Below are 72,089 nucleotides of genomic sequence, written 5' to 3' on the forward strand. Positions count from 1 at the left end.
ACACATAACCATTAAAAAAAAAACAGATTCATTGAAATAAAATGACACAATAGACTTTAGGGAGTGCTGAGTAAATCATCTCTCACTTCAATAGGGACTAATTGTCCTTCTGGCTGAAGATGAGAAGAATTGATTTTCTTATTTGAAAATCATAAAGTGCACACGTACAATCCCAGTGACCTGGGAGGCTGATGCAGGAGGATAACAAATTTGAGGCCAGCTTCGATAACTTATGGAGACCCTCAGCAACTTAGTGAGACCCTGTCTTAAAATAAAAAAAATAAAAAGGGCTGGAGATGTGGCTCAGTGGAAGAGCACCCTTGGGTTCAATCGCTGGTACCTCTCCCCCGACACGAAATCAAAATATATGTTGAAATTTCTGAGCTTCTGAGATATCCTCATGCATTTGGTACAATCCTTTATATTTACAGACATTATTCTTTGGAGGCCTATGATGAGGAAGCACAGAAGAAGAGTTATAGCCAATTGGGAGGACATTTTGCTATGACAAGTGCATACCTCTAGTCTCATCCTCCTGTAGTGAGCCGTAGGTCACCCATTGCTGAAACTTGTAGGAACCCACACTTGCCTTTTCCCAGGGAAGGAATGGGATAAGACCAAAATAACCTTTTCACTCTTTTCTATTCCTGGTAACTTCTGCCCTATTTACGGGAGCAATCTTCCAATCCTTGGTGACAAATGCCACTTGTCCTGTCCATAAAATGCTGTATGCAAACATTACATGTCACCAGTTCACCCCTAACTAGCACATAATTTTTAGATTTCAATCTAGTGCTGGGATTTGAAACCATCCTGCCATGTGTAAAAATTTTTAAAAAATAATCAGCTATGGTCTCCCTGTAAGTCAGTTAGCTTGTCTCAGTTCCACATTCATAGAGCAGAATACATTTGTCTCTATATGCCATATCATGCAGCCGTGGTCTTAAAATGAATGGCTGAAGATGGGCCATCAGGACTTGCCCTTCCCCCAAATAATGAAAAATTCAGTTTAAACCATAGACTGTGAGCTCTGTGCTTGGCTCAGAGAAGGGTCAAGCATACTTCCCATTAAGCAGTTCTATTATTTCCATTTTTTGGAGAAAGAAATGGAAATCCAGAGAATGGCATTGTTGCTGGGTTTAGGTCCAAGGTTCCCTCATTCTGGGTGGACACACAGATGCGTGCTCAGTTTGTAGAGGAAAGGAGCAGATGCTTACCAAGCATCTATTATGCACCACACAGACTCTATCTCAGGATTTGGTTTTTATTGTACTGATGAAGGCACTAAAACTCAGCAGGGTGAAGTAATTTCTTAGTCTACTATGAGGGAAAGAGACAGAGCCAGGGTTCCTACTGAGGTCCCTCTCCTTCTATGGAATGCCATGAGGACGCTGTTGCTTATTGATTTTTATTAGATTATGCACATATTCCTGATTTAGCTTCAATTTCATTTTCTTGTGTACAGGGTGACATGGTCTCATTGAATTTAATCTTGAAAACATACTCCAAAAAAAGATCTACTTACTTCAACAGGGGTCCCCCTATTTCTCTGAAAAGAGGTTTAATGAGTAAGCTATGTATTTGGCCAAGTATGCATCTGAGTATTGAGGAATGGAGTTTTGCTACTCAGCAGATTTGGGTAGGTGTGAGTCTAGGACAGGCGCAGGATGGCAGGTGCAGAGTCTATGGGAGACGGCATAGTGGTGGGGGCTTTTCAGGGGACACCCAGCCCATTCTTCTGCCTTCAGTTTCACCAACATGTCCTGCACTCCTTTTGGAGGCCAGGTACTTGCCAAATGCCCTAGCTGAGCAGATAAAAATCAGTGGCCAAAACCAAGTCTCTACTGTCACAGAGCTTACAGCCCAGAACAGGAAAGCCGTGGTCATGTAGGTCATCTTTGTACTAGTGGATGAAGAGTGAACTTCTATGAGAGGGCTAGGGAGGACTCTAATCAGTTCTGGTCTAGGTGTGTATGGGTGTGAATGGAGGTGGGGCTCGGATGCTGCCAGGTGGACAGCTATTTGACATTATAAGTAGAGGGGCAGAGAAGGGGATACTAGGTGGAAGGCATAGCCTATATACAAACAGAGCTTTAAAAAGTCCAAGTCTTCTATGTGGAGTGTTGAATAGCTGATTTGGCTGAATTTTAGAAAGCCCAGGGCAGCAGAGTGCAGTCAAAGTAAAACTGGAAATAGTTTATGGTCAGATGATGAGTTTGGACTTTATTTTGAGAGCAATGTGGTTTTGAGCAGGATGTTGTACTCAGCTGGGGGGCTGGGACACTAGCTAGGAAAGCTTTGTGACTAACCAGGTGAGAGGCACTGGGAACTTGGTACTGAGGAATATGGACAGGTGGGAACTTACTCCAGTGGTTAGAATCAGCCAAACTTGGCAATGAACTTCCTTTGGGGGAGGCTATCAAGAGAAAACAGTGTGTAAGGTTTTAAATCCTGGGTAAGTAATAGCTTGGTGGCACTGTCAGCAGAAATAGAGGGGCCAGGACAAAGAGTAGCTGTGGGGCATGGGATAGAGACTTAATTTTATCAGTACAACTGTTCATTTCTCCATTGCAGAGGCAAATGCTAAAGAAAGTTGACTTTGCTACTTGACTACCGATTTATTCTCTATTTTCCGATTTTTTAGATAATCTTATCAGCAGGCTCACTGGTGAATTTTCCACTAAAATTATGAATGGCTTTATATCTCATTTTATTACACACACAATTGCTGACACTCACATACCTGATTCAAGATGGCTAACTTTCTGCAAAAACAAGAAAATATTTTAAGAATTCTGATTTGTACCTTTACTTGTACGGACTCTATGCAAAGAATGTATTAAATATATGTTCAATAGCAAATTTCTCAGAAAAAAAATCTATACAATTCATTTTCTATAATGCCAGTCCTAGAAAAAGCATCCCATAATCTCATATATATTTTCTGGTAATTAAAATGTTTTCAAGTCACTCTGTTTTTTTTTTTTTTTTAAGAAATGTAATGTTTTGAGGTATATGAAATATAAGGATGCTTCATATTTGGGTTCATCATGGTCAGGTTGAATGGAAAATATACCAGAAGTTCCTCAAATAGGCAAAAGAATGACTTTATGTTGAAACCAAATGTCTACTTGAAAACTCAGAAAATGACTCAAAGAGATTATTTCAGGGATCCAGATATTTAGTGCTAAGTACATTAGTTATACCTTATAATTCCAATTCTGTGATTATTACAATAATTTATAGTATATTACATAATACATAATTATAGAACATTATTATAATTATAATTCCATTTCAATTATCCTGTTATTATTGGCATTTGTCCCATTTCTTGTCATCCATAACATGTGCCATCCACGTAGATCCACCCGTAAGCTTGACCTAGTAAGAAGCGTCAATATTTATTGTGTCCTTACTTTATGCTCTACAACTTTTACAGATTGATCATTTCATTTTATGCAAATAACTCAAGAGGTAGGTGCCAGAAGTAGTTCCATGACAACAGTGATGAGGTTAAGGGACCTATCCTGGGCCGTATGTTAGAAAGTGGGTGGACCCAAGACTCGAACCAATTGACCCAAGCATGTCCTCCTGACCCTTGTGGAATATCCTTTCTGTGTTCAGACAGTGTGTATACTCTCTGTGGCTCATAAGGAGTAAATACTGGACCCAAAATAAGCTTTCTGAATTTGAAAATGATCATGTTGCAAGAAAAAACAAAACAAAACAAAACAAAACATGCAATTGCCTTGCCACAGATCCCTTGCAGTGGTTCGAGGCTGAAGGGTAGGACCAGCTCAAGAAAGCTTTTGAAAGCATTTCGATCCACTTAGAAAGTCTTTGATGTCCACAACGTGGGTGGGTGGGTAGTGGGAAACAGAACAATTTGCCCAGCTGAACTGAGGTCAAAATAGAACTGTTTATCTTATAAACTTATCTTATGGAACAGGGCGGAGAACAGATCTTTTGCTTTCTTTCTTTAGATAAAAATTGTAAAGTCTTGTTTCGCAAAGGAGACAGCAGCGCGCTGTCTCCTTCTTGTTTACTTAAATAAACTACACAGGAAAGAGGCATTATTGTCTTTGTAAAAGCAACGTAGAACTTAGTAAAACCAAGGATCCCAGGAGAGCATGTGGCCACGGCATGAGAACATGATGTTTCTTCCATCGGGGCACAGGGAGGGCACCAAGCCTTCTTTGAACTCCAGTTGGCCACTTGGACCCAGTTAGTAAATCTGCCATTGATAAACTTTGGAGGAATTCCAATTTGATGGACTCGGGAGCCCCAGGGCACCTCTCTCCCCTGCTTTATTTCTTGCCCTTCATTTTTCTAAGTGCAGCTTCGTTTGGAAAACTTTCCTTACAGTGTTGATAGGACTTGCTCATTTTTTCCCCCTAGGGTCACAGCATCAGCGTTTGGATCACTTCCACAATCAAATGAACATTTCTGCCTCTCCACGTCTGTTGTGCAATGAAAATAGCCATGAACTGAAAGTCAGGAAACTTGGGTTTGAATCTTCTTTCCTCTTTGTGGCGTGGGCAAGCCCACCAACTTCTGAGTGTCCCATCGGATAGGGTTCTCTGTCTGAAGATCCATTACTCATATTTCCTTTTATTCTATTCGTTGTAATCCTCTGTGAGCTCTGAATATCAGAGAACTGAGGCAAGACAACTTGAGGAAATAGCTAGCCCTGCTACTCAGGCAAGGACAGCTGTAGGAAGCTTCTTCTTTAAAAATGAAAAAAAAAAAAAAAATCCCTGGTGCAACATCTGTCAGCAAAGCCATTGACCTCGCACTGTGGATATCCATCTATTTCCCTGTGAAGAGTCACAGGCGGCTGGCTCAGGGACAGACTACAGTGCAAAATTTTCTCCAATTCTGAACAGAAATTTGAGGTTTGCAAGTGTTGGCACACTGATTTCCACTCTTGTTGACTAAAATCCAATGCAGTGAGAAAACACTGGGGTGTGTCTGGGCACACAATAAAGTGCCAATTCAATTTGAAAGTAAAGCAGCAGGGGCCAGAAGAGACACTTGTGGAGCCTCCCTCTGCTGTGACTGACATGACGTAAGTCCGAGACCTCAGTTCACAGTTTTATGTGACAGGACACAGGACAAGCCAACTTTAGGGAAGAGGGAGAGGAAAGCCCAAGGGTGAATCTCTCTGGGAACAGGAAGCAGGTTCCCGCTGTACCAACAAGGCTTTTGGATGGAGGAGTTTGACAGGCTTTGTAGAAGCCACTGGGCTCCCTGCAAGCTGCCAAGACGGGGTGCTCTGGTCACAAGAAGCATGCACTTTCTAAGAGCTTCTCCTCTCCCATCCCTCAGAATCCAAAAGCAGCTGTGCTCTGGTGTGACTCCCTCCAGGCAGCCCATCTCTTTAGGAGCTCCCAGTTTGGACTCTCACATGATGGATCGAAGCAGTGAAAAGGCTGATTCGGTGCACTCCTCTCTTTCTAGAATTCCTTTTTATTTCCCTCCTGGTGCGATTCTAAACTTACCACAATCAATATGTCCCATAAACCAGCAAAGACTTGGGACCACCTGAATTGCACAGGGTGCTGGGAAAAACAACAACAACAACAACAACACAGGTTCCTGGAATCCATCCCATTGCATTACTATGTGATGGCATTATGGCACCAGGATATTTGCTCCATGGGGTGTGTGTGTGTGTGTGTGTGTGTGTGTGTGTAGGTCAGGAATCTGCATTTTTAGATTTCTATCCCTGATAAAGTTTGAGATCCTCTGTTCCATACTGATATAGTATTACTATTAGGTGTAAACCTAACTAGACCACTCCTCTGGTGAAGACCCATCAATGTTTTGCCTTCATCATGACACACAAGACCTCCCTCCAGGAGCTGGCCTCTCCCCATTCTTTTCCAGCCTCAGCTCCAGCTTGGGTCAAATTACAAATCACAAACAATAGACTTGTTCAGGATCCTCCTGCCTCTCTGGCCCTTACCCTTGGAATCTATTCATCTTTTCCTGACCAGCTCAAGCATTCCCTGCTGCTAGAAGTCTTCACTATCTCCAGACTAGCTCAGCCTGAGCTGCTTCCCTGATCTTCCCACAATACTCCCTGCCAGTCTTTTTCAATTTGGGCACTTTTGACTTTCTGCACTGGAAAATTCTTTTATTGTGAAAGGCTGTTCTGTTCTTGCAGAATAATTAGCAGTCTCCTTGGCCTCTACTCATTAGACGCCAGTAGTAAACACCCCCCTCGGCTGTAACAACCCAGAGTGAACTTCAGACATTACTAAATAGCTCCAGAGGAGCAAAACTGTCCTGAGCTGAGAATCCTGTCCTGTGCTTACCCATACCCTGACTCTCATCAAATAGGGCAGAAAGCAGCTTTTTGTTTATCTCTTATCCGAGAGACTGAGAGCTTCTCAAGAGTAGGCTGCATACAAACCGTATCTTCATGTCTCCTGTGCCAAGATCACACCAGGTGAATGGCTAAACTGATAATAGGTGTTCCTTGAGAAAACTCCATTGGTTCTGGGCATCAGAAACTCTAGCATGTTTTATTGATTGGCTTAAAATGTGCCTGGGGATACATTAGTTTACATGTCTGTGCCTCAGTTTCCCTCATTCAGGAAAGGGGGATAATAACACCAGTCTTGCTGCTTTGGGCGATTAAGTGGATATAACCAGAGCGGGTGCTTGAAAGGGTGAAGTGGAGGAAGCAACCTGGTCAAGGCAGCATGTCCTAAGGGATTCTGCTCTCCTGTTTACATTCTCAGGGCACAAAGTCTGGAAAACACTACAAACTCGGGTCCACCCAGACATTATCATACTTTACAAAAACATCTGGAGAATTCCTTTCCTGCAGAACATCATAAATACTCCAGGCACAATGGCACACACATGTAATTCCAAAGATTCCAGAGGCTGAAACAGGAGGGTTCCAAGTTCAAGGCCAACCTCAGTGAATTTGGGAGGCCCTAAGCAACTTGGCTAGAACCTGTGTCAGTATAAAAATAAAAGGGCTGGAGTCCTAGCTCAATGGCAGGCAAAGTGGTCCTGGGTTCAATCCCCAGGAGGACCCTTTTACCCCCTGCAAAAAGACCATCATAAATACAAGAAAAACTAATAAGCAATTGAATCTCTAATAGGGGACCACACTGACATAATTCCTAAACAGTTCCCATCATAATGCTTTGCATTATGCTCCCATCTCAGCAATGACTCCCAAGAAAGACTCAGCCAGGCCAAAGGAGTCATTTCTGCTCTAGACCTGTCTGATTGACTGTGTCCTCAAGGGGTCCTGCATCCCGTTCCTTGCACCCTATTATGTTCTGGTTCCTTTTTGATCTGTTGCTGGGACAGCCAGCGACTCCCTTGATTTCTGAGCCCTAGTATCAGTGATAGCAAATGAGCAGATTTTTGCATCTGCAGCTGCACAGAATTCAGTTAGTAGCGACTCTCCTAGGTGGTTCCTCCATGGAATGGCCTCTCCGGTTATTTATGGCCTGTAAGAAGGGCTCCTCACCTTTGCTCTCGCTCCGTTTACCTATTTTATGACTTCCTTTCACATCTGGGCACTCCGTCACTGTTGCCTGTTCTCCCCGCACTGTGGTAGCTGATTTATAGATCTCTTGCCCTCCTTTTAGCAGAATTTGTTTCGGACTGAGTTCTGCTAAGAGCCCGTGGCGTGGAAATGTGGACTTGATACCCCATGTGCCACCCTTATCCTGCTTCAGCTGCAGCTGCTCAGGGCTTTCCCCTTAACCACTTCCTGCCCTGAACACGTGGACTGCAAAAGCACTTACGAATTATAAAATTCTGTAGCAGCAGGTCCAAAGTCCCAGCCACATATGCTTTTAGGGCTGCAAGGGGAGCCTGGAAATCATCTAATCTGGTTCTTTTATTTTGAGCCTGGGAATGCCGAAGCCTAAAGGCCTCTGTTAAGTGACTCACTCATTACTACTTTCTTTCCAGTTTCTGACCATCTCAACAAGCCAGTGGGAATCATTCCGGTTTCCTTTTAGTGCCTCATGGCTAATCATTATTTTTCACCCTTTCCTTCACTACACTTTGGGATTCTCTCTTCATGCTTAAAATAATGTGTTTTTTTTTTTTTTTTTTCAGCATAGAGCTAGCAACATTTCCTGAGAGGTGAAAGATTTTTTGTTTGTTTGTGAGTTTTGTGTCTCTATTTTTTAAACAGAATCACAGATTTAGAGTGATGGGCAAGTTTTTATTTTATTTTATTTTTTGTTTCTACACCCCCAAAGAAAATATTTTTTTTTAATTTCATGCAATTTGAAAATAGTTTTATTCTATTCTAATTTTTTTCTTACATTAAAAAAATCTATTTATTTATTTATTATTTTATTATTATTATTATTATTTTGCAGAACCCCTAGATTTGTTTGTGAAAAGACAACCATGCAGAAAATATGCGCCTCTCATTAACCACTAAAATTTTTCCACTGGAGAATTTTGGGGAGCATGCAGTAGGGATGCCCCCCTTTACCTGAATTGCTCATCAAGGGCTTCATTGTGAGGGTTGGCAGCTGCTGCAGCCCAAGAGTCTCGGATCACACCTTGCTGACCCAAGCAGATAGTTCCCAAAGGACTGAAATCAGTGGGAAGTAAAGAGGTGCAGTGAGGGGGGTTGTGGTGGTCTTAGAGACTGACAGTATTTCAAATTTTTGTTTTGCTAAACATGTACTCAAAAAAAAAAAAAAAAAAAAAAAAGAGAGAGAAGGCATTTCTCCTTCACACCAGAAGAGTTTCTTGAAAAGAGTACTCCAGGGTAAAAACAACCAGCAGGCTGGAACCCACTCCTTGCTTTCACGTCTTCCTTTGGAGTGACTGTCTCCCAAGTGGCATTTGGAAATCACCGTATCTAGAACAATGAACCCAAAAAGTATAATCCTGAAATATAAAATCAAATCCTGTTTTTTATAAAAACATAACAACAGAGGGCCAAAGTTATTTATTTGGTATTAACAGTAAATGTTTCTCCTATTGCGCGGTTTTTTTAGGGAGACCAGATGCTATTTACATAGGAAGATTCCTAATTTATTAAAGAAACAATATAATGAAACCCGTTTACCCAGACACACAGGCCTGGCCATGAGAATCTCTCACTTTGCTGAACCCCTTAATAATCCCCTTAGTTACTTGCTTCTTCATCTTTAATAAAAGGATGTATTTTAATAGAGTATGGTCTAAAATTTAAAAAAAAAACAATAAATTTAAAAACTGAATAAACCTAAAAGTTGTATGTGATTGTGATGTTGTGTCAGTGCCTCTAAAAATGATGGGCTTTTCAAAAATGAAAACCTTACTACATGCCAGACACAGGTTTTAAAATGTGAGCTAAGTCAACCGTTTATTCATATAAGCATCTTTCTGAAGAAGGCTTTACAGAATGGACACTTGGACCAATGCCTGCGAGAAAGGCTTATTGATTATTATTCACTGATTTTAATCTAGGAAAATGGGAGTAGCTCCTACTTTCAAGGATTTTCTGGGATTTCCATTTCTATTTTCTGTGACTTCTTGAATTTCACTTTGGAAGGATATTAAGTAAAAAAAAGTAAATAAAGCATTCTGAGTATTTCTGAGACATCTGGAAATAAACTAAGGACAAATTATCATAGATTCTTTGTATATCTAGCTTTTGAAGAATATATATACATATATATATACATTTTTTAATTAACTGACTTGCTTGTTTATTTCATTTATAAATATATTTATTTATAAATTTCTACTTATTTATAAATTATAAATTTATTATAGTCAATATTCAATAAGGTATCTACTTGATTAGGTGTTATTTATATTATTGTTGACTAGAATTAAATCCATTCACCATATAATTCAGTAAAACTTGGGAAAAATATGTATTTTACTGCACTTTTTAAAAAAGGCATGTGAACTTCTATTTGAATATTTCCTTTTTAGCCCATTAACTAAGTCACTTGTCTTATTTTAAAAATATTCCCCATCAAGGTTGTGTCAATTTGTTTATAATGTCTGGCTAAATTTGACAAAATAAATTTTACACAAGAGATAACAATACATAAAATCAGAATATATATCTCAGTGTCTGGCATAAAATAGGTGCTTGATTTTTTAAATTTCCCTTTACCCACTAAAAGTATGTTTTGACTCTCCAAATAATATGATGCCAAACATTTGTAGCATAAGTGAAAGCCAAACTGAAATTATGCTTTTATGATCTTTTAGAAAATTTCTTGGATGGATGAGTTAAAAGGAAAGCAAAATAATTTTTCAGTGTTATGAAACCTTTCAACCCAGCTCTCACCAGCCTGCCCCAGTCCTTCTGTTTCTCTGCGCCCTCTACTGGTCGAAAGCAGATATTGAATTAGCAAATTGAACTTTTAAAAAATGATTACCTTACTGCCAGCCTCAGACCCAAAATCAAAATGACGTAAATAATCACTTTAATAAATCATGGTGTCATCCTTTTTGGTTTGAATGGCACCAGAAAACCTAGTCAGAATGTAAAAAATTAGTGTAGATAAACATAGGTTGAAAATAAATATCACTATTAACTCTACCTTCAACAAACTGTCAACATTTAATGTATTTTCATTACATCCTTGTTATATTTATTTAAAAGCATATGCTGTATACAATTTTCACAAAGTTTTTTAGTACTTATTTATAAGTATATGCTGTATACAATTTTCACATTTTTTTTTTTTAGCATTACATATACTTACATATAACAAACTCTTTCCATGTCAAGAAAGGAATGATCAGGAATGGCTACATAGTGTTTCATTGCAGAGATGTTCCATAATAGGCTTATGGTGCTCATTCAATCTGCTTCCGGGTTTTTTTTCTTTCTTCTTTTTTTATTTTTTTAAATTTTCCTCTCATGCCTCAGCTCCATGAAGATATGTTAAAAGCTAGAACCAACACTAACAACACTTGATACTTAGTATTGGGGAGCTAAAAATGATACACTACTACTCATATTTCAGTATATCTACTGTATTATCAAATATTCCTCTGGCCATGTTTCATTTCCTGCCCTACTTATCATTTTCTGCTAAATTGCATTAAAATAGTTATATTAAATAAGGAGTGAACATTATAAGAAAGTTAAAATGTTTTATAAGACTCAAAATATTTTTAGTCATGAAGAAGGAAAAATTCAAATATATGAAAATTATTTTAAAAAGATAAGAAATAAGAAGTCCTAATCCAAGAGGTGAGTCTTTCAAACTAAGAATTTCGGAGAAGAAAATGAAACTTAGCATATGCAAAAATGAAAGCAAAAGAAAAATTTAAGGTAAAGAAATATTCAAGTTTGAAAAGAAATGAACACTTACCTAGCATATCCAGGCAAAACTCGGGAATATAAAAGGCAAATTAAGCTGTGTGGGATAATGCACACCTGTAATCCCAGCAATTTAGGAGGCTGAGGCAGTAGGATTATAAGTTTGAGACCAAACTTGGGGATTTAGCAAGGCCCTGAGGACTTATCAAGACCTGGTCTCAAAATAAAACATAAGCAAAGATCTTAAATGCAAGTGAAACCTTCTATGAGAATTGAGGCTGTTGAAAGAAAAACAAATCAAGTACCCTTGATAGGAACAAAAGTCAATCCATTTTACCCAACGCTGAATGCCATGCAATGTTTACAAAATTTTGAGCATGAATCCAAATTAAGTACTGCAGAATAGAGAAGACAAAGTAAAAAATACTAAAGCAAACTATGAAATCATGCTTTTAAAACATTTTGCAAATGTAAAAATGTAAATTTTTAAAGAAAAGATGCCTACTTTAAGCCACATTAATACTTATCCAGGTTTTTTATTACAAAAACAATATAAGCAAATCTGGGGAGAAGTGGCAGATATTCATAAGATAAAGTGTAAATGCACTTCATTTATGTTATGCAGACAAAGTCTGTAATAATTGTTTGTTCTTTCTACCAATAAGTGTGTATTCAAAAATTTAAAGTTTATCCTGAGTAGGATTTTCTTTCTTTTTAATTGTTTTCTTCCTTTCTACTTTTACTTCTTTTGAAATTCAGATATATAAGATGCATGTGTTCTATTTTAGTTATCTACTGCAACATAACAAACCACTCCAAATCTTAGTGGCTTAAAAGAATAATAGTTACTTGTTTTGTTGTGAATGTATAAATTATGGGAAACACAATGGGGAATTGCTTCAGCAGCACTAGATAGAGAAGTTCGAGAGGGTTTAGAGAGGTGGGTGGGCTGGAGGGCTCCTCTTCAAGTTGACTAATTGCTGATGGGGAGCCTGGAGGGGTTGTGGCCGGGGCCTTTGGACCTGGGTACCCCAGTGATGGGCTGCTTGAGTTTCCTCATGTCATGGTGTTGGGTTCTGAGAGCGAGTGCCAACAGGAACAGGAAGCGTGCCATTCTTCCTGACTCAGTCTTGGAGGTCACAGAACACCATTTCTGATAGAACCAGAGATGATGGGGATCAAGTCTCTACTTCTTAATAGAAGGAATGTTAGAGTCATACAATAAGAGATTATAGGGGGTGAGAGATTTGCTAGTGCCATTTTCATAAAATCAATTAGTGCACCTCTGAATTTACTGAGAAAACAAAAAAAGCAGGCATTTTAAAGTCTCCAAATACATGACCTTCTGTAACTTAATCATTATGAGGAGAAGTGGTGAGAATTAGAAAGATCTAGATTTGAATCCTGTTTGTAACATATTCTTCCTATGTTTCTGTGGATATGTTAGTCTTTCTAAACAATATGTTAAATGGAAATATTGACACATAACTCAAAGCATCAGTAGTGAGATCATGTACAGATCCCGAAGCTCATGAAACAGTCCACAAATGTCTATTTAAAGATAAAACAAGTAGGGCTATGATTCATCGATTTATACTGTTGTAGAAATTCTAGCCCTGTGATTTTCAAGTTTGCTTTCAGCAGAACAATTTGCCCTTCATAAAGTCTTTTTCAGAGTTCCAGTATAGAAAACCAACAAAACCTTAGCATGGGAAAGACCAATAATTGGTACAGCCACTGGAAAAGCTACAATGGAGTTAACCTTTTTTTCCTGCTCTGACAGTATGATTGTCTAGAAAACTGAGGAGAGCATTTAAAAACTAATGATATGTACAACAACCACAAAAAAAAAGCATTCAGTAAGGTGGCCAATTCATTCATACATACATGAAATATCTATCTATATTGATCTAGATCTCTATATATGTATATATGCATGTGTATTTATGAATACAGAATTCTTACATGAATCCACCTAACAAGCGTTTGGTGAGTTATTAAATACCAGGTGTATGCTAGTGACAGGAGTTACAGTGCTAAGTGGGACACACAGGTCCCTGCTTATTATCTGAGGGAGGAGACAGATGCTCAATTAATTACAGATGGAGGTCCGTGCTGGAAAGCTCTCAGCAGTCATTTATTTACTTTTTATTGTTTTCCTGCCTCCACTGGGATACGGGTCCAACTACAAACACAGCCAAATTGTGCATAAGAAAGAAAAGGCTGAGATAAAAAAAGAAAAGGAGAATGGGATGGGGGAGGGGCAGCAACGATGGTAGGACGGCTGATGCCTGAAGGAGGAGGATGGGAGAAGACTGGGGGGTGAGCAGGTGAGGCGGAGCAAACAGCACAGGCGATATTCTCAAGGGGAAGAAACGCTGGACCTGACCCAGAATCTAAATAACAGCCGCTACAGCCTCAAGAGTGATGGGAGGGCGGAGAAGGTGAGGATGGAGATACAGGCAGGGACCAGTCTGAGGAGACAAATGAGAGTTCCAGCTACACCTAATTCCATGGGAAGCCATCCATCAGAGGGTTGTAAGGAGAGGGGAAAGAAGGCCTGATCTACTTAGCATCTTAACGCAGCAGCTCCCTCTGCCTCTGCATGAGGAGTGGACTCGGAGATGGTTAGCAGGTCATTGAATAACACAGAGTCAGGGAAACAGTGATGGTGGCTCAGGTTAGGTAGAGAGGACACGTACAAGAAAAGAGTGAACAAACCCAAAACTATGTAGCAGGTTCGAAACCTATGACACCAATGGGAAAAAATTGTTTATGAGTTAAATATGGGATTTGCAGGAAAGAGAAATATCTCTGTACAGTTTCCAAATCTCCAAACATCCAGTAGAAGGGACCCTAAAGACTTCCCTTCCGCTGAAGTTACCCAGAGACTAGTCTTTATTTCTGGAAGAAGATGGCCTGGCTTCTGACCCAGACTGAAGGAAATCACTATAAAGGAGTTAAGGCTACAGGAGGAAAGTCCTGATACTAAAGAGGATTAATGTGAGAGGGTAGTTCTGCAGTTTGGAGACCACAGCCCCAGGGGAACTCTAGACTTTGGGTTGAAACATGCTGAGGCTGACCTTGGATCCCCTGTGGATGGGACTGGGCGATGCAATATGTCTAGGTGGTCTCTGGAACCCCCTCACTGGGACAAAGGGAGATGATGACTTAGTCTCTGATCCCTTCCAGGATTCAAAGACACCTAGCTTTCAGAACTGTCAATTTCAGTTAATGTTTCTCTGAGTGTATTTGTACTGGCAGGCAAAACTGTAAACTCATCTTTCCTGATACCTGATTTACATGTTCTTGGAATGCTCGGTCTTTTTTAGGAATCTACGACAACACAGGTTGACCAAAGGAATAATACAGTTATCCAAGGTCCTTGTGTCTCAATTCCCTTATCTATAAAAGAAAAGTAGAGGACTAGACAATATATAACACATACATAAAGTAATTTCTCTAATTAATCGTTGTGTTCATGTATTCACAGGGACTACTGGCTAAGGACGGGATTTACACCTGATGCTGGTTTGTACTATACAATAGCTTATATGGACCTAAGTTGACAAAATTTCATATTGAAGGAGATTTCAGATACTGCCATTAATTTATTCTTTTATCAATTAAAGGTGCTCACTTTTATTAATGTATGAATGGGTCTATGGATATATAAATAAACAAATAAATTGAATGCGATATTTGAAATCTTTATCAGTTTGAAAGTTAATAATTTTATTATTTTGCTCTAAGAACGTTTTAGGAAAGAAGACCTTTAGAAATGTAATCTGATTAGTACAACCACTCTGGAAAGCAGTATGGAGATTCCTCAGAAAACTAGGAATGGAACCACCATGTGACCCAGCTACCCCACTCCTTGGTGTATATCCAAAAGATCTAAGTTAAGCATACTAAGGGATGCAGCCACAGCTCTGTTTATATCAACACAATTCACAATAGTCAAGCTATGAGACCAAACTAGGTTCCCATCAACAGATGAATAAATAATGAAGATGTGGCATTTATACACACATGTGGAGTTTTACTCGGCCATAAAGAAGAATGACTTTATGGCATTTGCTGATAAATGGATTGAACTAGAGACTATCACGCTAAATGAAATCAGCCAGACCCAGAAAGTCAAAGGTCAAGTGTTTCCTGTGATAAGTGAAAACTAGTCCAAAATAAGTGGGGGTGTGGGAGAGAAAAGAAAATTGGGGGAAGAGTTCCATGAAAACAGAAAAAAGATCAGTGGAATAGAGGAAGAGGATTAAGGGGGAGGGAGAAGGGATGGGGAAAGGGAAGAACAATGAAATGAATCTGACCTAACTTTGTACATATGTGAATATACCACAGTGAATCTCATCTTCATGTATATCCACAAGGCACTAATTGAAAACCAAATAAGAGATCAGTAGAGTAGAAGAAAGGGGGAGGAAGGAAGGCAGGGAAAGGGGAAGTATTGGGAATTGGATTAGAATAAATGATGTAGCATTCTTGTGTAAGATGTCAAAATGAACCCCCAAATTATGTATAACTAAAATGAACTTAAAAAAAAAAAGAAAGATAATCTGGTTAGAAGTTGCGTTCACTGCTTGAGGCCCTAGATCCTACACCCATTATAGGTGAATAAATCTGGAAAAGTGAGCTCTAGAATCCAACAGACCTGCCTCCAAACTCCAGCTGTAGCTTTGACTCACCATGAGACCTTAGAAGCTTTGTTTCTATAAAACTGTTTCTTCATGTAAAATCCAGAGATTATAATAGAACTGATTTTAGATGTCATTGTGGGGATTAAATGAAAACCCTGCGCTCATTCATACTGAGTCCTCCGCAAGTCTCAACTGTCATTAACTGATTATAAGTTATGTTATAAACCTTGGATGCCAACGACAATGTGCCAGGCCTCCCGTGTTTCCCTAGTTTCTAACATGAGAAAATCTGTGAGCATTTTAACAGGAGAAACAGGGTGACATGTGTTAGTCAGCTTTACATCATTGTGACAGAATACCTGAGAAAATCAACTTCTAGGGAGGAAAATGTTTCTTTTGGCACATTGTTTTAGAGGTTTCAGTTCCATTGTCTATTTGTCCCACTATCTTTGAGTCTGTGGTCATGACAGAAGCACACAATGGAGGACCCTGTCCACCTCATGGTGTCTGGGAAACAAAGAAAGAGAGAACTATGACAGGGTCTCCAGGGCGAGTGCCCCTAATGACCTAACATCCTTGCATTAGGCTCCACCTCCTAATGGCTCCACCCCCTACCCCTCCATAGCACCATAGGCCAGTGACCAAGCCTTCAGCATGTGGACTTTGTGGGGACATTTAAGATCCAAATCATAACACAATGCTTACAAATAGAGTAGAATGGATTAAAAGTGTTTGAGATGACAATTGAATCAGGTTCAAATAAACTCTCCTAGAATTCAGAAATTCCCGTTGAAAAGGGTTGATTTTCACTTTACAGAGTGCTTTTATTTATACTATATGCTTAATCAATTCAGCAAACCCTTGGAGTATATATTATTATTTTTATATGTCTATTGAGCAAACAGGTTTTAAAAATGAAAAAATGGCTTTCCTGGTGTCTACAAGTGTCTGGAACCCAGATTTCTATATCCCCAGGGAAAGGGAGAAGTTCTGACCTTTACCAGATGTTCTCTTCATGATACCATATATTTCATGCACTTGTTGCTTGGTGCATCATCATTTTTTACTAGTAAATAAGAACAGACATATTTTTTGCCCTCCAGTTTTTAAATAAACACTGATAAATCACACACAAAAAGGTAATCTGTGTATGTGTTCTGTGCAAAGTTAGGCATTTGTGAGCATTCACTCATTCATGCATTTTTCATGAAATTCCAGAATAGTGCTTGCTTTTCTTTTTCTTCTGCTCTTTTAAATGGAAATAACAGGACACTTTTATTAGAATTGTTTTGTGTATTTGTTGAAATCATGCATATTTCAGGCATACTGACAAAGAAGATAATAAAGCATTCACAATCCACAACCCAGCATATACCTTAATGTTATATCTTACTTACTTCGTACTTTTTTCCTTTCCGCATTTTTATTGGTACATTATAGTTGTATATAATAATGGGATTTGTTGTTACATATTCATACCTTCACAAAATGTAACCATATGATTTGCCCAATATCACTCCCTAGCACTTCCCCCTCCCTCCCCTCCTCTGGCTCCCTGGTCCCTTTCCTCTACTGATTTCCTTTTGAGTTTCATGGGATTCTCTCCCTCCTCCACACACAGACACACCTTTCTTTTTGTTTTTCCTCTCTAGCTTCCACATGAGCAAAAACATATGACCCTTGACCTTCTGCATTTGGCTTATTTCACTTAATATAATGGTTTCAAGTTCCATCCATTTTCCTTCAAATGACATGATTTCATTCTTCTTTATGGCTGAATAAAACTCCATTGTCTTTATATACCACATTTTCTGTTGATGGACACCTAGGCTGATCCCATAGTTTGGGTATTGTAAATTGTGCTGCTGTAAACATGGGTATGCATGTGTCCTTATAGTATGATGACTTTAATTCTTTAGGATAAATACTGAGGAGTGGTGTAACTGAGTCATATGGTGGTTCCATTCCTAGTCTTTTGAGGCCCCTCTGTATTGATTCCCATAGTGGTTGCAGTAATTTACAATCCCACCAGCAGTGTAAAAGTGTTCATTTCCCTCCATTTATTATTGTTTACATTCTTGATGACTGCCATTCTGAATGGTGTTGAAACTGGGATTTCTCTGCTTCTGCTGGCAGGTGGGGTCTGCACAAAGCTGCAGAGCTCTGCAGCCAAGAAATGGTGTTGCCCCCTTTAACAGAAGGCTATGCCTTCCAGTGTTGCAGCAGACCCCAGCAGCTCTCTGTCCATTTCTTCTTTCTGGGTTCTTGTCTGGTGAATTCGAAGAATGCAATCAACAGGCGAAGATGAATGAGTGCAAGAGTAGGATTAATTCAAGCATATGTAGAAACAGAACTCCAGTAGGGCAAGAGGGGACTCGACAGGGGTTGCTGTCTGAATGTGCTAGTCTAGGGGTTTACACAGCACTTGGGTCAATGTTATTGGTCCAACCTCATGCCAATCAGGAAGTGGAAAAGTACTCATGCTATTGGTCCAAATTTAGGATAATAAGGGTTTGGGAAAGTAGTAATGCTATTGGTTAGCTCTTGAGTCTAAACTTCCTTTCAGATCTTTTCCACTTCCATTTTCTCATTGCTCATTTTCAATCAGAGCTTTCCAGGAGGTTAAAGTGGGTGGATAGAGCGGGTTGTGCATGCCCGGGATCTGGGGCTGCAGTGGTATCTGGGCTTTTGTGATGGCCATCTGACTAGCCTGGATCAGGCTACCATGGAGTGACAGGTTGGCACATCTCGGTTCACCTTGGTGTTGGTCCTGTTTGCCTTGGGCCTGTGCTGGTCCTCTATGCCTCAGGCCTGTGCTGGCATGGCGGGCTCCACACTGCTGTGGCCCATACATGCTGCCCATGTGCTCCACTGCCCCACCATTGCTTCTGTCTGGGAATTATTGGGGTGTCTCTGCCGGTCAGGAGTCAGGGAGCCAATTAAACGTGAGATGAAATCTCAGTGTAGTTTTGATTTGCATTTCCCTAATTGTTAATGATGTTGAACATTTTTTCACATATTTGGACATTTGTATTTCTTCTTTTGAGAAGTGTCTATTTAATTCATTTGCCCATTTATTAATTGGGTAGTTTCTTTGGTGTTGTTTTTTTGAGTTCTGTACATACTCTAGATATTAATCCTCTGTCAAAAGCATACCTAGTGAAGATTCTTCTCCCATTCTGTATGTCCTCTCTTCACATGAAACTCATAGAAGAAAACATAGTATCAACACTTCAGTGTACAGGCACAGGCAATGACTTTCTCAATAGGACCCCTAAAGCTTGGGAAATAATGCCCAGAGTTAATAAATGAGATGGCATCAAGCTACAAATCTTTTGCACAGCAAAGGAATTAAGAATGTGAAGAGAGAAACTACTTCATAACTTTTTAAAGAAATAAAACGTTACAGCTATTGTTTATGTTCATGGGAATCCTACCCATAAGCATCCAGATGTTTTGAAGCATATGAATAGTTCATAGATACTACGAGTTATTTTACTCTATGCATCCTCCTGTAACTTGTTTTCTTCATTCAACAGTGTTTCAGGGGTTAACCCATGATATACTAGTAGACTTTTATTTTTCATTTTGAAAGCTATGGAATGAACATACCACAATAAACCTGTTTATTTTATGGTTGGATACTGCTGTTGTTTACAATTTTTTTTTCCACTAAACCAGGTGCACTTAAATGCAATATTCACAGTTATGTCAGGAGTAATCAGAAGTGGATAGCATGTTCAGGGGCTGATAGCGTGTGCATCTTCAAACTTAATAGGTCTTGTCAAATTGATTTTCAAAACTGTACTTAAATCAGATGTTTTATGTCAGAGCTTTTATTTCCCTATATATTTTCTTTTTTTTTATTGTTGGTTGTTCAAAACATTACATAGTTCTTGATATATCATATTTCACACTTTGATTCAAGTGGGTTATGAACTCCCATTTTTACCCCGTATACAGATTGCAGAATCACATCAGTTACACATCCATTGATTTATATATTGCCATACTAGTGTCTGTTGTATTCTGCTGCCTTTCCTATCCCCTCCCGAAGCTGTGCGCTCGGTCGAAGAGGACGACCTTCCCTGATAGAGGAGGACCGTTCTTCGGTCAAGGGTATATGAGTAGCTGCGCTCCCCTGTTAGAACCTCCAAACAAGCTCTCAAGGTCCCTATGTATTTTCTAATAGTTGGTGTCACATTCTTAAGATTTTATTAAATTTATATAAATAAATTGGTTAATTTATTTTGCATTTCCCCAACTATTTTGTGAGTAGAACCAAATACTTACTATTTATGTGCTATCTGGATTTTTTCACTGTTGGTATTTTTAGTTGCATTGGTTGGGTTTTCTTCACTGATTTCTTAGAGTTTTATGTATTTTTTCACTCTTTGTCTTTGGTTGACTATGTGAGCAACAAATGTCTTCTATCAAGCTAGCTATTGAATTTTAATTTATATATGGTGTGTAATTTCTTTTTTTTTTTTTTTAAATGTAGACAACAGCTCATGTTTTCTCTTATGGTTTGTAAATCTTTTAAACTCTCGGGTCATTGTGTTAGTCAGCTTTTCATCCCTGTGACCAAAATACCTGACAAAAAAACAACTTCATGGAGGAAAAGTTTATTTTGGCTTATAGTTTCAGAATCTTAATCCATGGCCAGCTCACTCCATTGCTCTAGGCCTCAGGTGAGGCAGAACATAATGATGGAGGAAATCTTCTCTGCTCATGGAAATAGGGAGAGAGAGAGAAAGAAAGGGGGGGGGGGAAGCGGGAGAAAGGGAGAGAGAGGGGAACTAGGGAGAGACTATAATTTCTAAGGATTTGTTCCCAGTTACCTACTTCTAGTCATGCCCCATCTTCCTAGAGTTACCGCCCAATAATCCATTCAAATAATTAATCAATCAAGTAAATTAATCCACTGATTAGATTTTAATTCTCATAGTCTAAACATTCACCTCTAAACATTTCTGTATTATCTATTGTGAGCTTTTGTGGTGGATACCTCATATCTAAACCATAACAGTCATAAAGATTGATTGCTTCATTATCAACTAAAAGTTTCAACATCATGCTTTATATAATTAATGACTTTATAGAATTTACATTTATATGTGATTGATATGAAAATATCATTTTTACTAATAAGGACAATTGTTTTAATACCACTTTTCCAATAGGCCATCTTCTTTCATGTGCTGTTTCAATATGCACAAGGATTTGTTTCTGGATTAGAAAGCTGTTTAGTTGTTTCATAATTATTTTTTTCTAGTCTTGAATCAATATCACACTGTCTTCTTTATGATACATTTTAATATGTGATAAAGTAGGTTTCCTCTTTTTTTTTTCTCTCTCTACTTATAGAAGTTGATTTCCTACTTTTTCAAATTTTTTGACTCTTAGATCTTTCCTCTGAATCTCAGAATTGGTGTGCCAAGTGCCTTGCACATTCTTTATGAATTTTTATTCAAATCTCATTGGATTTTTATTTTGAATTGATCAAAATGGTAATTTAAAAATATTAGATATACTAATTCATAAATAAAATATCAGTCAGATGTCAATGTAGAAAGCAAAACTCTGTAGTATCTAAGCAGAAAGAAATTTGATACAGAAAGTTGATGGTTGTTCTAGCTCCTGGAATAAGTGTTTTTTTTTTTTTTTTTTTTTGATGTGTATGTGTGGTGCTGGGGATTGAACCCAGGGCCTTGTGCATGTGAGGCAGGTTCGCTACCAACCGAGCTATATCCTCATCCTTGTGTGTTGTTTTTTTAGTTTTCAACTTTTGTTAAATTCTTTTTGGTTTTCGGCACTGTCATCAGAGAAATGGGAATGACTAGTATTTTCTTTGTGGCTTATAAGACTGTCAATTTTAACAAGTGAGTTTCAATTTGTGAAAAAACATAATGAATATTTTATGAGAACTTGCAAATATTTGTGAAAAATGTAATGAATATTTTATAAGAACTTGCAAATAATTTGCTTGTTCTAGTTCTTGAGGGTTCTATATAATGTTCTTAAGATCAAACATATAAATTATGTGCTCAAATCTACTATATCTTTACCCATTTATTTTGTTCTTTGCTTGATTGATCAGTTTCCTAGGGCGGGGAGCAGGGGGGAAAGCCTTAAAATGTTACACTATGGTCATGAATTTGCTGGTTTCTCCTTGTGCTGATGCCAATTTTTGCCTCACATATTTGAGATTATGTTGTGAAATGGATTCAAATTTAACCACCCATGATCCCTAAAGTATTGTCCTCTTAATCATTAATTAATGAACTTCTATTATGTTTTCCCCTGTCATTAAGGTCTGTTTTGTGTGATTTTTTTTTAGAGCCACACCAGGTTGGGTGTTCTTGTGTGTGGTTTACAACCCTTTACCTTCACATTTCTATGTAATTATGTAATTAAGTGCACTGTGAACACATATAGCTGAATTTTCCCTAAATTTTTATTTTGAATACTTTCAAATATACAGATAAGTTGAATAAACAATAAAAATCTGGTTACCCTTTCTCTAAATCCATCAGTTCTTCATATGTTGTCATTTATCCTTCTCTTTCTGTCTACATATTATTCACACATTTTTTTTGTCTGAAGTGGTTGAATGTGTTCATTATGCTATTTCACTCCCAAGTAATTCAGCATACATTTCTTAACAGTAAAAACATTCTTCCACTCACATACAATACCATTTTTATAACTAAAAGTTAAAAAATACTACAATATCATCTAAAAATGGCATATCCGATATCCCTAATTATCTCAGAAATGTCCTTTAATAGTTTTCACGTGTTCATGATGCAACTAAGATTTATGCATCATGTGTAGTTGCTATTTCTCTTGAGTTTTAGAATAGTTTCTTTTTTTATCGACTGAAGATTTTTTTCAGATCTTAAAAAATTTTCCACTTTCTCTGTTTGTCTGATTGGTGTCATATGGTGAGTTACAAGTCAAACAGTTCCGCAAAAATGTTTTGGTTGATGTTGTAAACTTCTTCCATCATTTTAGGAAGGCTGCAATGTCAGGTGCACCAGTATTTGTGGAGCTATTGATCTCTTAGTTCAGGTGGTGAACCCCACAGCTTACTATTAAGGGACACTTTCCTGTCCATAAGCAGTAAGTAATCTGTGGAAGACACTTTGAGACCAGGTGAATCTCCGACAACCTTTGTTCCAATGGGTGTAGCCTCCACTGGTGATCCTTGCCCGATTCCATCAATTACTACATTGGGGGTGGAAAGTTGAGTTTTTTTCCCTTTCTTTCTGCCTGAATTGTTTGGCATTCTTACACAAAGAAGGAGATTTTTTTTTCCTTCTTGCCTTCATTTATTTTTCTCCCTTAATTTTTTTTCCTTAATGAGTATTACTTTGGACATGAGGATTTCATTTTAAAGCATTCTGTGATCCATTACTGCCAATGTTCAGTTTCAATCTCATCTTTCTCAGAATTTTGCCAATGGAAACTCTTTCAAGTCCACTCCTGTATCTTTTGACATGACTCAGATAGTCTGTGAGCATCTCTTACTCTCAGTCACAACATGTCTAACGCTTACCTGTAAGTTCCCTGCCTCAGACCTTGAATGGGTTGTTTTTCTGAGAAACTTTGATTAGAGAATGATATGCAGAAGCCAAGATTTATAAATCAAGATCTGCGTGTGTTCATTGAGGACAGAGATCATGGAGGGGGACAGTTCTTCTAGGTTACTATGCCTTGTTTATTTACATTATTATTGTTGTTATTATTATTTGATATAGGTGATTGAACCCAGTGAACTATATCTCTAGCCCCTTTTATTTTATTTTTTTATTTTGAGACAAGGTCTTGCTAATTTGCTAAAGGTGACCTGAAACATGCAATTCTCCTGCCTCAGCTTCCTGAGAAGCTGGGATCACAGGTGTGTGCTACCGAATCTGGCTATTACACCATTTTTTAATGAACAGAGACAGCTACACACAGAGAACAGTTGTATATACATACTTTAATCATTTACTATCTTTTTGATGACTAGTCTACATTGACGAATATATAGCAACTTGTTTTGTCTGTTCACCCTCTGAAGACCATTTGGATTTTTTTCCAGTGTTTTATTAATACAAATAAAACTTTTATCAATACCTGTGCACAAATCTAGGTATAAACAATGCTTTATTTTTCTTTCGGGTGGATACCTACGAATGGAAAGTCTGGATTATATGGTAGGTATATTTTGACTTTTTAAGAAATTGCTAAATAGTTCCAAAATATCTCGACCATTACATTGCTATCATGGATGTATAAGTATTCTAGTTCCTCCACATCCTTGCCAACACTTGTTTTGATAAATCTTTTTATTTTAATCATTCTAATGGGGATATATATATATAGTTATTTTAACGTATATGACCTAAGGACCAATAATATTGAGCATCTTTTCATGTTTTTATTCGCCATTGGTTCTTCAATGAAATGTCTATTTAAATAGTTTCCCCACTTTTATTGCATAGTTTGTTTTGTTATTATTGAAATTTGAGAGTTCATACCCTTACGTTTTTATATGCACAGTTTACTCTAAAATCAATCAATATCTCTTATTTATCTCTTAAACAAAACTCTGACCTTACCATCCCCTATTTAAGGATTATTGCTGTTGGGAATTTTAGCTTCACTTTGTTTTTGTATGCACCCCACCCTTTTTTTCCTTTTTGCTTACTGACTTACCAATCCCATTTCGTAAACCCTCTACTCTTTCATTTTAGAATTCTGGTCAGAAATATTTGGCATCTTCAATGTACCCTCAGCATTACTCTTTCACATTTTCCGTTTCTTTTTATCTCTGCTACTTTGTGGGAAATTTTCTCATTGATAGCTTCTATTCCCTTCTCTCTCTTGAATTTAGGCTAATTATTTTCTCTCTCCAATTTTTTTTTTTGAGAGAGAGAGAGAGAGAGAGAGAGAGTGAGTGAGAGAGAAAGAGAGAATTTTTAATACTAATTTTTAGTTATTGGCAGACACAACCTCTTTGTTTGTACATGGTGCTGAGGATCAAACCCGGGCCGCACGCATGCCAGGCGAGCTACCGCTTGAGCCAAATCCCCAGCCCCTCTCTCTCCAATTTTTAATGACTCTATTTTCCAGTTGTGGAAAGTGTATTTTGTTCTTTTTCAAAGTCATTTATCTTTTTTCTTCAGGTTCTCTTCTTTTATTATAGTTTCTGGACCTTCTTTTATTTGTTCATTAAAAATACATTAAATGATCACTTTTCTATTGTTCTATTATCTGTAGTTCTTTGTTTCTAATCAACAGACTCTTATTTATTTGTTGGGGGGGGGATTGCTGGGGCAGAACCCAGAGACTCACCCATGCTAGTGCTCCATCTCCAGCTGGTTTCCTCAGGTCTTGGTGACTTGCACATTCATCTTCTGTGGGTGTTGTTTTCTCTGTAGTAATTCCATGTGTCCTGATTGTGAAACTGTCCTGTTTTTGATTCTAGCAGGATCCAAGGGGTTCAATGGTTCTGATCCAGATATGATGTTAATGGGACATCCTGTGGCTCCCGAACAGTAACAGGTAAAGTGCAGGTGATGTAGATTTGAATCCCACCTCTGACAAAGACTTACAGTCTAATTTTTCCCGGTGCCATTTTATTTATTTCACCCAAGGCTGTAGAAAGAACATGAGCTTCCTTAAAAGTTCCATGGCCTAGAGGATGGGAGGGTTGGGATTTCATCTGAAGGACAAGGATAGATCTTGGAGGATTCAGGATCTATGAGAGGAACAGATCCATGTATTCTTTCTTTCTTTCTTTCTTTCTTTCTTTCTTTCTTTCTTTCTTTCTTTCTTTCTTTCTTTCTCTTTCCTTCCTTCCTTCCTTCCTTCCTTCCTTCCTTCCTTCCTTCCTTCCTTCCTTCCTTCTTTCCTTCCTTCCTTCTTTCTTCTTCCTTCTTCTCCTTCTTCTTCTTCTTCTTTTTATTTAGTGTTAGAGTTTTTAGTTTTTTTTAGTGTTAAAGTATCAGGGGTGCTTTACCACTGAGGTATATATATGTCCCTGATGCTTTTAATTTTTGTTTTAACACAGAGTCTTGGCAAATTGCCAAGGCTGCTCTTGAACTTGCTGCCCTCCTGCCTCAGCATCCCAAGAGGCTGGGATTTCAAGTGTGCACCATTGTGCCCAGCTTCCTGTCCTCTGTTCATGGGTGAATCATGGACCCTCAACCTGCAACCCCTAGTGCTTCTGTCTGTTTGGATTTATAATAACAGTTCTGTCTCCCCTACCTGTGATGCTGAAGCGGAGCAGACTTTCACCTTGATTACTATAAACCTGTTTAGAGAACAGGCCTTGGCTCTTTGGCAACAATAAGATGACAGCCCGCCCCTTGACCCAACAGAGACACATGAAAAGTCAGTACAAAGCTGCCAGAAAGGAATCAGAAAGTGTTGATTCAGCCTGGCCTCTAGTCCCTTCTCCTAAACCCATCAGCCATTTAAATCACCCTTGTTCTGAGGAGTTCGGTGAATGAGTGAGGCCTAAAGCACTACTTTCCCTGCTGGAAGTTCCTCCATAGGAGGACATGGGGTGGGGAGCAGGGCTCATCCATGCTAAGAATATCTAGTGTGTGTGTATCACTGGGTTTCATTCCCTCTTCCTTTTCTGAAATCTGGAAGGAACTTTTTCTTTTTTTTTTTCAGCTAAGATCTGTATTCAAAACTATTCTGGATATATTTTATCCAGCATTTCTATGTCTTTTTTTTTTTTTTTTTTTTTGGTGGAGGATACAAGGGATTGAATTCAGGGACACTCAACCAATGAGCCACATCCCCAGCCCTTTTTAAAATTTTATTGAAAAATGGGATCTCATTAAGTTGTTTAGCAGCCATTGTTGAGGCTGCCTTTGAAGTTGTGATCCTCCTGCCTCAGCCTCCCCAGCTGTTGGGATTACAGGTGTGTGCCACCATGCGTAGCCAGCATTTCTATGTTTGATGCCAGGGTTTTAGTACATGTGGACAGAAGTTCCTCCAAAGAGTTTCTGCCCCACCACCGCCCCGCTCCTGGAAACTGGCTGGCCTATTAAGGCAAATATTCAAGGACAACAGGCTTTTCTAGATCCTTTCCCAAGTCTTTTCTAAATCTTTCAGACTGCATAAAATACAATCCTAACATTCTTCTGTCCTGTGTTAATAAAATAATATGTGTGTGAATCTCAACATATTCAAATGTATATGTAATTTTATCCTGAGTTTCATGATAACAAACTTTTAAACATATGTAGTAAATGATATTTGCATTCCATGCCTTATTTCTTATATCTTTCATAAAGCCATTTATACTCTTGGCCTTGTTATCATCCATCAATTGCTGTAGGATGATAACACTGTAGCTACATCAGAGTGACACCTTTATAGTGGATTCAAAATGCTTCATAATAAGCTGGACATGGTGGTGCACCCCTGTAATTCCAGAAACTCAGGAGCCTGAGGCAGGAGGATTGCAAATTCAAAGCATTTCTCAGTAAATTAGCGAGGACCTGAAAAATCTAAGTGAAACCTGGTCTCAAAATAAAAAATAAAATGGGCTGGGGATGTGGCTTAGTGGTTAAACACCCCTGGGTTCAATCCATGGTACCAAAAAGATAGCTTTATAGCCAATGGTTTTTGATACAATTGCTTTTTAAAGCAATATATTTCATTTAAATAACATATAGTTTTTACAAATAAGAGAAAACTTGGAAGTCATTATAAAAACAGTAAGAAAGTATGTCTCTAATCTTTTGGGTATTTAGTCTAGGAAAATACCACTTCCCTTCTTCCACCCCTCTACAAGAAAACATAAATGACACTCAATTGAGCAGTAACTTATCTGTGTCGAAGCAGCCTGTCAAATGTGATCTTGTTTCCCTTCGTGTAAATTGTTATAAACCGAATTTCCCATTAACTTTCTTTCAAGTACAGAAACAATAACATTTCAATACAGCAATGTAAAAAAAGTGGAAGATTTCATTGAACATTTGCTATGACAGGCACGGTACAAATACATTCTGCGTCCAGTAACCTCAATGCTAGCTGGTAGTACAATTCTTGACCCATTTTTGAGATTAGGAAACCTGGTTTCTAGAATGTGTTGGCACTCGTGTGACTGTTACATCATTTTGATGTTTAAGCCACCTACTGTATTCCAAGCCAGGTAGAACCTTTTGATGGGTAATATAGTAATACCCAAGGGACTTCAAAGCAACAAAAGATCTTTGAGATGCACGAAGATCTAAATTATGCAAGCTGCAGAAATCTTGGGTGAATGCCATGAAGCCTTTCAGATCAAGTTTTACCCTTTGGGTTGGCAAGTAACCTTGTACATCCACTGTGGATTAGATTTCTTAACTGTTTTGTGCCACGAATTCTTTTTTGGCTTTTTGTTGAATCCCATGGATCCCTTCTTGGAATAATGCTTTAAAATGCAAAACAGAAAAGAGAAGTAATATTGTAATACGGTTTAGCATCTGACCCCTAAGATTTTTAAGCATTTCAGGTCTGCCTTTCTTGCTTCCCAAGTCTACCAGAGGGACTTTTTCGGTGTTCTTCAAAGAGGTTAGGGACCCCCCACGCAGGTTTGGAGGATATGGCAGAAGAGTATGGGATGGGCTCCTGGTGAAGTTTTTCGCATTGGCATCAGTGTCTTCCTTTCTCTCACTTGTCCTTTAACTCTAAAGTCCCCGCCGCCCCCCACCCCGCCACCCCGCGGGGCCCCCCCCCCCCCGCCACCCCGCTCCCCAGTTCTTTAGCTCCTCCCTCTTTCTCAAGATCAATTCCAACTTTTCTCTAGTTTTACTTTTTCCAGCCTTCCCACACCTTACCCAGTCCCGCCCACTTTAAGGGCCACCCTCTCGGGGCCCTGCCCCTTTCGACCCCACCTCCTACCTAAGTCCCGCCTTTTCTGTTTCCTGCCAATCACACTGTGGCCACCTTGTCACCCCGCCCCCTCCCCCCTCCCCCCCAAGCACAAACCTAGCCTGTCCCCTGCCTGAGCTGCAGGCCTAGCTGGTCTGGCTGCCTAATGATGGCAGCTGCTGGGGGCGACTTCTCCGAGGAGGAGTTCTGGGAGGCTTGCGCCGAGGTCCAGCAGCCGGCAGTGGCTGGGAACTGGGAGCTGCTGCTGGAGACCTCGGGGATCAGCATCTACCGGCTGCTGGAAGAGGTAAAGGCCAGCCCCCTGGGGGTATCACAGGGACCCCGAAGAGCCAAGGCCATGCACCCCGCGGGAGTTGGGCCTTGCCACCGCGGACAGGTCCCTGCGGTTCCTCTGGAGCTCAGGCAGGAGCTCTGGGGCGAGCGCAGGGCGGTGTGGCTGCCAGTGACTTTGATCTGTAGGGCACTTGGGGAATTGGGAGGTCATCAAGTTCAGCCTCAGGTCAGGCCCGACTCAGGAAGCAGTTTGTTAGAAGTTAACAACAGAGTTAAAACGTGGTTGGGCTGGTTCCCCCGCCAAGCACATACTTGTGAAGGACATGGATCCCGGCTGCTTAATGGGTGCCCTGGTGTGTGTGTGTGTGTGTGTGTGTGTGTGTGTGTGTATGGTGGTGGTGGCCAGGGGAGTATCCCAGAGCTTGGATAAGGTGGTAAAGGGACAGGACTTTCAGGGACCACATGTGCAGAGTACAGAGAAGGAACCTACTATATATATCTCCAGTCATATTAGTGACCTGCTTCTTTTGGCCTTTCTTAAAGTTGTACCTCATAAATTGATTGTGAAATTGCACCTAATAACTTGATTGAGGCAGAAAAATGAACCAAAAGTATAGAAGGGATGCCGCTGGTTATTAAGAAATTCTTGGGTTTTACGGGAGACCTTTGGAACCAGGTAGCCATCTGGGTGGGAGGCATTGCAACCAAGAATGTCCCTCTTAGGCTTTGTGTGACGGGAGCTGTATGCCATGCAGGTTAAAAGTCACCTCAAGGTGTCTTAAGTAGAAACGAAATATTCCTGGGAGAGAACCAGGGTGTTATACAGCTTGAGCAGGGAGGATCTCTAACTCTCCCCTGGGTCAACCTTAGGCTCACAGGTAAAAGAAATAGACCTGGGTTGTGAGTGGGGCAGCTTCCCAAACGGACCAGCCAAGTTCATGGCAGAAATGGGATTGGAGGGTTCCTGATCTTGGCACTATTGAACCTGTGGTAGCTTTTAAAGCAATATTATATTTATGAAATATTTATATTTTAGTGTACGGTAAATTTAACATTTTCACATTTGAAACAGAAAGCAGACATTAGCAGTAGTTAGAATTTGCTCATCTGTTGGACAGGAATTAAGAGGTTCAAATTTGTCAGATGTGTGAAAATCTTTGAGAGCTATATATAACTCTACAATGCAGGAGGCAAATCTCCAACTGAAAGATTAACCAGCCCCAAATTATAATATATTACCAAGTCTGAGGAATTATAAAAATAACAGAGAATATTGGTATTATGAAGATATCCCCTCTCTTAAAACATACATATTTCCTTTGAAGATAGTTCATCCCTCCCCAGTTATCAGGGCAGTAGAATATGCTAACTAGGGCACTTACAAATTAATTGATAAGGGCCTTTCATCATCCTGAACAAAGCAGATACTGGAAGTGGGTGAGCTGTCACATGTAATTTTTTCAATATGTTATATTTTGGTGAGCATCACTGACCTGAAATTCTACTCTAGGTCCCTGACATTTTAGGGACATTAATCTCCTGATGATCATTACCAGCCTGGTGGTGGTTTTGTTTATATTGTTGCTAAAAGCTTAATCCTGCAGCCCTATGTCAGTCCAATAGTGAAGACGTGGTTTTGAGAAGAAGGCAAAAGAAGTTTTATTGCTTTGCTAGCAAAGGAGAAACACAAGAGACTCCTGACCTAGAGGCTGGGATTCTGACTGTTATGGTGAATAGAGGGTTATTAAAGAGGTGATTCAAAGGCTATGTTCTAAGTGTGTTCTGTCAGGGGTCCTAATTCACTTGTAACCCTGAAAGATAGCAGTTTCTTAGGTCTTCTGCACCATCCCCAAGGTCTGAATGAATTCATTCCTGTGGTGTGTGTGCTTAAGGACAGATAACTCAGTCTGGGGTGGGAAGAAGATTTATCTTGCTCTGCCATGGTTAGGGAGGAAGAGAGGAGAATATAAAGGGGAAAAAAGTGTTTATTTACAAATGAACAGCAAGTGTTATGTTAAAAGCATGAAGTGGATCCCTCTTTCAATATTCTCAGTTAAAACTTGGGTAGGTGTAAAGCACTCCTACCAGGTCTTTTGTATTTTCCCAACCTGTTCTCAAAGGCCTCCAGGGGAAGACCTGGCCCTGTGCTGCATTTGTGTCTCCAGGAGGATGGCAGCTACTCATTCAGAAAATTCTGAAAGCCCACTGTGACCAGGGCCATTGGTTGTAACAGCTTGAATGAGAAGTTTTCAGTCTAGAGCAGGGAAAATTGTTTTCTAATGAAACTTAAACACCTCAGTGTGCAAAGGGACATGTTTTCAGAATAAATCCCTCTAGTTTCTTCCTGATGATTCCATTTCCCCTACCAGCCAGATCAAGACATTTGCCAAATTTTGTTCAACTTTCAGACATACCTGGCATCTGACCCATTTTCTTCTCTTTACCTTTGACACTCTGGGTTCTTGGCACCTGTCACCTAGCATTGCAATGACACCGTTCCTCCCCTGGATCCTACACAGCAAGCACCTGACAGAAAGGCTGTGATCTAATCTCCACCTCTTCAATGGCACTAATGATTGCGATATTAACCATTGCCATTGTAATGGCCAATCCAAGCACTGAATGCTTTGCAAGTACTGACTTACTTCATCCTTACATCAACTCTATGATCAGGCACAGTGATTGTCACATCTTTACCCACATGGAAATGAGGGCATGGATTGATTAGTCAAGACTCACATTGATTAGTCAAGATTTGAACTGGGATCAGAATCAATCTTCTGACTTTAGATTTGTGTCTTAAATACTGTGCTTCTCTGAACAGAGGGCAAAAGATGCCTGGGGGTATGTATACTAAACTAGTGTTGTCTCAACTCACCTTTCCAGCTCCATCTCATTCCATGCACTTGCACCAACCTCTGTTTATACACACAGGAAATTAAGGCTAAAGGAAGGTCAGTGGCACATCCAGGGACATGTCCAAGAAGTGGTAGACCAGGAACTTAGATCAAGTCCTTCTGCCCATGAAGCCACTATACCCCCACCCCCGCCCCCCATGCCACACACACTCTTTGCCCAGTAAAAATCTTCCCCAGTGTGTGGAACGGGCTAGGAGAAGTAGGTTCCTCATTATTAGAGGCATTCAAGAGAGTCTGAAGACCATTTGTTTACATAATTCATTCAGTCTTTATGGCAGGACTGCAGTAGATTAAATGGAATACTATGGAGTTAAGATAAGGTTGCTTCCCTGAAGAATCTAGTGTCTCAGTTATGGGGAAGTTAGAAGCATCGGTTGCACCAATGGATCTTTATGAACCTGTTACCGGCTGGATATGTGTTGTTCCCCCAAAATGAGACAATGCAAGAATATTCAGAAGCAAAATGATCAAGTTGTGAGAACTTAACCCAATTGGTGGATTAATCCACTCCTGTAGATTAACTGGGTGGTAACTGTAGGCAGGTAGGGTGTAGCTGAAGAAAAGTAGGTCCCTGGGGGGCCTTTGGGGGCTTGTATTTTGTCCCTGGTATAAGTTGAGCTTTGTCTCTGCTTCCTAGGTGCTGTGTGCTGAGCTACTTTTCTCTGTCACACCCCTCTGCCATGATGTTCTGCCTCACTTGGGCCCAGAGCTATGAAGTCAGCTGATCATGTACTGAGATTCTGAAACTATGAGCCCAAATTAACTTCTCCTCTTCTAAATTGTTCTTTTTGGGTATTTTAGTCACAGTGTTGAAAAGCTGACGGAAACAAGACCTGGTTGTGCTCAGCATTGCTGTCCTTTCGTTTGGCCTCAGGGGCACTTAACCACTGAGTCACATTCCCAGCCCTGTTTTGTATTTTATCAGTATCCGAGGTGACTAACCCAAGACAGGCCAAGTAGCTCCTTGGAGCTCTTTATAACAGGTCTTGAAACACGGATGAAGAAAACCAAAACTGATCACGTCTAAACGAGGCTGTAACCAAGTTCCCCTGATGTGTTTGGAAAAGACTGAAATAAACATAAAGGCACTTGAAAGAGTTTTCAGTGTAACAAACAAATCATATTATTAATTTAAAAAATAAGGTTGTTCCTTTTTGTAGCAGACACAAATGAATCTAAATCTTGTTCCTGGACAAATGAGTACTTTTGATGTATTTTTTTTTCTCCTATTAAATCCCAACATTTAGACTTAGTTTCTTCTAAACCATTCAGTTTAACATCACCATCCTTTTCTTTTTCCCTTCTTTTCTTATTCAATCTCTTCCTTTTTCCTCTTCTTTCTTCCCCATGTTGTAAAGGTGATAACGTACCTTGACATGATATAGCAATTTATAAACACAGCCACATGTCATTTATCCCTGGATACCTAGATCTGGAAGTTAGGCAAGGATGACTTGGTTTCTTTCTTTCTTTCTTTCTTTCTTTCTTTCTTTCTTTCTTTCTTTCTTTCTTTCTTTACTTGGGATTGAACTCAGGGGCACTCAACCACTGAGCCACATCCCCACCCTATTTTGTATTTTATTTACAGACAGGGTTTCACTGAGTTGCTTAGCATCTCGCTAAGTTGCTGAGGCTGGCTTTGAACTCATTATCTTTCTGCCTCATCCTCCCAAGCTGCTGAGATTACAGGCATGTGTGACAGAGCCCTGCTTGGTTTCTTATTTTAAAAATAGAAATAAGACCCAAAGTTGTTAGGTGAGCCCCCAAACCCCTCCTAGCTAGTAACTAGCATGTCCCAGTCTACTTTGATAAGCAGAACCAGTCCAAGGCAGCCATGTGGTATCAGGGAAAGAACATGGATTTTTGGAGTCACATGGCTCTGGTCTAAAATCTCAACTCCGCTCTGATCATTGGCTCATTCAGGAGATAATCACCCACTGCTTCCCAAGGGCTGGTGCCTCAGCAGACATGGGTGAGGGGTGAACAAGGGAGACGGGCATGCTGCTTCAATGAATAGGCCTCTTGAACATGAATCATTATTGGTGATAATAACTCTCACAGGAGAATACAAAATGTTGGTTCACAAAGATGCTAAGAAGCAAATCAAGTGGGATAAAAGGGTGGAGAGGAGCATGGCAGGGACAGCCAGGGGTGATGTGACACCCTTCAGATAGTGGAGTCTGGAAAACTTCTCCAGGGTGCCACATTCGGGTGGAGACCGAAGGGAAGCAAGAGATTAAATCATGCAAATATCTGGAGGTGAAGCCTCCAGAGTGTGTTTCAAAGCTCAAGTCCATTAGAATTACTTGGGGAGCTTTAAAAATGACACTAGGGACTCAGATTTAACTGTCCTGGTCCGGGGCTTGGGTGGTCCTTTTTAAAATCTCCCCTTTCATGTAGGGGCTGGTTATCTGTTCTTTGTGTATGTTTGAGATTCTTAATAGTAACATGTTATTTTAAGAAAATGTTAAAAGTTTCCCAGGAAACTCAGACGAGCACACTGGCTTGTAGATCCCTAGAGCAGAGGGAACACTGAGTGCTGGTCTCTGAGCCAGGCTCTGATTGAATTCTCCACAAAGAACCAGAAGCTTGAAAGAACTGATGGTCGCTAAGGCTGACAGTGGCCAGGACACAGGCCCTACTTGCTACCTAGAGGGGTCTGTCTATTACCTTTTTTTTTTTTTTTTTTTAATCTAAGCTCCTCATTTGTAAAATGTTTCGAGGACTAAATGCAATGACGTGGTTCCCAAAACCTCAGTGTCCATCTGAATCACCTATAGTCTGTTAGTATTCATAGTTAAGATCTCACTCCCAGAGTTTCTGATTCTGTTAATGGTATGGGAGCATGAGAGTTGCTTCTCTCTCTCTCTCTCTCTCTCTCTCTCTCTCTCTCTCTCTTTTTTTGCACTGTATTTCTAACCAGTTTGTGAAGGATGCTGAAGCAGCTGGTCCACGGACCATACTTTGAGAACCCCTGATGAATGGGGAGCATCCGTCATGGTACCTGAGGGGGTTCTGACTGAGAGGTAAAGTCAGAGGCAGAAGAGCCCCCTAGAGTCAGAAGCCACGGAAACAGAAAGTGGGGAGTGAGAAACAAAAGGATAGCTTTTAATTCCTTTGGGTATAGACCCAGGAGGAGTGGGATAGCTGGGTCAAATGGTAGCTCCTCCTTTCCAGGGTTTCTGAGGATTCTCCACACTGCTTTCCAGAGAGGTCGCACTAATTTGCAGTCCCGCCTGCAATGTATGAGTGTGCCTTTTATCCCACACCCTCCCCGACACTTATTGTATTCTTGATAACTACCATTTTGACTGGAATGTGATGAAATCAGTTTTGATTTTTGTTTCTCTAATTACTAGAGATGTTGAACATTTTTTCATATATTTGTTGATCGAATGTATATTTCTTCTGAGAAGTGAGTGTTCAGCTCCTTAGTCCATTTATTGATTGAGTTTTTTTTTTTGTATGTGAGAAGAAGCTTTTTAGTTTAAATCCATCTCATTTATTAAATAAAAACAGCATACTACAGTGACTCAGTCACTTCAATGTTTGTGTAGCACAATTCACAATTGCTAAACTGTGGAAGCAACCCAGATGCCCTTCAATAAATGAATAAATAATAAAGAAATTGTGGAACATATACACAATGGAATATTACTCAGTACAAAAAGAGAAAAAGATTATGGAATTCGCAGGTAAATGGATGGACTTGGAGAATATCATGCTAAGCAAAGTAAGCCAATCTCAAAAGCCCAGGGGCCAAATGTTCTCTCTGATAAGTGGATACATATTGGGGGGTGAGGCATGGGATAAATGGATGAACTTTGGATGGAGCAAAAGAGAGGTGGGAAGGGGGAAAGAGGTAGGAAAGTTGGTGGAATGAGACTGACATCATTACCCTAGGTACATGGATGATTGCACGAACGATGAGACTCTACCTCATGCACAACCAGAGAAGTGAAAAAATTCTGCTCCATTTGTGTACAATGAATCGCAGAGCTTTCTACTGTCATGTAGAACTGATTAGAACTAATAATAATAATAATAAAGAATAGCTTAGACAGTGTCAGTGTCCATTGTAAGACTCAGAGGCTCTCCCTGATTTTTAGATGAATGGCCACTTGGAAGTAAACATGATCCTCAAAGCAAAGAGGAGAAACTCTCCTGGAAGAGTGCCATGGGCCATTTAGGAATGCTTTCCCTGTGATCTTCAGGAGTTTTGGGCTGCATCATGATGGCCACAGCCAGGCCAAATGCCCATAGACTGTGCATAGGCATGCCGAGGGCCCCAGCTTTCATTTAGATAACTAAATATTGGGCTGCAAAGATCTAGCTGATGGCTGACTTAGTAAGTGTTTAACTCTAAATTCCTAGCACAGTCATTTAATTAATTAGATTAATTAATTTAATTAGTTCTAAATGTGTTCCTTGTACCTTGGTCCTTGGATAGGGCTCTCATTGAAAATCTGGGTGAGTAGCAAACAGAACTTTCCCAGGAACTGTTCTCCTCTCTTGTGCTGTTGATCTGTTAGCCTACTTGAAGTCCAGTCTAACTGCATTCATTCAGGAGGGATGAGGACAGTTTGACAGTAGGAGGGGACCACAGATTCAACTCACTGAGAACAGAGAAGAAGCTTCTACAAGTGTCCCCCACCACCTCTGCCTCCATGGAGGAGATCTAGTTTGCATTATGAGCTTCTTTTACTTCAGGATTAACAGAGCCTTCTGCTCCCTTCTCCCTTATCAGTGTGATTGAAAGGACAATGACTAAACTCAGGACACTTATTGAGCCGTATTTTACCAGTGGGCAGGGCCACCATGTCTGAAAGCTAGATATCCACTGTGGCTTTCTTCTACTTCCTGCAGGAGACTAAGGCAAGTTCTCCTTTCTCTTCTGTCTCCCATGAGCATGCCCCTGTGTAGATATGCAAGCAGCTGGGTTCTAGTCTCCTCACTTCCCTGTCAGGGTGATCACATGGGTGTGAGCGCAAGAATGCAGGCGAGAGAGTGCTCTGTCTCTAGGGGCAGGTCAAGCTTTGCTCTCTTATTCACCTTTCACTAGATCCCTGCCTGGAGATTTTATCATTAGCGAATAATAATGTGAAACTGAATTTTCACTCAGGCTTGTAAACTGTGGAGAAGAGATATGAGTAGTAGTGAAGGATTTGGACATTCTGGATCCTGGGATAGCACCATACCCATACCTGAGATGAACCAGGGGTGAATTGGGGCAATGCCTCTTAAGGTAGCTGGCACGAATATCCCATGAGAGACACAGCTCTGAAGTCAAGCAGAGGTTTATTGATAGAGAATATCTGCCAGGCTTCCCTTCTATAAGGCTCAGCAGCCTGATGGAAAAACAAAACAAAACAAAACAAAAACTTCCCAACATATAGTCATATACAACGGAGTAGTTAAAAAAAATAACCCATCTGGATCTGTGATTATTATTTGGTGTCTTTGCTGTGGTTTTGGTAGTTAGGGACTTTGGGGGGGCAGGTCTAAAGAGAAGATCAGGCCTGGGTGGGTGCTAGTTTTCAAAATGGGGTTACTTTGGCCTGAGGATCTAACAATGGCCACATAGAGGTTCTTATCTCTGTAAATTTGCCATTTCTGGACATTTCCCAGAATATCTTTAAGCTTTGTCAGAAAAGTAAGGAAAGATTTCACACAGTAATATGAAGTATGGTCCCTATTTCAAATCATCATGTTAATTAAGTGGAATAATAATTCATGTAAAGCACTCAGGTCAGTGCCTGGCATTCATAAATACTCGATCAATATTAGCTATCATATTATTTCACTAGGTATATGCAGCTCTTCAGGTTTAACCTAGCACGTTTTCTTAGATGGTTTTCATACCATCTGTGTCTTTAAGTGCCACAGGTGGCCAGCTTCCATAGATGTGCACCCAGGAGACTTCCTGTCTCCCCGAGGAGTGCAAAGGAGCACTTCCATGTGAGACAAAGCAAAGTCCATGCACACTCAAGGGCACACTCACAGGCTTAAAGAAATGTGACTCCTCAGGGGTCCTAAAGGCTCCTGTAAATGCAAGTGAACACCATGAATTGAATGGCACACGAAGGGCACCTTTCTCCAGCTCAGGTCAGGACGGATGTGATGGGGAGCCAGCACCCACAGGAGATCCTTCCAAGAAGAGATTGCAAAGGTCACTTGCAAACATTTTCTTAAGACACGACAGCTTTTTTCAGACTTTATTCTCTTTAGGACAAATTAGTGTACTAGCACCAATATTTTTCAAAATATTTTATGAATGCAATTGACAATAAATTGCACAACTTAAAAAATATATTAGAATCATCATTGCTAAGAAAAATAATGGCTTGATATTTAGACTAGATAGCCAGAATCACATCTTAAAAATTAGTGATATCAGGCTGGGCATGGTGGCGCACACCTATAATATCAGTGACTCCAGGGGCTAAGGCAGGAGGAGTGCAAGTTTTGCAGCCTAAATTGCAGCCTCAGCAATTTAGCAAGTCCCTAAGAGATCCTGTCTCAAAATAAAAAAGCATTAGGAAGCTGGGATGTGGCTCAGTTATTAAGTGACATTGGGTTCAATCTTGTTACCCCCCCCCAAAAAAAAAAATGATATCAGTAGCAAACTTCCTAGTCATGTGCAATCCTGGCCTCCATCTTATCTTTTCTTTTTTTTTTTAAATATTTATTTTTTAGGTTGTAGTTGAACACAATACTTTTATTTCACTTATTTATTTATTTATTTTTATGTGGTGCTGAGGATCGAACCCAGTGCCTCACGCATGCCAGGCGAGTGCGCTACTTCTTGAGCCTCATCCCCAGCCCTCCATTTTTTCATTTATAAAGTGGAGCTAACGATGTTCACTTTTCAGGATTACCTTGAGTCTTCATTACCATGCACAGTGCCTGGCTTAGAGCAGGTACATCATAGATGTTGGTTTCCCTAAAAATGTGGATCATGTTATGGTTCTGAATGCTCAGTTCTTTAATCTGGAAAAAGGAGATCATCATCTCTATGTGTTCCTCATTCCAGATCTTTAGATGTATCTAATCCAATCCTTTTAATCATTCCACGAAAGAGAAATTCTTTTTTAAATTAAAAAAAATTATATTTTATTTATTCTACTTAGTTAGACATGACAGTAGAAAGCACTTTGAGATATCATCTCTAGATGGAGTATAAATTCTCATTCTTCTGGTTGTACATGATGTAGAATCCAACCACTCATACAGTTATATGTACGTAGGGTAATAATGTCTGATTCATTTTACTATCCTGCCTACCCCCATACCCTTTCACCTCCCTTCATTCCCCTCTAGCTAATCTAAAATAACTCTATTTTTCCCTAGTAACTCTATTCTCCCCTAACCAAAGGGAAAATATTCAGCCTTTGGTTCTTTGGGATTGACTTATTTCACTTAGCATAATATTCTCCAGCTCCATTCATTCGCTGGCAAATGCCATTATTTCCTATTCTTTAAGGCTGAGTAATATTCCATTGTGTATATATATATACCACACTTTCTTTATCCATTCGTCTGTTGAAGGGCACCTGGGTTGATTCCATAGTTTAGCTATTGTGCATTGAACTGCTATAAACATGGATGTGGCTAAGATTCTTATTAAAACCCATTTTGTAGGTGAGTAGGGAGAACCTGGACCCCACCTGGACTGACTTCAAGCCTGCTGTGACCATCAGGCTCTCTTCTGGGGCTACAGGGTTTATGAGAAGACTCTTAGAAATAACAGATGGAAAAACTTGGCACAGGGCCTCATCCGTACTCACCCTGACTCCACGGCTGCCTTTCCTCAGGACTTTGTTGGAGCCTCCAGAAGCAGCATCTGGGTATCTCTTCTGGGCAAGTGTACCAGGCTGAGGGGAGCGTCTCCATTCAGGGCCATCCTGGGTGGTCTGGAGCTGGAGAGCAGCTTCCGGAAGCAGAGGGACCGCTGACTCTTGGCCAGTCAGTGACATCTTTGACTAAGTGATCCATGGCCCCTTCCTTCTCCATGAGCCTAAGTGATGGTCCTTGTCACGTTAATCCTCAGTGAGTGATTTGGAGGAAACATGCAGAGCCAGTAGAGATAAATAAGGAGACACTGTGAAGAGTGGAAGGGGGCCAGTGTCAGACTCACTTTCTCTTTCAGTCTGTCTCAGTGCCAGCTGTTGGACTCAAGGCAAAAATTGAGCTTCTCTGAGCTTCATTTCCTCTCATAAAGATGGAGACAACCTAGCTTCTACGTCCATGTCAACGATTATGTGAGATAATGAATATGAAATTGTTTGGAAACAGAACCTGAATTAAAAAATTACTAGAATCATTGAAAGAACTCTTGGCACGTGAACGTGATTGAAAAACTTCAAATATAAAATACTGTAACTGTGCTGGGTGTGGTGGTGCACACCTATAATCCTGGTGGCTCGGGAGGTTGAGGCAGAACGATTGCACATTCAAGGCCAGCCTCAACAATTTAGTGAGGCTCTAAACAACTCAGTTAGACCTTGTCTCAAAAGAAAAAATAAATAGAGCTGGGGATGTCATTCAATGGTAAACTGCCCCTGGGTTAAGTTCCCATGAATATATATATTCATTCCATGACTGGAATAGAGACCGCGGACAAATACCAATGGAAACATATTCTGAGCTGCAAGGTCAAGGGGAAACCTGTACCTGACTTCTCAGAGTCAAGAATATACTGGAGAATATACTGGATCCCAGCAAGTTGGTAGTTTTTTTTTTTTTCTTTCTGAGTTCCTTAGTGGAGGGAGATGGTATTTCCTGGGCATGTACTCTTCTGTGTCTCTGGGCAGGAGTTACTGTCCACTACAGTGTCCATTATCTCCTGCTTCCCTTCCTCGACTTCGCCTTTTAGCAGTGCTTATGAGCTTCTGCACTGTTTTAATGAATGTGTCTATAATCATATTTCCTTGTAGATATTCATAAGACTTAACAGCACTGTTCTGTCACTCTGCACTAGAGTAATGTTGAATAAAACCCAATCTGGACTTAGACTTTTATTCCAAAGGATGAGTTCAAGGAGAGGGGGAAGAAAGTCTTGTGATGGGAAGATCTGCAAGCACCTAAGAAATTAGGTAAATGGCTCTTATAAAGAAGAGCAAAGGCTGGAAAGAGCAGTGTGTGGGGCAGTGGGATGGAAGGGTGGCGAGATGGGTAGGATTGGAGAAGCTCTACCTTGAGGCCAACCTCTACTCAGGAGGAGCTGCTTGCTGGCTCAAGCTTAGGATGGGTCGAACTTCAGGAACCTGGGGAAAGGAAAAAAGTGCAACCAGTTTGATTGACAAACATTCTGTTCATATTGATCAGTGGGGATAGGTAACTTAGCTAATCATTTATGAGGCAAAGAATGGGAATTTGGAGGGTCTGTTTTGGACTTCTCATAGGTCAACAGGCAGGGCATCTGTGAGCCTGATCTAAGTCATGTGGGGAAAGAGGATACTCTGAAGTAAACTGTTTTGCAGACCAAAAAGAATGGGGTGATCTCTTAACCTTCACTGTTTTTCAAATTCACAAACTTCAAATAAAATTCCACATTGCCATTAAGGATCATTTGTATCAATTAGGATTTTTGCTTTAAGTTACAAATAATGAAAAACTGGAAAACAATAATTTAAACAAAGAGAAGTTTTTGTTTGCTCACCTCACAAATAGTTCAGAGGTCTATAGTTGCTGTTTTGGGTTTAGCCAATCAGTGATGCCAGCGATTCTTTGAGTCTGTCTACTATGCTTTCTTATGTTTATTGCCTCTTGGTCACAGAAGAGTCGCAGCAGTTTCAAACATCATGTCCATGTTCAAAACAGGAAGAAGGTGTCACATGGCTACCACTACCTGCACAAGAAACTAGGGAAGTTGTGCACATTATCAAAGAAGTTCTCATAATACTTTACCACCAAAAAAAACCTCTTATTATTTGAAGTGTAAGAAACCAAATGGCTTATAGATGGGGTGTTAAAAAAGTATCTAGTATGTTTTGCTCTAGATAACAATGGTTATCTATATTGAAATATATTGAAATGCTAATTAGCTTGGAAAAATATCTGAAACAAATATTGTAAAAGATTTATGTCTCTTACACATCAATAACACAGACTTTGCCTAAATAAAGCTAACACTTATGCTTTTACATCTCAGATCATTTGTACAAACAGTGATCCCCAAACCTGAGGAGAGGCTTCTTAGCTCCTAGTCAAAGGAACACTTGAGTTCTTAAATTAGAAAAAAGTATAAACACCTTGAAAATATTAACTGAAATTCATCTGCAAGAAAACTTTCTTAATGGAAAAATTAGAAACACGAGCCAACTGTTTTCTGTAAGCTCGATTATTCTGGCAACATTTATTTGCATAAAAATATATGGCAACGGAAGTATCTTTAGAGAATAATTAATTTTTGTGCGAACGGTCCATAGCCTCAACATAATATCAAATTACAAATAAAAAAACCACTGTTTGTATCATGTTATTTGTATTTGGTCAGTTAGAAAAATATTTGTTCACTTTTAAAAATATCGTATGTTAAATAGCATCAGTAGGCATTTATGGCTTCTGGGGTTATGTGTCACTTTCCAAAAATCTTTATAGGATCTTCAAATTTTCCTATCATGAATTTTTTTATAATAATTTAAAAATTCACTTTATTTTTCAAAAGATGAAATAAAAATGAGGATGTTTGTTGAGATGCCATTTAGGAAAAATGATAAGCGAGAAAGTGCTTGGGCCCAGGGAGGTGGCTGGCGGCTGCTGGCCGGGAGGAGAATGTTGCATTGATGGACCAGGAAAGGTGTCACACAGCATATTGTTCCTCTGCAGTTCTGTCATTCCTCAGTTTGCCACAAAGGGAGCCTTAAAAGGAAGCTGTCACAATAGTTCATTCTTCTGTGTTCTCAGAAGTCACGTTCGCTCCATTTTTCTCTTCCTCGGGGCCTTTCTGTTCTCTTTGGTGACACATCGGGGACTGAGGTCGTGGAGCCTGCAGCACACACAGGAAGGGAAGGGACCTGTTGAAGGAAAACGTTTGTCTCCATGCTTGCAGATATCAGAGTGAAGTCGTGTCAGCCTGCGCAGTTTGGTGTCTTGACCTGTAAGAGCCCCTTTTGCTCTCAGATGGTGTAGACAACGAGACTCCAGTATTCCCTTTTTGTATGGGGGAATTGAACTCAGGGGCACTCAACCGCTGAGCCACATCCCCAGCCCCCTTTTTGTATTTTATCAGAGACAGGGTCTCACTGAGTTGCTGAGGATCTTGCTAAGGCTGGCTTTGAACTCTCAATCCTCCTGTCTCAGCCTCCAGAGCTGCTGGGATTACAGGCGTGCGCCAATGCACCCTGCTGAGACCCTGGTATTCTTGACCTGTGTTTTGTCAAAGCCTCTGGATAAAACATGCTGATGGGTGTCTATGTGTGAGTAGGTGTTCACCCTCACCATTATGTGTGTGTGTGTGGGGGGGCAGGGATGAATGGATGTGCGTGTGTGCACAGAGGAGCAAATGAGAGAAGATATTTCTCCTGAGGCCTCTCATTGGACTGTTCCTTGAGTCAGGGCATTGTCGCTGTGGGATGTAAGGGCTTCAGATATTTGTGGTTGTCAGTTGCTTGATGGAAACTGTTGGTATAAAGCCACATACTCATAGAGCTGTAAGGTTCTTTGGGATTCTGCTTGAATTTTACTTTGCATGTCTTGCCAGGTACTTTCACATATATCTGAGATTTCTAAACGGGGAGGTGTTTAGCTCTGGGTTATGCCACCTGAGCTGGAGACCTGTAAAGCGTTAGGATCTCTAGAAGATTTACTGTATTTATCCCTTGACTTCATAGAAGCCCCTGGTATTGTGTTAAGGAGATGGCTGCATTCACGAATCCTTAGCATGCCCTTAGCACTTGGAAATGAGAGCTTACCTTAGAGCTTCATTTTTACTCATTTCTTTGCCTGTGATTGTGTTGAAATTAATCTGAACCATTTCTGAACTATTAACAAGTGAGCCTTACGGTAAGATGAAGGTCAAGAATTGTAAGCTGCTGTTTTTCAGAGTGAAATGTGTCAACTTGAGCCCAGAACCCTCGCAGAGGAAGATGCGACTTAAAGTGAAAATTAGGGAACACTTATGTTTTACTTGGAATTTAGAATTTTTTTTGTGTGTGGTGCTGGGGATCAAACCTAGGGCCTTATACATGAGAGGCAAGCACCCTACCAATAAGCTCTATCCCCAGCCTTAGAAATGGTCTTTTTTTTTTTGAACAAAAGGAACGAGTAAGATTTGAACAGATGTTTCTTCCCCTTTTCAGTCCTTTATATACAATCAAAAAGAAGCAGTTGTTGAAAAATTATGTCTTGGGATTGATTTTGAAAATGTGCTAGGTTTGGGACTGGGATTGTGGCTCAGTGGTACAGCACTTGTCTGGCATGTGTGATGCCCTGGGTTCAATCCTCAGCACCATAAATAAATAAATAAATAGTCCATGAATGGCTTAAAAAAATGTGCTAGGTTTTATTGTGCCCCATGGTACTTATCCATGTGGCCCCTGCCTGGAACTCTAGGTGTCTGCATGACATGACATCTGATAAATGTCAAATCAACCTGCCTGAGGTACAATTCAACTGTCTCCAAAAACTCACAGATCATCTGTCTCCAGATTTTCTCCACCTTGGAAAATGGAGCTGAGGGTCTCAGTTGATTATTGCTTGTTTCCCTTCCCCCACAGTCAATCTGTCAGCAACTTCCAAAATACATCCCCAAGTCCCTGATGGCTCGCTCCATCACTGCTGTTACCTCCCAGTTCAAATTGCCCTCATCTCTTACCTGGAGCGTATTTACTCCCCTCCCCTCCTTACCTCTACCCTCTCCTCATTTCCTCCTCTTTTTCTTTCTTCTTTTCCTTTTTCCTGGTACTGGGGATTGAACCCATGGGTTCTCTAACACTGGACTATATCCCCAGCCCTTTTTTTTTTTTTTTTTTTTTTTTCATTTTGAGACAGGATCTTGAGTTGCTGAGGGCCTCCTTAAGTTGCTGAGGTTGGTCTTGAACTTGCAACCCTGTTGCCTCAACCTCCAAGAAGCTGCGATTCCCTCATGACTTTTCTAATCTTAGCTTCTATCACTCTTTTTCTAGAGTTCTTCGGATCCTAAGCTCTGTAAGCCTGCCAACCCATCAATTTGAAGGCCTTCCTCCCACCAGGAATGGGCCCCTTCCCCCATGGCCAGCTACTTCTAACATTGAGAGCAAGATGTCCTGTTTATAAAACCCCTCACAAGGCCTTGCTCAGCCACCTGATAACAGACTGAGCACCAGGTCCCCACTTACCACATAGCCTTTGTATATACTACGTAAATGTCCTGGCTAGCAATGTCACCTATTCCCACCAATAGTGCTCATCTTCTTTTACATCATGTGTCACCAAGACCTCAGGTCTTTGGTGCCTGGTATGGCATGAAACCCATCCACAGCTGGAATCCAGCATTTTCTCAACATTGGTACCAACAGCTTGTTTCTACCTGTTCTGTTCTTACAGAGTACTGGGCTTTATAAGTATAAAATCTTTGGTGTTCTCAAGGATTGCTCCCCAGCTCTACTCACAGAAGTCTATATGGACTTAAGCTACAGAAAACAGTGGGACCAGTATGTTAAAGGTGAGTGATGCCTACTTTAAGTTATTAGAAAGTAGAATCTATTCTCATTTTTTTTTTCCTGGCTTGTAGAAACGAACAGGTTTGATTTCTACTGTGTTTTGCTTCCTTTTAAATTTTGGCACAAAAGTCTTTTAAATGTGGGCCTGAAAGCTGCTCTTTCTATCCCTCGCCCTTGCTCCTGACAGAGTTTGGGGCTCACTCTGTGGTTGACTCCCTGGGCTGCTTTGCTCTGCCTGTTAGGTTGTGTGACTGTCCCATGTATCTAAGTGGCCCAGAGAGGCGCCTTGGAGGGCATGGGGTCCTGGTTTTGTTATAGCAGTTGAATAGAAGATTTCTACACAGGTGAGAATATATACATCTGAGGAGGTCAGAGAGCGAGGGGGGGAGAGGTGTGGGGCATTCTAGGTCCAGGAAGAGCACATGTCAGGTCAGAATAGCATGAAGCAGCATGTTCAGAAGCCACCAGCACCTGGTGTGCTGGGTTCATTAGAACAGCAGACCCTGCCCAGACTCTACTACTACTGGTGAGTACAGGATGGCTCCCAGCACCCTGGGCCAGTAGAGGGTCCAGATCCCCAAAGGCCCAGCAGGACTACAGGGCCACATTGCTGAGATTTTTGCCCTGTTGAGATGCAGAGTTATGAAAAGCATTAACCATGGGACCCACCTGCCACTCAGAGACAGGAGTGGCCTTTGCCGTCTTGGTCGTAGTGGAACAGGCCTACAGAGCTAGCCAAGAGCATGAAGTCTCCAGCCAGATCTCCTGGTGGCAAGTAGTAAAAAGGCCAACTAAAGACAGTGTAAGAAAAGAGAGAGGAACTTTTTTGGTTTATGGTGTTAAACAGTTCCAGGCTTTGTAGCTTCGAGGACAGGCACTTTGGAGAACTTCAGTCATTTTATCAGAATGTTTCCTTCTCCCTCTCTAGTTCATGTTTGCCTGTGTGTTGATCCTAGTTCTCAGACAGATTCTCTGGTCATGGCAAAAAAAATGTCCTCCAGAGGTCTAGGCTTCTCTCCTTGTGGTGTAATAACCCCAGAGGAGAGTGCATTCCACTTTCTTAGGACAGAAGCCCCAGTGCCAGCACTGGCCATCAGCAGCTGAGCGTGAAGCACCTGCTCACGTCCTGTGGACATTCATGACAAAATGAAAACTTAGTGTTTTCAGACCGCCTTCCTATTTAGGGGGCATTGTGATCCCCCTCTCCTAGTCAGCACGTGGACACTCTGTCCCAGGGGTCCCGCCTCCCAGCAGCCACAATGCAGCCATGTGATACAGACTCTGCCAACGAGACGTACTTGTTGATTTAGTATGGAAAGGAACCAAGTGAGGAGGCAGGCAGCAGGAAAAAATCTATGCCTTTTCAGTGTCAGCCAAGACACCTGACACCTAAGAGCCTCAGACACCTGCTACCCACCTAGCATCCACAGCCTGTGCTCTAGTGGGGGTCCAGTAGAAGGAGCAGTTGGCCTTGATTGAATAATCCTGGGGTCCTAAATGCCACTCTGGTCCTCCTGGATATTGTATGAGCACCTGAAAGTCTTACTGAACCCCTTCGGGCCTAAACTTGCTTGAGTGGCAAGGTACTGAACCTGCTAGAACTAAGACCCTGGCCAGGTACGCCCTGGGGCTACCTCTTATCCATGTTCCCAGCCCTGAAGCTACTACAGAATAAATCCTGCTTAAAACCCACAGTAGAGGAGTAGGGACAGGTGATTGAAACCCCGGAAGATGGTGGAGATGCTGGTTTGAGAAAGAGGACCAAGGCTGAGTGTGCAAAATCAACACCCTTCCCTTCCTTCCAGGATCCCCTGCGACTTCCTGCGGCATTAGTGAGCTGGCAAGCCCCCGAATCCAGGGTGTGCTTCTGATAGGTTTCTTTCACCAGCTCACCCTGCCCGCTCAGCGTCTCCTCCAGGGCTGTCTTGGGCTCTTTCTCAGCCTCAGGGGCTCTTTCTCTAGGTGGGGAGCTAGAACCCCCTGCACAGCCTGGGTGGAGGGGCATGCACCATCTGCTCTGTGCTTTCTCCCTCCCACAGTAGCAGGAGGAGGGAATTAGGTTGCTGCAGCAGAGTGTAAAGAAATATGGGGGAGAAGCAGGAAACCTAGAATAAACACTGTTCGGCCACTTTCTGGCTGCTTAGGGTGACACTGTGGAACTTTCATGTCCCACCTGCACCTGCTGAATTGGGTGACCCCTCAGTCCCAGCCAAGCTGTTGTCAAGCTAGCTTAAAGAGGAAGAAAGGACTCCAAGGCGAAAATCTTGGTGCTCTAGTGACATCTGGTGGTTACCCCGATCTGAAAAACCGATCCCATTTTCTTTCTGGATACCTGATTCTGTTCCATCGTTCCCTCTGCCAGAAGGTCGTTGGTGCTGTAGGATGGATGAAGTGTGTGGGTCTCTTTCTGTGTCACTAATTTTTTTTTTTACCCTCTAGACTGTCCCTGGGCAGCAAGCTTTCAGTGGGAATGAATCTCCTCGTTTTGTTTTTTTAATTCTACACCTTAGAAGTTAGTGGTGCATCTACACGACGAAGCCACCTAGGCATTTTGTTACTTGAAGCCAAAGAAGTTTCCAGATGCATTAACGTCTTCTGTTCTCCCTTAGAACTCTATGAAAAGGAGTGCGATGGAGAGACCTTGGTGTACTGGCAAGTGGCGTACCCCTTCCCCATGTACAACAGAGACGTATCCTTTTACAGAGCGCTCGGTTCCTTACCCACCTTCGTGTGTCTGCGCCCTTGGCTTGTGTGCAGGGGGCCGGGGCTGATTTTTCCATTCCGTGCAAACAGCATCGTCCTTGAGTCTCACGGGTACATCTGCTGGAGCTGCTGCTTTTTCTTGTGGCTTTCAGAGACCTCAGGGTGTGATTTCTAGGCCTGACCGCACAATTACACGTCTGTAATTGTGGGCACGGGAGGGCAGCTTATGCTTTCCAGGGATGTTGTAGAGGGCTGGACATGGCTGAGCCACAGGACTGGGGGGTCTGGAAGGAACGCTGTATAAAGAGTGCTAACCCAGCCCCCTGGATTTAATGGAGGAGGAGGTGGGACCCAGAGGTGCTGGGACTCAGGCTCTGCATTTCCAACTCTCCCTGTTCTGCTGTCCTGCTCAGTTGACCCCACAGTGACACCACCTGGCTGTTGGCTCTGGACACTTAGGGACATGCTTCTTCCCCTAAATATCCCTGTTTATGAAATGCAGCAATTGCGAAATGAGGGGAGTTTGTCTGGCATCTCGAGGGTGTAAGAAGCTACCTCAGGGCCAGCCTGGGAGGGTTGGATGGAGACTCTCCTGGCGAGCAGGATGGCCGTGGGATGATGGACAGGCGAGGAGTCGACGCCTTCACTGCCCTCTTCAGTCACCCCAGCTCAGTGTCTCTCACGCTGTATTTCCATAGAAGATCTTTTAACCAAAAGTCTTGTGGAATAAAAAAAAAGATTGGAAGCCATGAACTAGGTGGTCACAGGAGCCTTTCCCAGTTCTGACATCTTGTAAGTCTGTGTATTCCTAAATAATTATTCTGTAGAGATGGGGAGGAGTGTGTGTGTGTGTGTGTGTGTGTGTGTGTGTGTGTGTCTTAAGCCTGTGTGTCTACCTGCCCCCCCCCCCCAGTAAGGTAAGACACCTCAGGAGTTTCTGTCTTGGCACCGTATCCCTGTACTGCTAGTTTGTAGTCAGATGGTTCACATTTCAGTAAATTGTTACTTGATCCTTTAGATTTTACACAGTTTTCTATAATCTTGGCGAAGAAAGTGCAACATGAGTCATCATCCCCATTTCACAGTCAAGAAAACTGAGGAAAGAGAAGTCCGGAACTTTGCCAGGTTCATACAACTAGTCTGTGGCAGAGGCAAGCTTGGTGTGTGGGATCACCTGTACGTGGGGGCGGTGATCTTGCCTCTCTGACCTCACCGTGACACTTTAGATGGTATTCTCAGCAGTGGACACGTGCAGCTCCTGGAAATCTTTTTCCAATGACTTTCCAATGCCACATAACCCCACAATGAGACTTTGTCGATGTCTATATGTTTCCCTGGTTTGGGTCGTTACATTTTTCGAGAACAGAGAACTGTGCTGTGGAGAGCATTCCCTGGTTTGCTGTGTGAGCTTAGGAAAGGCCCTTTGCTTCCTCTGGGCCTCAGTGAACTGGTGGTCACAGGTCGGATGGCATGCTGGAGCTGGATTTCAATCAATCTTATCAAGGCAGTTTTTCCTCAGTGGGCTGTCAGGTGCCATCTGTTCCACAGCTGAGAAAGTCGTGGAGAGAGCAAAACAACATTTGTTGTGAGGAAAAAAATAAAAGGCTTGGAAGAAAACCAGAGCCAGGGTACCACCATCCCTCCTGGAAACACTAATGTGCATCGCTGCTTGGTACCTAGGGAGTGGGGACCATGCATGGTCCAACGCGAGGGCCTGGGTGCCACAGAGGTGCGGAGGTGGCATGGGGCACGGCAGGTGTGCTTAGTAAATGCAATAGTGCTGATTGCTGAAGGCTTTTAATTCTTTCTGGTTTGAAACCCCAAATTCCGTTATTTCAAAGTAGAGTTAACTCATTCAAGATCGGAGGCCCAGGGGGTAGAGAGAGAAGAGGGGAGGGGAGGGGAGGGGAGGGGGGATAGTAGAGGATAGGAAAGGCAGCAGAATACAACAGACACTAGTATGGCAATATATAAATCAATGGAAGTGTAACTGATGTGATTCTGCAATCTGTATAGGGGGTAAAAATGGGAGTTCATAACCCACTTGAATCAAAGTGTGAAATATGATATATCAAGAACTATGTAATGTTTTGAACAACCAACAATAAAAAAAAAAAAAAAAGATCGGAGGCCCATCCGGCGTTGGGATTCTGAAGAGGTGCTGGAGCAAGATCTGAGTGCAGGTTCAGATCCTGTCACTCCAGCTGGACTGTGGGACCTTGGACAAATGCCTTCACCTCTCTGAGACTCAGTTTTGTAAACTAGAATACAGGGATCCTCAGGCCACATACTCCCAGAGTCTTTGCGAGGTCACCCTTGATGTGGCATATGTAGAATACGTGATGTCTGTGACATGCTACCGTATACGTGGACTACGTGATGTTTATTACAGGAAGCGGTGAGGTTTGTTTCTTAGGATGTAATTACCTTCCCTGGAATAGGGCCAGAGACTGAGTGGTTGTTCTATCCATGTTTATGGGGATGAATGCATTGGATATTCTTGGTGAACCATGTTAACCCAGGGAGGACATCTACCTAGTAAATATCACGTATTCTAGTGTCTTCTTATGGCCACTATTTTTAACACTACTTGAGGTCTTCTATGCATAGAGATCTGTAATTAGAGCTTGGGTGAGAACAGAAAAAGGAACGATACCATTGTTTATAGAGTGCTTATTCTGCTCCAGGTTTTCTCTAATGCCCCCCACTAAGCCTAACTGGTGGGCAATACAACTCCTTTTTTTCCCCCTAAATACAGAAACTAAGTTTCAGAGAGGTTGAATAACTTACCTGGGAGCACACAGCTGATAAGTGACCCATCCTCTGCCCTCTCCTAGTGCCTTCCAGGAGAAAGGAGAAATTGATTCCTGGTGTCTTTAAAAGCACCATGGAGTTATTTATTCACAGTTGGTAATGCGTGCTCTCAAATGGGAATCGTATGTGGCATGAGATGCAATCTTGCAGCACAGGTAGGGAGACAGGGCAGGTAAGTGAGGAACCGGAAGGGAGTGAGCACCCACTGGAAGGCACAGCATCACATCCCCTCGCTCCCGGGTTGGGGAGCTCTCCTCCTGCCTGTCTGAACCCTGGCGTTGATGTGGTGCCTTGACGGTGAATGCAGTATGTCTACATCCGGCAGCTCAGGGAGCTGGATATGGAAGGGCGGAAGATCTATGTGATCCTGGCCAAGAGCACCTCCAGGAGTCAGTTTCCGGAAAGGTCTGGTGTGATCCGGGTGAGCCAGTACCGGCAGAGCCTAGCAATTGAGAGCGACGGCAAAGCGGGGAGCAGAGGTAAAGCCCGGACCGCCCTCATGAAGGCAGGGTGGTGGACAGTCCCCTCAGGTGCCTGAAGCTTGTCCCCAGAGGTCAGAGGATGGGCACAGGAGCAGGGCAGAGCAGGGCCCAGGCTTGGCTAGAGCATGTGGTGGGTGTTGAGACCTGACCCGACTCATTCTTCACTGTCCCTATGAGATCAGAGCACTAAAATAAACCAGAAGGTTCAGAAATTCTCCATAGGCTGATCCTGGGAATGCACATGCTGGGCCCGAGACTGAGCAAGAGGACTGACAGAAAGGTTTTGGAGAATGTGGCTCCTGCTCAGCACAAGCCCAGCGACTCAGGACCTGCCCGCACCCCCCACCACCCCCAGGGAAGAGCCCACAGAGATGGTCCCATGGCACCCGCCGTACTGAATGAACATGGCCTGTGTCTCCGGCAAAGTCTGAGCAGTACTTCTAATGCTTGTTAGATTTGCCACCTAACTTTCCTGAGTCTTCATTTCATCATTTCTGAAGTGGGGTTAATTTTGTCAGTTTCTTAGGGCTGTTAGGGTAATTAAACAAGAGATTATATCCAAATGTCTATCACTTGCTGGGTGTTTAATAAATAGAAGCAAAACACGCCTGTGACTATGTTTTCAAAAATGCTTCTGGCCAGGAGCCTATAATCCCAGTGGTTCTGGAGGCTGAGGCAGGAGGATCGCAAGTTCAAAGCCAGTCTCAGCAAAAGCGAGACACTAAGCAACTCAGTGAGACCCTGTCTCTGAATAAAATACAAAATTGGGCTGGGAATGTGGCTCAGTGGTTAAGTGCCCCTGAGTTCAATCCCCAGGAATGCCTCCCACCCCCCCCACCCCCAACCACGTCCCCCCAAAAAAGTGATTTTATCTAGAAATGCCTCAAGGCAGGTTGGTGGAGAGAATTTGATGCCACGTCTGCTCTCTCTGGGCCTGGATATGAAGATGGAAGCTTTGCAGGGTCTCATTGCTGCATTTTCCCAGTGTCTCCCTCACTTTCTGAATTGTGCTTTCTTTTCCCCTCTAGTTTTCATGTACTACTTCGATAACCCAGGAGGCCTAATTCCGTCTTGGCTCATTAACTGGGTAGCCAGGGTGAGTTCCCAGGAGACTGGAGGGGGAAGTGTGGTTGACGAATGTTGACTCAGCGCAGGGAGCTGTCAGGCTGAAGAGACACATTGTCTCAGGCGTAATGAGGCTCTTTTATGAAGACCTTGGTTCAATGACTCCGGATAGGCCCGAAATTGCCAATAACCAGGACACAGGCTGGGACAGAAGACAAAGAACGGGGAGCTTGGAATGCTGTGTGGCCCCAGACCCTGCCAGAATCACATTCTGGAACCTTTAGACAAAGACTGCCGCCTCTAGGAACAATGGTGCTTTGGGACCTAGTATCTGCTTATGAAGGGTAGACAAGTCTTGGAGATGACCAGAGGTGACTAGGCCTGAAAGATGCCAGCGGTTTGGTCATTGTTGCTATTTTTAATTTTTTTTTTTTTTTTTTTCTGTGAGGGGAGGGAGAAAAGCCACCTGTCTACTTTGGAGTCCAAGAGTTGTGATTTTGAATCTTGGCTTTGCTATTGACTGTCTTATTTTATTTATAAAATCTGTGAATTTGTTCCTTTTTTTAAAACTGGAGATGCATATTCCTTACCCACGGAGCAGACGATGGTCGAGAAAAGTCTTGCACAATTCCCAACACTAACAAAACAGCACGTCCTGCCCTCAGACCCCAGAGCCTTACTGTTTTCGAATGCTATGACGCAAGTCCTTTCCCTGACTCCTTTGGAAGAGTCCGATGGCCTTGCCCAATTCCATTTCCTGGGTTTTCCTTCTTCTTTTCAAGAAATGATGATTTTTTTTTTTTTTTTTTTTTTTTTTATGAGCAAAAGTCCAAATGTAAGGCTGTGTCTTCTAACAGTGGTTTCTATCATCTAGTTTTATCTGTGCTCTGGGTCTGGCCTTTCGTCATTATCCGTGACAAGGCTGGGCTCACACCGGAGCAGGGGCCCTTATTGTCTTTCCTTAGGCTCTTTGCCGCCTTAGTTCACCTTTTGCCGCATCTCAAAGAACCCTGCTTGATCACCAGAAAGCCGTGGAAATGACCATCTCTTTTCCCTTGCAGAATGGGGTTCCCAACTTCTTGAAAGACCTGGAAGAAGCCTATCAGAAGTACCCCAAGAAAAAATAAAAGAGAATTGGGACCCTTACATATGTGGATTGACGTCTCTGCGGGTGCCACCACCTTCTGATGCTCAGCCTTCCTGTCAAATTTCCGCCTTCAGTGGTCTGCACGCCCTGCCTGACGTCTGGCTCCCTGGCCTGCTTCCTTTTCCACTCCTCCCAGCTCAGGCGGCTGCCTCCTTCTACCACCGAATGGGGGACAGATGAGGGAAATCTTTGCTTGTTTATTTTTTAAAAAAGGGAAGTCCTCCGTAGGGAACACAGCATTCCATTGTGCCATTGTAGGGGGGGATGGGTGGGTAAAGACAACAGAACGTCAGAATGATCCTTCTTGGCAAGCTGGCCCTTTCCCAGAACTGCTGTCTTGCAACCCAGGAGGGGCAGCTGGAAGTCACCCTCTGTTCCGAGCTGATCATCTCCTCTGTGCCAGACTGGATATACTGATAGGCATGGGTCGTATGCTTTCTTGACTTGATTGGTGTGGGGTTCTTGGTGATAATCCTCTAAGTCTTTCCCTGCCCCTACTTGTGAGTAGCCATGGCTGTTGTGATATCACCGCACTTTGAGAAGCATTTGCAAGCCTGACTGGACACATAATGTGATGACCACTTTCCCCCCTCATTGTTCCTATTTGAGTTTCCCTCTTTCTTTCCCATACACCGCTGTGAATAGGCTGCCTTTACCTTTTAGCTCTGCATTTTCCTGGAAACAGAGATATCAAGATGGTAGTTAGCAAAAGCAAATATGCTTCGTGCCTAGCACTCTGCTAATTTACCTTACTGTGCAATAAAATAAATTTCCCTTCTAGAATGTCTGGAGACTTTGAAGTGACAATAATAGTTTACAACCAGGTAAAAATGAATTAGCAGCCTGGTTGACTCTGTAACTTTTTTCTCAGGAATTCTATCTAAGTTGTCTGCCTCTTCTACCACCAAAGGGACTCTCAGAGTCCTGTTTTCTCTGGAATTTTGGTAGGGCAAGATATGCTGTGGCTAAAGACACAGCACTGATATTCTCAGGGAAAAAAATTTAATTACTAGATGTGATGGTCCAAACCTTGGACATAGAAATTCAGGATATAAAGCCAGAGGTCTGGATTTGTTAAAATGGGATTCCTCAGTTTATATGCTTTCTATCTGGGAAGAAAAGTGTATGAATAAATATGGAGTTGCTTATACTTGTCTTATGGTCACCTTTCTTTCTAATTTCTCCTTTTTGTGGTAATGAACTGATTAAGTTTCTTGTTTGCAATTGACATGCAGCCTAACTTGTAGACTTGAACACAAAAAAATAATTTGGGGCTCACTTTTATGGAAGACCAGTGGTAGGTAGCTTTAGGTACGGATTGCTATAGGTGCTCAAATTTACATTAAAAATCAACTTTCTTCTTCAGTTTGTCTTTGACATTGATCTGCATGTGGTGGTAGGAATTCTGCTTACAATAATAGATAGGCCTATGTCTTTCCAACGTCATACCAAGTCCTGCAGCCCCTCAAAAGACAGAACATCTTTCCAACGTCATACCAAGTCCTGCAGCCCCTCAAAAGACAGAACATCTTTCCAACAGCTCCTGCACTATTCCATAATATAGGTTTCTCCCTAACACATGTGTTTATCCATGCCCCAGTCATGTGGTCATATGGATAGGATTATGCAAATGAGCTAATGCTTCCTAAATTTATTATTATAATGTAATTCCTAGTAATGTAGCTAGAATTTAATTTTTGATCCACTAAACCTAAATGCCTCATGTTATGGAGGATAAGTTGAAACTTTATGTATAGATTCTTTGATATGCAAGCACTAAGGTTACAGACTGAATAGACTATTCCCATAAAGTGGTGCAATGCAAACCATTTCCTTGAGCATCATTTGATACTTTGCTAAGAACTCTGAAAACACTAATAATACCAAGGTTTTAAGTAAAGCACTTAAAAAAAAAAGTAACAGATTTGCTAAAATTAGTGGAATGATGCCTTTTGGGCTTGCTAGTTTAGGGTAGAGGATGGTTCCATGCAGCACTGAAATATGGAGCATGTGAGAAACTGAGAGTCTCCAGCTATAGTAGATGCCAGAGGTTCAGTAAAAGCAGGATTGGTCCTTCCAGGGTTGCACCCGACTGTTCAGGATACATTTTCCCCTCAGTGATGGGTGTATCATTTGCATTTGGAAACTGTAAATACACTGCCATTCCGCCAGCACATGGTGGTACTTATTTTCCCATGTCTGTCTGTCAAAGTAGACAGACTTCTTGTGAGCAGAAAGAATTTCACACTTTGATGACTGGCCCCAAAGGCAGCATATAGTAACTGAGTGAATAAATGACTTAGAGAAAATTGAATAAATGACAGAACCCTGAAGACTAAACCCAACTTGACATATACAGGCTGATTTCAACAGAATGATTTCCCCCAAGTCTACAGTTTCGGGGGTTCTAAATTCCCAATCCGTCTTTCTCAGAAAGTACTGACGTCTTGTCGCCATTCGGGTGGCTTTGCTGGTGTGACTGCAGGTTCCAGTGTAAGGCTGGGGAAGTGTCGCACTCTGGTTTGAGTCCAACTGAGCATTGTCAGGATTTCAGTTGGAATTTAATTGTAAGAGTAGAGCTACCTCGGGGGACTACATTTTTTCCACAGGCGAATTATTGTCACTACATAACAATCAGAGTGGATGACCACCTTGGAACTGAGGAGTTCCAACAGAGGATCATTTCCCTTGAAAATGTTCCTATTTCACAGCAAGAGTCCTGGCCTGGCTCCCTAGCTGATCCACACCCCTCCCCCCCGCCAGGATCCCCATCAATGATGTCTGTCTGCCCTTCACACCTCTGGCTTCCCAGATGGATTTGGAAGAGACCAAGCAGGAAGAGCACATTGGATCCTCATATTTTTTGGTAGCACCACCCAGCCAGCTCAGAGAATTATCTTCAAAAGCATGGAGACATTTCTCAAAGGGCTGGTGTCATCTGTCAGAAGAACAGGATGGTGGTTCCCAGGGCAAATGAGACAGACTGGAGGCCTGCCTTTAAGGAACATATAGTCCAATGAAGAAAATGCAGGGGGCAAGCCGTTGAAGGTGGTAAACACCAAGGGCAAATGAAGGGTGCTGTCATGGGGCTCTGGCTAATGTTGAGGGGCAGGGAAGAACATTCTGGAGCCAACTGGGAGAAAAGGTGGAGGAAGAAAGCTGCCCCAGATGGAAGAACCATTTGCACAAAATTCCTCGGGCAGGAGACTCAGTCACATCTGAAGGACTACAGAAGGCCAGTGTGGACGTTCCCAAAGGCCTGGGGAAAGAAATCTTGCACGTGGCTGAAGAAGTAGCCATGCAGACTGTGGGGGAGATTGGGAGCCAAGCAAGGGCTTTGGACCTTAGACCTAGAGCGCCAGTAAGCTTCCCAGGGTTTTAGGTTGAGAAGTGACCTGACAAGATTTATTCATTCCTATTAGCTGCTCATTTCTTCTATTTTTTTTGGTGGGGGGGTGGTGGTACAGAGGTTGAACTCAGGGACACTCTGCCACTGAGCCACATCCCCAGCCCTATTTTGCATTTTATTTAGAGACAGGGTCTCACTGAGTTGCTTAGTGCCTCACTGTTGCTAAGGTTGGTTCGGAAGCTGCCCCCGAAGCCACTTGAATTACAGGTGTGGGCCACCAGCCCTGGCTGCTCATTTCTTCTCTATGGTCCCCAGCATCTTGAGTGGTCCCTCTAGTATGGTCTTGGAGACTCTCCAAGGACCTCTAAGCCTTGCTACTGTGCATCCTCTCTATAGACCAGCAGCCTTCAGAGTGGTCCAAGGTACATGGAGTTCTCAAAGGACAGCATGGTCCTTTATAGATTAACTAGTTAAAAAAGATGGAGAAGGCATCCAGGCCCATCCCTCTGTCTCTCCTAATCCATATTGGTGATCCGCATACCCTCAGGGACTGGGTCATGCCACCCATCAGAGCACAGCTATTTCAAGAACCAGTGGGAGAGAAAAAAGAGAGGCCCCAAAAATAAAGAAAGCAGAACAAAAAAAGCAAACAAAAAACCATAAGCAGTTCCACTTTCTCCAAGTGTCTTTTTCTATATCCATCCCAGCTATAAGGAAAAAAATGTGTGTGTGTGTGTGTGTAATTTTTTTGGAGGGGTGTTCACTGAGTTCAGAAGCAAATAAATGGAGGGTTTTGGATAGATTGTTGATTTTGCTAATCTTTTTTTTTTTTGTGTGTGTGTGTGTGTGCATGTATGTGTTTGTGTGTGTCTATCTGAACACTCATAGCATGTGCTCCATTTCTTACACAATGGTCCAGCACCTAAAAACCATGCCATATGGGTGGCTTTTCACGTCCTCTGTGTGATGTGCCAGGTCCAGTTTTAGGCCGTGGCGTACACACAGATAGGAATTAGCAGTCTACAGAGGCCCCGGATGAAATATGTGTATCTTATGACGAAGTATGTAATCACCTCCATGTGGAAGGCGCACATTATATTTAGGAGTTTGTAACAAACTGCTAAATATCTCACAGGCTCTGCTGTATCCTAATGCCAAAGTCGTTGAGTTTTAGCACAGCACATGTCCCTGCAGGGAAGTGTGGCCATGGGACAAAATCCTGACTAGTATCATGTTAGTTGACATGTGCCATTTCCCGGTCAGGATCTTAAAAGGAAAAGGTATGACCTCACCTGGTCTAGTCTCCTTCACTAAGGAAACATGATACCTAGATAATAAACACTGTGTATTCAGAGACTACAAGGTCTACAAATACAAAGAATGACAAAATACTCCCTGGACTGTTACAAGTTGCTTTTGGGCAATGGATGGAGGGAAGAATAGACTTCCTTTTCATTTAAGTGGCAAGATTTTTTTTTTTTTTTACTGGTATCAGGGATTGAATCCAGGGGTGCTGAGCCATAGAGCCACATCCCCAGCCCTTTTTATTTTTTAATTTTGAACCAGAGTCTTGTTGAGTTGCTTAGGGCCTTCCTAAGTTGCTGAGGCTGACTTTGAACTTGCAATCCTCCTGCCCAGCCTTGAAAGCTGCTGGGATTACAGGCATATGCCACTGCATCAGACTCGAGCCACAGCATTTTTCTTTTTAAATAGCTTCTTTGTCCACACCAACTAATGAATAGTCAAAGAAGAGCGGGTCTTTGTCCCCAGATCAGAAACCGACTCAAGTGACTCCTCAACTATTGTCCTCTCATCTGACCTATATCTGGCATTTCCAGTTGACCATCTCTGATTTTTTCCAGTTTCATTTAATAAGTGGCTGCCGCAGTCCAGCTGCAGCAAAATAACCTGGGGGTGACAAGCAACTTATATACATTGATACAGCAGGAGTGGGAGCCGTTTATTTATTGTAGGACAGGAGGGGTATATATACATTACACACAACTTATCTTAATTAACATAAACTAGATACAGCAGTCAACCAATGAGGAATCTCCACACTTAATGGCTCCCTGGCGCCACCTTACAAACCACTCCCTCTGTCAAAATGCCAGGCGCCATCACGACTTGTTTACAGACCCTAACAAGTGGCCAATGAACATTGCATATTATAGGTATTAACCCTACAATTGGAAATAATTTTCTGCCTTCCCCTCCTACCTCCATGCTGGACCTCAGGCAATTCTTTTGGTTTATGAAGGAAATCTTTCCCCAAATTTTGTCAAATTTCTATTCAAATTCAAGGCTCACTATCAATCTATTTTTGTTTTCCTGAAATATTCACTAGTTTTAGAGAACCCTAATGTGTGGTGGTGTTAAATAAAGGGGATCCAGTACTTTCAGATTGGAATGGCTCTGATTTCCAGATATCACCTTTGGTAGATTCGCTACATTGGCCCAAGACCTCCAGACAGACAAAACTAACAGGCTAGATAGGAAGTCCCAGGAACTGCAGCTGGCAAGCCAGCAGAGCCACAGTGCAGTCCTGGTTCCCAGGTAGCAGGCCGGAGACTGGAGGGTGAAAGTCAGCAAAAACCCAGGCGTCTGCTTAAAGCAGAAAGGCAAGAGGAGTCCCCGCCCTGATCTCTGGGCATCAGGCTTTCTGTTCTATTGAGATCACCATCTGATCGGATGAGGGCTTTTCACATGAAAGCGGGTAAGCTCTACCTCAGTCTTACAATATGAAGACCAATCTTATTTCCCAATATCCTCATAGATCTACCTAGGAGTCTATTTGATCACATTTCTAAGTACATCTCAGCTAGGTCAAGTTGACCCACAACATTAAACATTACACTTGTTGAGAACGTAAAATTCTCAGATAAGAAAAAGAATTTAACATTATGAAGCTCTTACTAAATGCTAGACACTAGATTGGATGCTTCTCTTACAGTTTTGCCTTTGGGAAAATAGGAATGAACAATTTCCAACTTACTAATGAGGAATATGAGGCTCAGAGAGGCTAAATAATGTGCTTAAAGTAACACCCGGTAAGTGATAGACTTCGAACTTGAATGTCACAAGATCTTCTCTTTCCTCTTGCTCTTCTCTGGGTCTGGATGCCTCCTTTTATTATTGAGCATATTGTCAACATTAAATGACAACCTACCTTTGTCCCTTTGTTCAGAGGGTACCTCTACTTGTGACCTCCTTTTCTCCATAGGCATATGTTGAAGTCTTACCCATGTTAAGTAACTTTCCCAAGGTAAACTGGCCAAGCATCCCCAAGTCTAATCCGTTATCAGATCACACAAATGTGACCTCCAAAACTTGCTCCTGATAGAACCATTTCTTTTCATGTCTGTTGTCACCATTTTGGTCCCACCTCTCCCTGCTGGCCTCTGGACTACTTGGAAAGGGTTTGAACTCATCTCCCTTGTTGCACCCCTGTTATTTCTAAAAATACCATCAGATCACATTGCTCACTACCTCTCCTAAATTCCTTCATAACTTCCCGAAACATTTAACCAAGAAATCCCTCCCCTGAGTTAGGAAGTCCTGTGCACGCTGGCCTGTGTGCTCCCTCTACCCCCGACTTCACATCCCAACCCCACTGTTCCATCAATGTGCTGAGCTCAATCCTGCATCAGTTCCTGTACCCATCATCCTCCGGGCCTGGAAGGCCCTGCTCTCTGATCCACATGAACTTGAAATCTACAAACCAACCACTGTTAAAATGGCATCTCCTCAGAGAAGTCTTACAGTCAAAGGAACCAGGGAAAAGATGAAGAGCTATTCCTCATTGAATGACCTGTCTGCCTAACATGTAGTACTTACCAGTAAATGTTATTTATCATTTGTTCACTTATATAGTCTCCGCGACAGTGAAGACCTTTGTCTTATTTCCAATTATGTACACAATATATAGAACACACACACACACACACACACACACACACACACACACACAAACATTCTAAACTGTCTGCTGAAGGGGTGACTCAGTGGCAGCGGCAGTCCTAATAACCCATGCTCTCAATTTGACCGTGATGATAGGTCTCTCCCCCACCACACACACAAAATCCTAGTAATCTTGTGTTTCACCTAATTCTTCCCAAGAGCAGACAATGAGACCCAATAAACATTTAGTATTTTTTTAAACTTTATTTTGCAGGGCATCCTCCCCTAAAGCCCCAGTTTCATACTGATTCAACACCTCTAGAAGACTTAGACTGACCATCTAACAGTCTACTTAGCCGAATTGTATTACTGACTTAACTGGGGGAGGGGAGAGAGGCAGGAGGCAAATCAGGACTAGAAGAGAAGGCCTTTTCCATCAGCAGGCCCGCATCCTGAAAGTTAAGGAAACCTGTATTCCCCCTGGGACAGATCTGGGGGAGGAGGGGGAGGACAGCACACCCAATCCATTTTCTCTTATCTCTTTGACCTGATTCCTCTCTTGAGGTTCATAAACGGAGGAGGAAAAATTCAATGGAAAACCAAGCAGGACAAAAATGTTACTTAGATTCCACGCAAGACATAGACAAGCAACTTTTGTTTTCTGTTCAGACATTCATGAGGGGCTGGATCTGTCCTCAAGTGGTCATGCCTTCTGCTTCCCAGTGAATGTGGCATTTCATTTTCCAGGGGAGAGTGAGAGTATTCTTCATCAGAAGCCCATATTTCGGGCCTGCTATTGAACAATGACAGGACTGCTGGAAGCTCCCAAGTAGGAGTTCGCCCTTCACCACCCAGCTTGGCTCACATTCCCATTCGGCTACTTTAAGCTCTTGTAAACAGCATTCATTTTTCCATTACAAGCTAGGAAATGGGACTGTGCGCAGCAGTGCCGGGTCCCTGGAGAGCGCCTGCTAGGGAGGCCGTCCACTAACTTATAAAACAGCCAGTGACCTGCTTGAGGACTAGCAGATCAGCCAGATGTTTCCTGAGCAAAGACAGAGTGCATTTCCCCTTGCACATCATCTTGTGAGAGGGGAGGGCTGGCGGGGCTCTCCCCATTGCTGACATCACTGGGCGAGGTGGCCTGGGGGAGAATTTCAAAGCCGAGAAGATTGGCCAGGGAAGAGCTCATCTGGCAGCTGTGTGCTGGGATTAACTGACCCAGATAACCAGGGAGAAGGAATCAGCAATTTAATCGTGTTTGTTCTCCAGCAGGAAGTAGACTGCCTCCTTTCCACCCATGGGGTAGCCAGGGGCTATGGGAAACCTTCCCCAGTGGCCCCACGTGCACAGCTAGAGGCCTGTCCGCCATATTGCTGCCCATCCTGACTCCTCACTTCCCCTGACTTCTGCTTGAGGTTGCAGTGGACAGGCTTAATTAAAAAATAACACTGTTAACTAATTCTTCTTCCCTCAACAACATAAGGGAGCTCAGATCCTAAAAAAAAAAAAAAAAAATTAGCTGCTTTATAGAATACTACTAGATTTACGGATTTAGAGTAAGATTCAATAAACTAAAACATTTTTTTTTAATACAGAAAAGAAACTGGCATGGAGTTGCAAGCTTCTCTCATGGAAATGCCATTTAAAATAAAACAAATGAGCAAGTAGAACACATTTACCATCTCTTTGATTGTATAAAAGAAGGGTGAGTTTATACCTTGTCTGTTCCAACCCACACAAGGGATTTTTCATCACCTTCAACACCAAATACATACTACTGAGACCTAAAATGTTCTGTATAGCCCAGGCTGTGGCCCCTTCCTACTGGCCAAACTGTGTTTCCTTCAGTCTTCTCTCAGTTCCCTCAAATCTACTGTGGTCTGGGTGCTTACTGTTTCCACATCTGGGATGCTCTTTGCCCAGACTCAGTGTGGTGCGCTGCCTGGGGTAAGCAGCTTTCTGACATAGCTCCCACGGATCCCCGCCTCCTGGTATCCATTCCCTGCTCTGATGCATCCTCTGAACTTAGTGATTGCTTCTTAGGAAGAGAGAGGACAGGGTGACTGCACCTCTAGGACTAGGTGATAAGGCTGTGGCTCCCATTCTTGCTCTCTCTCTCTCTCTCTCTTGCTTTTCTTACTTGCTCTGATGAGGCAAGATGCTGTTTGTGAGCTATCCTATGGATGGGCCAATGTGACAAGGAACTAAGAATGGACCCTGATCAATAGCCGGCCAGGAGCTGAGACCCCCAGTCCCAGTGGTCTGAAAGGAACTGAATCCTGCCACCAATCTCCTGAGTGAGATTAGAAGCAGATTCTCTGGTGGTAGAGCTTTGCAATGACTGAAGCTTCTGTGGACACCTTGGTGGCTACCTTGTGAGAGATGCTGGGCAGAGGACCCAGCTAAGTCATACCGAGATTCCAGACACATCACCTTAGCTACTGTGATTATCTTTCCTTCATTTTCTAGGTCAAATATTTAAAGATATTGATCATATTCTTTCTTGTTCTCTCCTCCTTGATCTAAACATCCCCAGTTCCTTTAATAATTCTACTATAATAATTTTCTGGATCCCCCCCCCCATCACCTAGAACTCCCTCCTCCACTCCTGTCGACACCTAATATTTATTCAGGCTCACTGTTATATAATAGGGTCCCCAGTATTGAGAGGAATACTCACAATAAAACAGGTTATTGCTTCTAATCCTCTCATTTTTTTTTCCTCCAGAAATGTTGCTGGTTTTGTGTTTTTAAATCACACATTTATACTATTGGCTTTTAATAACTGATTTCCTTTCTTCTTCTTTCCAAATTTTAAATATCAAAACTCTGCTAAGCAACAGCTGGGCTCTCAGTTTCCCGATTTGGGTAATTGATCACTAACCCAAATGAAGGGCTCTCAGTTTCCCAATTTGGGTAATGATCCTTAGCGTGTTCCACCGTGCAGGTGGAAACCTCTCCACCCGCTTTTGTAGTGCATGTCAAGGTCAAATTGTGCAGAAGGACGAGCTTCAGTTTATCCTTTCTGAGCCTGACAGTCCTCTGACATATGGATACCTGGTGGAATGTGTTTCCTTTCATCTTTGGAACATTTGCTCCTCAGTTGTTAATTTGTCAGAGAGTTTATTATCTTAGCTTCTTTAGCTGAACCCCAGTTTTACTCATGGGGATTATATTACCAATTTATTCAACAAACATTTCTCAAGGACCAGTTGTGTGACAGGAGCCAAGCCAGGCATGGGCTCTACCCAGATAAACAAACATCGTCCTTAACCTCATAGAACTTATGATCTAATATTTACACTTTTATAATTTTCTATAGACTTATTAGACTTATGTAGTGAGAATTTTACTTTTAATAAAGAGTGCTAATCTTTTAAAAATTTTATTGGTTCTTTTTAGATCTACATGACTGTACAGTGTATTTTGACATATCATGCATACATGGAGTATAAGTTCCCGTTCTTGGGGTTGAGAGTGCTAATCTTGATAAGGGAAATACAGCGAGATGTTCATTATAGAATTGAGGTCATAGGGTACAGAGGTTTTTACCATGCAATTTTTTTTCCTCACTTTCTGCATATTTGAAAATTATTATAAAATGTTGGGGGAAATGTGCCTATTCTTCGTAAGTCCCACTTCTTTTAGTCTTCATTCCTAGAATTGTACACATCAGGATGCCTTGTCTTTGAAACCCTCTTTTTCACAGGGTTCCTTGGGGAATTTTTCCACACAATGCAAAGAACATTGGAACAAGACTCAAAGTCTGAGCCTTGACCTGCTGGATTTGTGCCCCCAGAGAAGTTGCTTAATGTATGTGGGCCTTGATTTTTTTTCTCATCCCCTATTTAATCATATTCATATCCAGGTTGTTGTGAAAATTAAGTAAGATTATGCACATAATCACTTGGCATATTTAAAAATGCCTCCTGCCCCCTTCCACCACTGTATTCACCCATCTGCTTTGCATATATCTATTATTCCCTCCCTTATAAATCTGAATTTAGTGGATAATCCCCTTTTGTGTTCTTTTTCCTCCTCTACCCTTTGAGAGAGGAAAATTTTATAAACCTAAATCCATAATGTGTTATTGGATACTTTTTTTTTTTTAAAGTAAATGTGGTGTCGGAAGCTGTGAATTCACTCATCAAGTTCAAAATTCCTTTTTGTTCAGGTATGGGATTGATGTCAGGGGAGTGCTGTTCACATCCTGCCCAGGTGGTCTGTAACTGTTGCTAAGCTGTAAGTTCCTGTGTTTTGGATTCTTGTCTTGATTTCGTAGTTTTATAGTGCTGTCTGTGTGTACTGGTTACATTTCTTACAAGGTCCCATCTATTCATGCAAAGACCTTCTGCATCCTTTGAGAAGAAGCTCAATGCTCTGTCTTCTTGCTAAGGCTTCCTGAATTCCTTCCTTCAGCTTTTACCCACGGTGTTTCCACTGCACTGTGTCACACTGCAAAATACTCTTCATTCTTACCACTAGATGATAAGCACTGTGCAGCCAGAGGAAAGAACTCTTCTGTGTTTCTCTCCCTAGTGGGTAAGACTGGGAACAATGGGGAGGCACTTGCCAGAGGTGGCTTAGGACGCCGGAGTGGATAAAGGACTATGGTTTATTATTTTGGGCCTCAGTTTCCCCCTCTATGAAATAAGAGATGGTCAGGTGACCTCAAAAGCTGATTTCAGTACTGACATTTTATCACCCTTAACCTTTGCATGATGTTTTTCACTCACATATGCCTTTTTGATTTCAGATATTTGTCTTAATGCCAGAGCTTTGTGCATGGGTCAGATGGTTTTTTGTTTTTAAGCACCGGGATTTAGATGCTTTATACATCCTCCTTCTTTGGCTCTTTGCTCTTAAGAATAAGGCTGTGCTGATTCCTCCAGTTCCCCGCTATGTCCCCATTCCCTGCCCTGCCACCTCTGTCTCCCAGACCACCCAGTGTAGAACAAACCCTCTTTCCATGCTGAGTCCTAAGTCTTTGGAGGAGGTGAAGTGAATTCACATATCTTGCATGGTCTAAATCTCTAGGTATATATTAAGGTAATGTTGGATCTCTGAATCCCAGACCCTTTTATCCCCTGGCGTCTTCTGAGTGAGTTCCATAGAGGATATTTAAGTTCTAAGCTTACTCAGGTCTTAGAGCTTAGCACAGCAGCTGAATCATAATCATTGCTCTACCTACTGAAAAAAATAGTTGCTCAATCTATTGAATGAATTAATGAAGAAGGTAATTCCCACTCTCAGGGTGATTGAAATATTATAGGATGCATAGGATAAACACATAAATAATCTGTATGTGTATTGTCCTTGATGGACAACATCTTGTGGCAATGACCCTGTTTTTTCCATTCTGCAGAAAGCTAAATGTAAACTTATGTCATCTCCCAAGTTTATTTTAAAGCTAGAAAGTGGCAGAATTGGATTTGAACGCAAGCTTTCACAGTACACATTAAGTGTGTTTTTCTTAATATCGCAAGAATATACAATAAGTACTGCAAAATTGGTACAGAAGTCTAATGCATGGCAGAGATGAAACATTTCACTCTTAGTGTTTGAGATGATCTGAAAGACAAATAAGCTTTACATTTTTAAAAATTATCCAAACCAAACAGTCCTCATGTGTTATAGCAAATTAAATGAATACTCCCATATGTAATGTGAACGTTTCTCTCTCGTCTCCCTCTGATTACCTTCCCAAGACATAACCATCATAAATTGTATCTATTTATAAGTACGTGATATGATAATTCTCTTTTATTTGTTAAGCAGCTCATTTCAATTTGGACAATTTTCTCTCTAACATATTTATATCTGCCTCCTAATTTTTAACTTCTGTATTTTATTTCTTTGTAAGAATGATTAATTACAGTGAATTTAAGTGATTTCCCACTTTTTTCTTTAAAGTATTTCTGTAATAATTTTCCCAATATGTATCTATACTAGCTTTCTATCTCTATTTCTATCTATCTATATATCTGAGTCCCCGTTAAAGACTTTCTGTCCATCAATTTCCAACAATAGGATGTCTTAGGCTGTGGGTTATAACAATTTAAACTATAAAAGAAACTGACAGAAATTCACAGAATGTGAAAAGGTTGGAATTAGAGGACAAAAACATTCAAAGTGGAGAAAGTCCCATCAACACAAGTCCTTAAAAGCACAAGTCACATTCCTTTATCCTTCCCAAGAAATTTCAGCATTTTGACCCTTTGTGTGAGCCTTAATGACAAATTCCAGCTCCTGCCAAGAGACCACAAGCTATTTGTCAGTTTGTCTATTTATCCTTCCTCTTGTTCCTCCAGTGATGAAGTCCCCAGGGGTTAAACACTCTCATTATTAATCTTACCCCAGGATCCCAGAAAACCAATGTTTGCTGCCCTCTGGTTCTTTATTTTAATGACTCCTCACCACACACAGACCCCTTATTGTGTGCTGGTCACAGTGAAACCAAAGGTTCAATTCAACTGTAGTCAAAGAAAACTGATTCTCTACAATTACACACACACACACACACACACACACACACACACACACACACCCTGCTCTTTCCACCAGCAACTAAAACTTAAAATTGAATGAACATGACATGAGATGTTTCTAAAGACCTTTCCCCACCCTGCCATCAGCTTTATTAAAGAGCACAAATGTGTAGTCTTATTTAATGGTGTTTATTTTGAAATATGTGATGTTTACCCTTGAAAGCCTATTATGCATCTCTCACCTTACCACAGACAAAAGGGCATTGTAACCTCATGTAGTCTGACTGCTTGCTTAAGTTTAGGTCTGCACTCAAATGAGAAAAAATACTTGAGTATCAGTCATCTTGGAATCCAAGGGACTTATTCATCCAGCATGTGGGGCTCTATTCATAAATGATTTATGTCTTTGCATAAAGGGGAATGGGGGTTGTGTGTGTTGCCCAGAACCATCGTCTGCCTCTCCTGAGTAATTTATACAAGATCAATATTTATCAAGGTGAGCCAAGGATTGTGCCATAACTCTCCAAGAGCCAAATAGTTCATTTACAGTCCCTTCACCCATGGAAGGGAGCATGACAGATTGAAATGTTTGTGCAAAAGCTACTTAAAGAGGTTCTCACTTGGTTCTTGTTGCTTTAGAGGTAGAGCGATGCTTTGGAAAAAAATTGCATCTTTGTGTCATTGATATTGCTCCATGGCTAACACAGTATATATATATAGTTGTTGAATCAATGACAGAAGGGCAATAAGCAACCATTTCTGTCACAGTTCTCAAAGAGAAGGGAAGATTGTCCCCCTTACTTATTCTGTTAGCATATATTAATTGAGTACCTGCTATGCAATTTGTATTGAATAAGGACACAGTCATTACTTGGAATGATCTCCCAGACTTCTTGTGTCAACATGCTGATGAAAAGTACTGTATGTTCCAGTAAAGGTTTTTTGATAAAGTGTTTTTTTGCCATCAAGACTGGTCAACTTATTCTGCTGAGAGAAGTCTGAGAAAGAATAAGAGAAAATAGAAGTTAAATAAGCAGATAGTAACCAAAGGCTGAATGTTCTTTCTGATACGTGGATGCTAACTCACAATGGCAGGGAGTGGGGTTCAGTGGATTGGGTGTGTGGGGGGGAATGGAAATGGGAAAGACATTAGAATGAATCAGACATCATTTCCTATGTTCATATGTGAATACACACCAGTGTAACTCCACATCACGTACAACCACAAGAATGGGAAGTTATACTCTATGTATGTATAATATATCAAAATACACTCTACTGTCGTGAATAAATAAATAAATAAGCGGATAGTGAATGGGGATTGGAATTTGGGAAGGAAGTAATAGAACAAATAAAAGAAACAGGAAAGGCCTTCAGAATGCAGGAATGAGAATAAATGGATCACCAGGAGAGATTAGAGTACTTAGTACTTAGTCAATAGTAGTAAGTGAGAGTGAAAATTTCCATTGTAATTAGCTGGATTGTAAAATGGTTTAATATGTTCAACCACTGAGTGTTCCTTTATTTTATAAGCAAAAGGAGACCCTCCCCCTGCCACACACACACACTCACTCTCTCTCTTTGGTATTGAGGATTGAACCCAGGGGTGCTTTACCACTGAGCTAGATTCACAGCCCTTTTTATTGTTTACTTTGAGACAGTTCTTGCTAAGATGCTGAGGCTTTCCTTGAATGTTCAATCTGCTTGCCTCAGCCTCCCAAGTCCCTGGGATCTTGTAGATTTTTACATTTGGAAATGGAGGGTCCGATTGCCCTTGGGGATGCAGCCCTGGTACCACAATCTATGCCGTGTCATTGGTAGAGAAACACAGACAGGAAATGACAAGTGGGTTAAGGTTTCCTGATGGACTCTAATAGTATCTCTATGGAGGGCTGTTTTGAGGATTTTAAAACTGCACATGGACTCATCAGAAGGGATGCCTGTCAAGAGAGTCAAAAGGGAAAGAAGGGAGAGCACTAGCAGGTATAAGCTGAGCATTTGCTGCCTCTGTGTTAGCTGAGTGGTAGAAAAGTCTGGGTGAGAAATCATTAGGCTTAAGTTAAAAAGAATGAATATCTGAGTAGGAGACGATAGAAATTATACACCCCCGCCCCACGCACACATAAAGACACAGGTGTGTTTCCGTGTAATATATATTATGATAAAATCAGTATATTTAAATTTACAAATCATATAGGTTTAAAATAGAATAGAAGATGATTTTTTTGAAGTTTGCATTTGAAGACAGGATATTTGAGAAAGAAACCATATTTAATTAACACAATATAAGGAGGCAGAAAAGACAGTTATGGAAAAAATAGAGCAAAAAAAAGACATTGATTTCAGTCTTGGGCATTCAAAGTTTTAGCAGCACAAGGATACTTCGGGAGGTGATCCTTAAGGTGTTTGGTTTGGGTTTGAAACAAAGAGGAAAGTTTCAGGATGGAGATATGTATGAACTCATCAGGATATAGATAATGTTTTATGCCATGCCAGGAAAATGTCGCTCAAGGAGAAATCTTGAGGAGCACATCTTTCAGTTGCAGAATAGAAAACATAAGGATCACAAGGACATTTCAAAAACACCCCAAAAGAGTATTTTCAATTTGAGAAAAATATGAGATTGGCCCTCTACCTTTTGCTATTACACACAAGAAAAAAAAAAGGAATTTCCACTTCTATGATAGACTAACATATATCAAATTAACCATCCTGCAGAGAACAATTGGAAAAGATACATTAAAATTTTAAAAGCCTTTTTGAAATGATGAAGTGCTATGAAGAAAGTGATGCCTAAAGGGATAAAAAAAATTCAAGGAGAAGTGCAGAGAGGTGAGTCTGATATCAAAGCTTTATATTTCTTCTTGGGAGTTTTTTTTCAATTATAAGTCAAAGAAAAGAGACTGAGAAGATAAGCAGAGTTTAAGCAGTTTTTAGGGAACTGTGAAGTAAAGTTTGGAATTTGGAACCTGTTAAGAATAGATGCCTGACAAAAATCATCACCTTCCAGTGGGAACTGAGACAAATGAGACAGAGATGGCACAAAATTTTAGGAGGCAGCAATTTGTTGACTCTTGCCGCTCACTTCCTTCTCCCTAGTCCTGACTCTTAATAATAAACTTGAAGTGTTACCTACAAGTACCAAAACAAACAAACACTGGAACTATTTCATCCTTAATGAATACCAGCTCTAATGTAGGTGGATCCAAATTGTAATGGGAAGCTTTTTCTATATACTTAGAATGAATCTTCTAAGAACAAAATCAGGAGAACAATTCCATTCATAATAACCTGCTGGGAAAAAACCCATTGGTTCATGTGTCCATTTTTTATGCCAGTACCATGCTGTTTTTGTTATTAACCTAGGAGGTGCAAGACCTCTACAATGAAAATTATAGAACACCGAAAAAGAAATTGAAGATCTGAGAAAATGAATCATGATACATGAAAGACCTTCTATGTTCACGGATAGGCAGAATTAATATTGTTTAAATGGCCATATTACCAAAAGCAATATACAGATTAATATAACCCCCATTAAAAATACCAATGACATTCTTCACAAAACTAGAAAAAAGAAATCCTAGAATTCATTTGGAAGAATTCAAGACCCAGAGTAGTCAAAACAACTCTAAGTCAAAAAAGTGATGCTGGAGGAATCATGGTACGTGGGTTCAAATTATACTATAAAGCCTTAGTAACAAAAACATCATGGTACTGGCATAAAAATGGACACATGGACCAATGGTACAGAATAGAAGACACAGAGAAAAATCTACACATCTATACTCACTCTTGACAAAGGTGCCCAAAACATACATTGGAGAAAAGACAGCCTTTTAAGCAAATGATTCTGGGAAGACTGGGTATCCATACATAGAAGAATGAAACTAAACCCTTATCTCTCACTTTGCACAAAAGTCAACTGAAAAATGGATCAAAGACCTAGGAATTAGACCAGAAACTATGCAACAACTAGAAGAAAACGTTGGGTCAACAATCCAGCATATAGGCACAGGCAACTACTTTCTCAATAGGACCCCTAGAGCTCAGGAAAGAATGCCAAGAGTTAAATGGATGAAATCAAATTTAAAAGCTTCTGCACAGCAAAAGAAATAATTAGGAATGTGAAGAAAGAACCTACAGAATGGGAGAAAATATTTGCTAGCTACTCTTCTAACACAGGATTAATATCTAGAATATGTAAAGAACTCAAAAAACTTAACACACATACACACAAAAAAAACTTAATTAATAAATGGGCAAATGACATATACTTCTCAAAAGAAGAAATACAAATAGGCAAGACATATATGAAAATGTACAGCATCATTATCAATTAGGAAATGCAAATCAAAACTGTACTTAATAGGTTCCAGATTTCCTCTCACACCAGTTAGAATGACAGTCATCACGAATACAAACAATACCAAATACTGGAGAGGATGTGGAGAAATAAAGAACACTTTTAAATTGTTGTTGGAAT

The 72,089-nt window shown here is 41.3% G+C and overlaps 1 protein-coding gene across 2 annotated transcripts; it reads left to right on the plus strand.

The window, feature by feature from the left end:
* Positions 1–28,928: 28,928 nt before the first annotated feature.
* Positions 28,929–54,997, plus strand: Pctp (phosphatidylcholine transfer protein). Of its 2 annotated transcripts, XM_076869799.1 has the most exons (6): positions 28,929–29,104; positions 45,537–45,654; positions 48,262–48,341; positions 51,477–51,648; positions 52,680–52,747; positions 53,778–53,931. In XM_076869799.1, the coding sequence occupies exons 1-6, from the start codon at positions 28,964–28,966 to the stop codon at positions 53,841–53,843; spliced, it is 645 nt and encodes a 214-aa protein (XP_076725914.1). In that variant the 5' UTR covers positions 28,929–28,963; the 3' UTR covers positions 53,844–53,931. The 2 variants fall into 2 exon arrangements, with proteins under 2 accessions (XP_076725914.1, XP_076725913.1); XM_076869798.2 differs by lacking the exon at positions 52,680–52,747 and having other exon boundaries at positions 53,778–54,997.
* The last annotated feature ends 17,092 nt before the right edge of the window (positions 54,998–72,089 follow it).

Source organism: Callospermophilus lateralis, chromosome 11 (assembly GCF_048772815.1).
Source record: "Callospermophilus lateralis isolate mCalLat2 chromosome 11, mCalLat2.hap1, whole genome shotgun sequence".
NCBI lineage: Eukaryota > Metazoa > Chordata > Mammalia > Rodentia > Sciuridae > Callospermophilus > Callospermophilus lateralis.

Coding starts and splice junctions, on each gene's coding strand:
- Pctp (XM_076869798.2), top strand. CDS start 28,964: ATGATGGCAGCTGCTGGGGGCGACTTCTCCGAGGAGGAGTTCTGGGAG. Junction 29,105..45,536: donor TCTACCGGCTGCTGGAAGAG/GTAAAGGCCAGC, acceptor CTGTTCTTACAG/AGTACTGGGCTTTATAAGTA. Junction 45,655..48,261: donor GTGGGACCAGTATGTTAAAG/GTGAGTGATGCC, acceptor GTTCTCCCTTAG/AACTCTATGAAAAGGAGTGC.